The sequence below is a fragment of the Chiroxiphia lanceolata genome, chromosome 2, assembly GCF_009829145.1.
Source record: "Chiroxiphia lanceolata isolate bChiLan1 chromosome 2, bChiLan1.pri, whole genome shotgun sequence".
NCBI classification, from domain to species: Eukaryota; Metazoa; Chordata; class Aves; order Passeriformes; family Pipridae; genus Chiroxiphia; species Chiroxiphia lanceolata.
The window spans coordinates 118,729,791-118,799,077 of NC_045638.1; the positions used below are offsets into that span (position 1 = coordinate 118,729,791).

Consider the following 69,287-nt stretch of genomic DNA (forward strand, 5'->3'; position numbering starts at 1 on the left):
CTCGATTAGATAGATCTCTAATTGGTGTTACAATATTGTAATTAAAGCATGCTTGTACGCCTCTGCCTCTGCAAGTGATTTGTTTTATGTCTGATTAAACAGGGAGTCCGGCAGCCTCAAGGAGGCCAGGATATCACCACTGATTGAAACAGTGTATTATTCTTTGTTATAGGAAAGAAATGATGAATCACATATTCTAGGAAACACTGTGGGCCAAATTAGTCCTTTGAGTAATTGCTACTGGAGTTAGGGAAATTACAACAGGGGTAAATTTGGCCTCAAGTGCGTAAGCTCTATCTGTGTATCACACAGTTAAACAAATACTCATTTGAATGTGCAGTCTGGCAATTACACCATCAGACAAATACAAGTAAGTTAATCTGCATTTGTGATCAGTGGATTGCAGGAGTGAGTTTGGCTGCTGGGTGGTGGTGATTAGGCTGCACATTCTGCTCAGATTTTGCTGGAGGTGGTGCCATGCACCCCGGGATGTGCTGCACCCCGAAGCAGAAGGCAGAGTTTCAGATGGCCACTGCTGGCTGCAGTGTCCTCTCCTTGGGGTGAGACCTGAAAGGTACCACTGTGGTCACCAAGAGCAACTGGAGGAGATGGACAGATAAAGTGTCCTCTTCTCTTCCAGCACTGTCGCCTTTAACCTAGCCAGTTTGACCCTCCCCAGCAGAATACACTTCAGAAGAGCAGGTAAACATATTTTTTGAAGAACTTTAAGATCAAGAGAGTGAAACGGGAACTTTCTGAAATTAGTCAGCATCAAAACATGAAAGCTTCCTATGTCTTTTTAAGAAACCACCTCCTTAGGAGTTGGCAAGTGTGCTGCTTTATTACTTATCTGTTTGCTACATGAGTGGGCGACTGTACTTCCTGATTTGGTTCTCCAGTATAGAGATCATCAGCATAGGTCTGTAGAGGACAGTAACTCCTCGCCTACGGAAAGTAACAAATAGGAATAAGGATACATGTATCTTCTGGCTGTCACAAAGGGTTTCAAAGCACATCCAAGTCATATCCGAAGTAAAACGTCATCGTATTTCCATTTTACAGCTGCAGAAACTGAGGCACAAACCCGTCACTTCTCTTGCTGCAGCTCAAGGAGCTGTTGTGTATGGCAGCACCAGGAATGCGGTGCAGGTCTCATTACCTTCTGCTTCACCCACAGAAACATCCTCCTTTTCCAAGGGGGAGAGTCCTCCCAGGAAGAGGGAGATGACTTGAGCAAGGAAATAAAGTACGCAAAATTCTGTTAAAGCAATATTAGGGACAGGAATTTAAACACCCCATATACGGGAATCCAGAGCAAGGGTTTCCATAGCAGCATTGCTTGGCCATATTGTATATACACTGTTTTGCATTGTGCTCATGATGTCGAAGGCATATTCTAATATCTGTGTGTGCAATATGTCTGAATCTGAGTTGCTATGAAACTTAAGGCTGAATTGCACCACGGAGGCATATTCTTGTGTGGCGTTGGGAGGAAATAATAGATCTAGGTTTTGTTAAGATTTTTCTCCAGAGATAATTTTTCTCAGAAAATTGCTGATTTGCCAGAACTGTTGCTATTTTCAGGAAAAGTTGATTCCAGTTTTGTGTTTCATCTTGGAAAAAAAAAAAAAAAAAAGGAGAAAAGTTTCGAAGCTGTCAAAATGGAGTGTTTCAAGAAGGTAAAATGAAATCCTGCATTTAATTAATTTGGTTGTAGTTTCTAGGTATAATTTTTGAAAACTGATTTTTTTTTAACCTGATCAGATATAGAAATTTGAAATTTCTGAAAACCCTGAAGGAATAAAAGGCATTTCCTTTCACATTATATAGTTCTGGGAGTGGCAGGTGACAAGAGAGCGACTGCATCACCTGACACCATGTGTGGCTGCCCGGAGTGTTGCAGTGGGAGCAGTGGGAGAGGTTTCCCCCTGAGTAATTCTCTATCTACCTGGTACAGCCAGTTTTAAGGTAGCAAAAAACTCCTGTGCTCAAAAAACTGCTCAAACCTTTCACAAGGCTTAACTTTCTCTGAAACACCCCAGTATCACCTGGGGATGATAAGGTTAAGCCTTTGGATCAGGAGGGTTTTGGGTGGAGCCTCTGTCTCTCACATGCTTAAAAATACCTTCAGCAGATGATGGGATCTCAGAGGAGAGCCGGCGACGCCTCTCCCTAATTGATGCCCCACACTAGGGATGATCTGCCCTTCTCACCTCCTTATGCACAGGGCCTCCTGAGCGGCAGCACAGCTCCTCCCTGTGCTCACCCCCCTCTGCCCCTCGCTTCCAGCACCTCGTCCATGCTCTGAAGCTCTCCGGGGGAGAAGAAGGAACGTTGCACCCTGGGCTGAGAAGGAGTGCTCGCGCTCATGGAAAAGCCCTGTGAGTTATTTTGGCGTCTCTCTTCCTGCTGGCAGCAGTGTTTCCTCACTGCCAGCATTCCCAAATGTTGGTGTAGCCTGTATGCCAACGTCTCCTTTTTCCCTGCCCCCTCATGTTGCAATTGCTAATTTCTGTGCCTGTGCCTGAAGAGCTGTAGTTTAGACTTGCTTTGCCATGCACTGAAGCCATTCTTGTTTAGGGAAGAAACTGCAAAAGGGGTGTGGGAGAGAGGAAAAAAAGAAGAGAGCTGTTTTTTTTTTTTCCCTATGTGGCAGTGACGGATGCTGGGTATTAGAGAGAGACAAGCTGACAAACATCTGAATGAGTGGAAGAGACTTCTAACCCAAAGGGAGGAGTTGTGGTTTAGGTTAAAGCCACAAAGGAAGTGAAGGAGGTTACCACTTTCCTGTCTGTGGGCAGGAGGTTCTCCTTGTGCTCATTTGAAGGCTTAGCTCTAGCTCATTCTTCCCTAGGAACATACTCATGTGTGTACTTCTTGAAAGGCATTCGAGCTGGTGTCTGATCTTGGGAGTGACAAACATCCCCTTTATACTCAGAAATCAGCAGGAGCTGGGAGCTAAAGAACTGGGAATCACAGTCTAATTTATGGAGCCAGATATTCTAAAGCATCTTGTTAAGCCACGTGTCTTGTTTGGTGCTAGATCATGTAGTGTATTTCTCTGTGCTTCTTCCTCTTGCCGACTCCACTCAGATTTTTTGTTGTAAATATCTGTACCTCCAGGGCCTGTTGGCTCCCCGCAGGTCTCTCTTCTCTCTCGTTCCCCCGGTGATTGGCAAATTGCATAGCCATCCTGCCTGGATCTGGCAGTCTCATGTGCTGATGCAGGACAGATTCTGAATGTCATCAGGTTCCTACCAGCATGGCTGCGATGGGGGTTTTCCTTCATTTTCCGCGCGTGCTTTTCTCTTAACGGCGCAGAGGCTCGAGCCGCGAGCGATCGAAAAGTTTGTTGTCTCGGCTCCACGGCTCCGCTCTTCATCTGCGAGGAGAGAGCGAGTGGTTAACCCTGGTGTGCTGCAGAAAGGCATGCCAGGAGGGAGATGAAAGAGTACAGAATTGCTCTTAGAAGAGAGTGAGCCTTCTCCTGAGTCAGAGGAGCACGGGTGTGCCAGCCGGTGTCTTAATCCAGGCTATCCACTGGTGACTGCACAGTTAGAACCACTGTCAGTGACAGTGACTTCAGTATGTGCTGCCAATGCCTTCTGATTACTGTGCAACTGCTGGACATGAAAAGAGCATCTGAAAGGTGCTCCCTGAAGAGCTGTTTCGTGGTCTCTAACCTTCCATTAACAGCTCACCTTAGCCCCTAACCCTGGCCTTGGGATGCAGCAGAGTCATTTCATTTACCAGGTGTGAAAATCATATTTTGCCATGTGAGGATGATTGCTCTCTCAGGTGTATTACAGCGACTGGGCTTGGTTTTTTTTGTTTGTTTGGGGTTCTTTAATGCTTTGTTAAAACTACAAGGTATCATTAAAGATTTATATGTGGCAAATGTGTCCTTTTTTGCAGAGTGTTTCCTTTTAGAGACCTTCACAGTATTGATTTCAAGTAGATTTTCCTCCTCTGTTTTAAAACATTTCCTTTGCCTATGGATTTTCAGCATTACTCACTGGAGCTGTGTGCAGTAGATTCCCCAGACTATATTATCAAGCCAAAGTCCCTTACTGATGCTCTTCAGGGGCCACTTCTGAAGCTGGAAAGACCATTCATTTGCTGTGTTCACTCAGTCCTGAGCAACTGCATCCTTATTACTCCAGGATGTATGCTGTCATCTAACTGAGCCACGGGTCTGCTTCCAGCGTGTGCCAGTGGATCCCAGACCTAATCCAGCTACAGCCTTGAGCCATCCCGTCCTTGGAGCGAGCGGTGTTTGTTTGGATGTCTTGAATGTAAAGGAAAACAAGCTGTATGATGGGAAGGTGAAGAAGAAACTGGAGTGATAAATTTCACCACCCAGCTGAAATTGTAAGGTCATTTGGGTTTGGTATAAGCGTTTTATTTGTCAGACTCATCCTTGTGGTCATTAGAGTAGGGAATGGGAGTTTCTTTTTGGAGGGGGCAGAGGACTCAGCAGGGAGGCTGGGAATGCTGGCACAGCACAGATCCTAGAGGAGAGAGGTACCACTGCCCTTTCAAGGAGCAGGCTGATGTCCACCAGCCATTGCTGTGCCCCAGGGTGAGGCCCTGGGATCCGTGTTCTGCTGGTGGGTGAAAGAGCTTGGTGACAGCCAGCTGAAGGTGTGGGTTCAGTCATCTACTGGTGGATCATATGTGTAAGATGTTGAAGACTTGGATTCAGACCTTAAAGCATCTGGCTTATGGAATTTGGCTTTGTTTACTGTAGTGTTATAGCCTTAGGGCCACAGAAAGTGCAGCTTTATTGAAATCATTGGAGTTGTGCTTGCTTATGGCAGCAGGGAGCTGGGGACATGTTTTTTTGGAACGTGTTGCCAGGAACATAAACCCTTTTCTTTGGAGATGCTTTGTAAGGATGACTAAAGTAAGTGCCTGGGAAACATTGTCTCAATGGAAACAAGACATGGAAATGATCAGGTCTCAGAACAATCTTATTTCTTCCCCACATCTGTGACTTTCAGAGTCCACCATCCTAAGGCTCAGTCCTTCTCTCCTTCCTCGTTACCATCAAATATTAGGTTTTAACACCAAGAGCAGGAACAGCCTGGGAGACACTGCAGTTGCTGCACATGGGGGAAATAGGGACTTGGAAGAGAAACCCAGCTGACCTGCAAGGGACCCAGACAGGCTGGAGTTCTGTCACTGGACAGAGCAGCAGCAGTCTTTGTTATCTGATTCTTAAGTGGAAGGTTATCTGTGCCTCAGCATTTAAATGTTTACATGAGATTCTTGCTACAGTCTTTGATGCTGGATTCTCATATAAAAGCAATGGCCAAAAATACAGGTGGTTCTTAAAGACTGTACACAGAGTATTAACTGCATTTCTTGCACGCTGCTGTATGGGCTGCTGGCATTCATTTTGTCTTGGTTTGACAGAGGGGACAGGGAAAAGGTGCAGGCTGTGGGTAGGGAACAGCCTGTGTTGTAAGCAAGTCAAGGCACAGGGAGTGTCCCATCAGAGTTACGTTACCAAGGCAGGTCCCCTAAACAGCACCATCTCACATGTTAAATGGATGCTCTGAAATATAATGGAAATGTAGGTGGAAAAGAAGCATGCTGTCCTAGGTGTCTCTCAGGATCTGCAAGACAGGTATTGTCAGCAGATGTATTCATGCTGGGGAGTAAAATGGTGTGATTTAAAATAAGCTGGCAGATTTTGTGCTCAGATGGACTAGGAACATTCACGCAGTCTGTTATTGCAGTTCAGCTGTGAGAGGCCAACACCGTTAGTGGAGAGGGACTAGCAAAATGTTTGGGCAGAAGTATGTCCAGTCATGACATCTGTTGCTAAAGTTGTTCACAGTTTGCACCATAAAAGTGCATAAGTAAAAATGCAGAAGACGAAGCATTTATACAGCTAGGCCAAAACTGTCAAGTGCCCTGTAATGATGAAGAGTCCTGTTTTCGTTGATATCATCCTCTCTCATCTGGGACCCTGCAGATCTGAAAGCCAACGATGATCACTGCAGAAGAAAGTCAGCACCACACTGATGATAAGCCAAAGTCTAAACTAAGAAGCAAGAGGTGAGATCTGCTTGTTTTCTGTGGAGGGATCTCACTGTTTTATGTAATCTTTGCACGGCACCTGTAAATCAGTGACTGGTACTTTTGAAATGTATTTCTTTCATCAAAAGCTGTTTGAAACAACAGGTAGCACCTATCCATTCAGTCTAAGCTCCCTTGACATTTTTAAATGACAGATAATGAAAACTGTCTTCATTATAACTCAAGCAATTTCATCAGACTGTCACTGGCAAACAATGGCAAACTAGAGACTGAACAACCCTCAACTCTACTCTCCCGGGTACCTGTGTGAGAGTACCGGGTGTCTTTTCTACAGCTTCTAGGAAAACAAGAGGTGATTCGTCAGCTGAGAAGGGTTCTGCTATGCGAGAGAGGCACTAGAGGTCAACAGGAACATGTTAAAATCTGTCTGAAAGCCAGTGGTCAGATGGCACAGAAATGGAGCACGAATGCGAGAATGATCATGAGTGAGAGACGTGGCTTTTCTAACCCAGCGCTGAGTTCTGCACTGCCTTCAGTTTATGAATGGATTTGAAGCGTGGTGCCAAACAGACCATATTGCAGTTGTCTAATCCTTAGGTGACAGAGGCAGGCATGAGCGTAGGCAGAGCTGCATCCAAGAGGACTCATCAGAACAGCCCAGTCAGCCTGGCATTAGTGCTACCTGATCTGCGGGAATCGGTCCAGGCCCTGGATCTGAACTGCTGCAGGGAAACCTGGTTGAAGGAGCAGCTGTTGGGGTATGGTGCTGGCTTATCTCACCCTAACTGTCTCTTCCCAGCCAACTTTGCTGAAGGGTTGCCTGGGCTGAGCATCAGTCACCCAGGTCCTTTCCCCCTTACCCCCCTTCCTCCCCCCAAATGGATAACCTTAACCAAGCTACCCCCCACAGTTAAATTAAAGGGACAGTGAGAGCAGAAGGGGCATTCCACAATAAAACATCATTTACACGAGATGGCCACAGTATGGAAGAGGCTAGCGGGGGTCCACAGAAGAGAGAGGCTGTGGCAGAGAGAGGGTCATTATTGGAGGACACAGGGAGCAAAATGATGGAGGTGAGGGTGTAGATAAACAGTTAGAAATGGCTGCAGTGGTGTGATTTGGGAGGAAAATCAGTCACTACTTCAGTCACCAGTTCAGGGAGCTGAGTGGTAAATTACAGGCAGGTTAGGGCTCCAAGAACATCCGTGACCCTGTGAAATGCTGGAGACAGAAAAGTTGCAGTAACAGTGAGTAAGACTCAGATCTCATCTAACTGAGCATGAATATCTCAAGGTGAAATAACAGAAGGAGAGGAGGCGGGAATATTGATTTCTGCCTCACAAAACAGACAACAACGCCTACTTTTTCATAGCAAGAGTTTAACCATTCGCTTTAATGGGCCAGTCTGTGGTTACAGTGGGGGCTTGGTTTCTTTGTGCTCAGTCTGGAGGGGAATTCATGCTGAAGTTGGTTTTATTTTATTATAGCCTTGAAGGAGATGCATGAGCAAAATGTTGCCCTCCAACACCTCTCTGCTGGCTGTAGGGGCAGCTGTAGCCCGTGAGTGTGACCCGTCTGTGTCGCTGCCCTGTTGTGCAGCAGGCGGGTACCCAGAGCAGCCGGATGCTGGAGGAGCAGCACTGGAAGGCACAAAAAGCCCGTTATGCCAAGAGAGCTGTTATGTGTGTTGGCAACAGATGACTTCTTCTGTCTGTCTGAGGGCAGACTTAGCTTCCTTCTATTTATTCTGTGAGAAGGATGCTCCTAATGAGAGGTGCTTTCTTCATCTGGTTACGTCTTTCTCAGAAATATTGCTTTGGGAATGGAATGTTGTTTGCTCGGTTTTACACCATGGAAGTACAAACATGTGTGCCCTGGCACTGTGGGGCAGGCAGTGCAGAGAATGTGGCTGTGTGGCTATCCAAGGGGGCTTGTTGCCTTGTACCAGGCTCAGCAGGTGGCTGAGTGGAAGCAGGAGGTGAGTTTGGGAATTTTGTGAGCTGCTGCCATGTCTGTTCTCATTGATGTTAAAGCTGGCCATACACATACAAAGGGAGTGTAAAGTCATGGCTGAGAATCTTAAAAGGCTGAAGGGTCAGGCATTTCCACAGACAAATTCTCCTGGCAGCACCACAGCACTCAATGTGTGTTAGCAGTTCCCTCTAAAACATGGGGACAGTGCGGTGGAAGCAGTGTTTCTGGGCAATCATTGATTTTGGAGTCTTCTGCATGCCAAAATTTTCCACCTTTGTTTAGTATGAATTCATATTTTTTCATGTGTTGCATGAGCATATGTTTCCCCAGATTCTGTTTACCTGATTTCCCTTCTGAATCAGTATCTGTTCTCTCCTTCTTTTTCTCCCTTTTTTTTTAATCATAGGAGATAGAGCTGAGCATTTATCTCTGTGGCTGCATGGTATTTGCCTCATACCTGCTTATTGACTTGAGAGATGACTTTCTAAATAGGGCAAGAGCTTCCAGCAACTGGAATGTTATGATACGTGGGATTTGCTCATCACCCCAGAGTTTTGATGTGGCATAACGTCTTGAAGGGTGGCAGGTCAGCAGTTAGGCTCTCTGGAGATCCAGAAGAGTATTTTAACCTTAGGTGCGCTCCCATGCTCCAGCCCAAGCTTGATTGAGGCTCAGATTGTTTGGATGTTCATGTGAACAGGAAAACACAACATCAACTGTTTCTCTCTTTCCAGTGCAGACAGGAAAGTGAGAGAAAGGCCTTTCTTGCCCGGGTGAGTTTGCCATCATCTGTACAGTTTTGCCTTAGGGTGATGTTGTGCAGCCAGTGCTGGTCTGATCCATCAGCCAGTCTCTTTCCCAACGCAGCTCTGTGCCCTGTGCAGCCAGCTGGGCAGTAGTCATTGCTGTAGGTGAGCTACAGGTCGTCTTATGCCAGCAGTGGTGGGGGTTTGTGTATGTGTTTTTGGGAGGGATGTGTGTGAGTGTGAGTGTGGATCCTGGCATTGATATGGAAATACATGCATTTCCCTCCTCTGTGAAGTCCCACACATGTTGGGGTACAGAGGGACTGTTCACCCGAACCATGTTAAGAATGTTCTCTGGTGGTTTTTGCAGGACTGAGGTTCAGCAAAACTGAGGAGACTCAGGATAATGTCTAATACCAACAGACGCGGAACAAGAAAGAAAGCCACAACAATCTCTCCCCCTCCCCCAGGCCTGATTTCCTAATCTTTTAGGAATGATTTACAATAAATAAAAGACTTTCTGAAAGAAGGGTTTTTTTCCAAGTTAACAATGGATGTTAAACTACCCCTCCCTGTGGCCCTTTCCCATCTCTTTCACATTGTCCAGCTTTAGACTTCATCCTGCAGCAAGATTCATGAAGGCAGCTCCCCCGTGCCCATGCAGAGAGATCACGGCGGTATGCAAACCATAATCACCTGGATTCCTTACAGAAATGGGTTGTTTCCTTTCGAGAAGGCTCATTAGAGCATGCAGCCCTGTAAAACTCAAAGCCGGTAAGAAAATGGTTTCATACAGCCTGATCTCTCTCTTGTCCTGCAGCTTCTCTGATCGTCTACACCAGAGGAAAAAAACCCCAAAGCCTAAAGCAAACAAACAAAGCAAAACATCCTCCTAATGGTGTGTGTGCTTCACTTCCAACAGTGACGGTGTTTTACACCCACTTTGCTCAGGTGTGCGTGAATGCGGTTTGGGAGGCACTACAGAGAGCAAAGCTCTTAAGGAGTTAGTGGAGCTTCCCTGCTGGAAGGTTATAATTGCACTGAAAGAGGGAAATCTTGCCTCAGCAGACAGGAAATATGTGGTGCAATTTAAGCACAGAGTTACTGGAGATAAAATAGCCCATAAACTGGAAAAAAAAAATAACGTAGGGAACATTTTGCATGGCCCAAATGTGCCATGTCAAAGCTAATAGCAAGGGATCCTGTGACTGCAGGAGCAGCAATGTACTGGCTGCAGATGCTCATGGTGATGACAGCCTTTACCTGCAAGGAGGAGTGCATGTCCCTGATCCTGGGTAAAACATCCTTCTTACTGGTGACGGCTTTTCTCGAGGCAAGGTTTTTAAGTTTTAATGACTGAAAAGGCCCAATCTGCTGTTGCATTTGAGGTGAAGCTTGTTTCATGTGGAATGACTGTGTGGTTGGAGAAGGTTCCGCTTCAGAGAGTGGATGGTCAGGAGCAGGGTGTAACTTCAGAAGAGGGTAATGCCTCCAGCCTTCACAAGCTAAGGCTCCGTGTCGCCATTTCGCCTTCCCTCAATCCCATCTTCAAAAGTTCCTGTTCCTCAGATGTTTCCACCTCCTCCAGTTGTGCCAGTTCAGGCGCTCGTGGGGATGAAATCTGCATCAGAGCTGGTCTGGCGTTGAGGACTTGTCCTTCTTAGTAGGGCTTTTAAAGAAGAGTTGGATTGTTTAAGCAGCTCACCTGTGAGTGTAGCTACATGAATAGTTTAGCTGGCACAAGTGAGCGGCAGTAACTGAGAGAGCATGGCAGGATCCTCTAAAAGTGGGTCTGCTGCAGATGGAATAGTGAAACAGAGCCACAGCCCTACACGCTCTCAGTGTTATTTGCATGAGTAGCTCCATTGTGCTTCAGTGGGACTCTACTTACACATGTAAAATTAAGTGTTTGCAGGGCTGGGCCCTTAAAGAGAATAAAAGCTGCGATTGGGGTGTGCCGTGCTCTGAACCATGTGCAGAAAGTGTCATGCAAATGTATTTAGCTGGCTGGGCCATCTTGTCTGCTCCACAGCACTGGAGCTCCTGTGGCAACTTTCCTTAGGGTTGGTTTGCTCTAATGGAAGAGGACCCTGCTTTTGAATAGACGGGCCGATCTCCTGTCCTTGCTGCGGACAGGGAGTTGTGAGGAGAGCGCACACAGTGTGGTGAGAGCTGTAATGTTTCCAAGATGTTCTTGGATTTGCCAGAGTGCTCTAAAGAGCCGGGACAGCTGGCTTCTCTGGGGCAGCTTTTATGAGGTTGGACAAGGGAGGGCAAGGCCCCAAAACGGGGGGCTGGCTCCCGAGGCCGGCACTGACCGTCCCTCCGTCTGGGGGGGCTCTGCTACCTGAAATCCTGACTTACAACCTGTCTTCGCAGTTTAGATCATTTGGGAGCCTGTTGTTGTCAGTTCCCATGGTAAAACCCTTCAAGAACAGCGGGAGGGAGGGATTTCTCAGCTGAGAATTCCTGCCTCGGGAATTCACTGCCGTGGCAGATTCCCAAAGGTGGTGGGTGAAGTAGCAACTTAACTCTGGAGAGTGAAGCAAAACACCTTGATAGCTGCTCTCCGGAGCCCCGAAGAGAGGAAGGAAGAGACTTAAAGCCGTTGGAGGGGAGAGGCTTGGTGTGGTTATTTGAGACCGCTGCCTGCAGAGTTGCACAGTCATTTATAACTGTTTGAAATGTGGGGGGATGGGGTCGGGGGGATGGGAGGGGAGTCGGAGGAACCGCAGCATCTGCAAACTAGTAGCATTTTGTGCTCCTTTTCCCCGGTCTGACTCCTCAAGGGACAAGACAGCGAAGTACTGGTCAGAGGAGGGAGGAGAACAAAAAAGGCAGTCCCGCTATCACCTCGTATTTTATCGCTGCTGTCGCATGTGTTGGGATCGAAGGACGGGGTAGGATTTTCAAAGGTACCTTTGGAAAACGGAAGTTGGGTTGCCTGGCTTCCTTAGGCTCTCCCTAGAAAAATCCCAGCCTCTACTGCCCAGGGGAAACAAACCTCCTTTTAAGCAAACCACGACGGGTTCCTGGTGTCGATGAGAGCGAGACCGGGTCTTCTGTCTGAGGCACTGTGAGGCACATCTCTTCCTTACCCCGTGGATGGCTGCCTGGCTGGTCTGCTCTGCACACCCGCTGCTGGGGCAGCCTTTCCTGGCCTCAGCCCACTGGTGTGGGGGTGCCTCAGGGAGGGGAGCAATAGTGGGTGTTACATTTTGTGGCCCGTATCAGCGTAAAAACAGAAGGGGGTTTGTACGTCAGGTATAAAAGGGTTTGTGGAACCGATGGCAGCAAAGGTGGTGGTTCCAGTGGAGCCGATCAGTTGGGTTTCACAGCCAACACTTCAGCTGTAGAAGGCGCTGCCGGGATCACTGGAAAGGTGCAGGTGGGGCTGGAGTCAGTAGGGGAGGTGGAAAGACTCGTCAGAGACCACAGGTTTTCACCTTCGGGGGTAGTGGATCCTGGGAACTTGTAGCCCCAGGGACTTGTCTGGAAAAGGTGTCAGTGGGCTGAAAGTCTGTTCAGCGGGAACTGCTTCGGGTCTCTGGTCTGCAAATCAGAAGGGACTGAAACTCCGCTCTTAGGGAGTATCCCCCTCAAGGAAAAGTATCTGGGGAAGAGGTGATAATTCCTGCTCAGGAAGCTGTAAAGAGTTCTTTAACACTGTTTCCATGCGGGCATGGACAAGGGGAGGAGAAGAGCAGGGCAAAAAGTGGAAAAGCCCCTTAGGGGTGGGAAGCTGAGCAGAGAGAGGAGGTGCTTTTATCTGCCAGAGCAACGCCCAGTGTGAATGGTTGCGCTGAAAGGGTCTTCTTCCGAAGAGCTGGGTTATTTAAAAGTGGGAGTTGGGCAGGGTGGGAGTCGGACAAAGAATGGGTCGTTTGAGGATAAAGGGAGAGGGAGGACACACTCTGCATTTCTGTTCACTGGTGGTGTATTGGGCAAACAGGTTATTCAGGCATCGCGGATATGCAAAGCTGATCAGCTGGCTCTCTCTGCTCGGTGGGTCCCCGCATCGGTGTGCTTGGAAAGGCTCTTCCTCGCAGCCCGCGAGATCGCCCATTTTAAGAACATTTTTGTGGAGGTGAAGGAGGGAGGATTAGTGGATGTTGAAAGCCCTCTTTTCACAGGGTAAATCTCGGTCTGAAAAGGGCGGGGGATGGCTGCAAATCTTCAAAACTCCTCGCTGCCAGTTCGAAACCGAACCACATTTGATGTCTAATCCCCCGAAGACACGGAGCGTTTGTCCAGGATGGGGCCCTTGAGCGTTTTTAGGAGTTGATAGGTTGTGTCTGTTTGCCATTACTGCCTGGTCCCTCCCTGCTCAGCTCCGGGCTGCTGCTTAACCCGGTGCTTTCTCCCACCAGAGAAAAACAGCCCAGGGATCTCCCCGCCGGTGGGTGCTCTGAGCCGGGGGGTTGCTCAGCAAGGAGCTGCTTCTCCTCCCTCACGCTCTCATCCCGCCTCCCTCACGGACGTGTGCGGAGAGGGGACATGTGCCAGCGGCACCTCCGGCCGGTTTCCCCCCCGCGATTCCCGGGGCGTGGAACCCCCCCCGCACGGGCGGCAGGCGGAGGCTGGAGAGGTGGTGGTGGTGGTGGTGGTGGGGAGCCGGTGCCGAGGAGGAGGGCGGGCCAGGGCACCCGCCATCCCTCATCCCAAATCCCCACATCCCGCATCCCCCCGGCGGTGGTGGTGGGAAGGGGGGGGGGGGGGGCGTCGCGCGCGCCGCCCCTCAGGGGCCCCGCGCGCCGTTTCCGTTACGGGGGTGCCGCCGCCGCCGCCGGTGGGGGGGGGGGGGGTGTGCAGGGCGGGCCCCCGCGCGCGCCGCCTCAGGGGCTGGGGGGAGCGCGGGGAGGGTCCCTCCCCGGCTCACACCGGGGGGCACCTCCCCCGGCGGCACCGGGGCGGGCACCGGGGGCACGGGGAACGGGGTGGGGGGGAAAGGCGACTCTCGCTGAGGAGAGTTGTGGGAGGGGGGGGCCCTTTAAGAAGTGCCTGGGGCGCGCGGTCTCTTTAAAAGGGGAGAGGGGGCGTGGCCGCCGCGGGGCGGGAGGACGGGCTATGCTAATGAGCGGGGCGGGGCCTCGCGGCCTCCCCGGGAGAGGAGGGGGGCCTGTCCCTTTAAGGGCCCGGCTGGTACCACCGGGCGGGCGGAGGGGGAAGGGACGCAGGCCCCGCCCACCGGCCGGGGCTGGGCTGTGAGGGGGGGCCCGGGCGATACCAAGTGCGCGGCGCGGGGAGCGAGAGGCGGTCCCGCCGACGGCCGATGGAGTAGCGGACGGTACCATTGCCGGGGCGGGGCGCGCGCGACGGGCGGTACCATTCCCCTCTCCGCGGGTTGCGGGACGCGGCGGGAGCGGGGGGGGGGAGCGGGAGGGGGGGGGAAGAACCGGTGAAGGCGGGGGGGGGGAGGAACGGGGAGGGGGGAGCGGGCGCGAGGGGCTGCGCTGGGCGGTACCAAGTGCGCGGGGCGCGGGGGGGGGAGGCGCCGCCGCCGGCGGACAATGGAGCCTGTGTGTGTGTGCGGGAGGGGGACGGAGCCGCCGCGCCGCCCCCGCCGGCCCCGCGCTGAGCGCCGTGAGTGCGGGCAGGGAGCCCGGCACCCGCACCCGCACCGAGCGCGGGAGTTACGGGGGGCGGGGGGGGGGGACGGGGGTGCCCCGGAGGAGCGGGAGAGGAGGGATCGGGGGTGCCCGGGGGATGCGCTGCGTGGAGGGATGTGTGGGGAGCAGGGAATGTGCTCCATGGGATGTGTGGGGAGCGTGGGATGTGCTGGGAGCTGTGCCCCGTGGAGGGGTCTGTGGGGAGCGGGGGATGTGTTCCATGGAGGGATCTGTGGGGAGCAGGGGATGCTCCAGGAGCTGTGCCCCATGAGGTGTGTGGGGAGCAGGGAATGTGCTCCATGGGAGGTGTGGGGAGCACGGTGTGCTCTGGGAGCTGTGTTCCATGGGGTGTGTGGGGAGCAGGGAGTGTGCTCCATGGAGGGATGTGTGGGGAGCAGGGAACGTCCTCCATGGGATCTGTGGGGAGCGTGGGACACTCTAGGAGCTGTGCTCCATGGAGGGATGTGTGGGGAGCAGGGAACGTCCTCCATGGGGTGTGTGGGGAGCAGGGGATGTGCTCCATGGGATGATGTGTGGGGAGCAGGAGATGTGCTCCATGGGGGGATGTGTGGGGAGTAGGAGATGTGCTCCATGGGGGGATGTGTGGGGAGCAGGGAATGTGCTCCATGGGGGGATGTGTGGGGAGCAGGGGATGTGCTCCATGGGATCTGTGGGGAGCATAGGACACTCTAGGAGCTGTGCTCCATGGGGGGATGTGTGGGGAGCAGGGGATGTGCTCCATGGGATCTGTGGGGAGCATGGGACACTCTAGGAGCTGTGTTCCATGGGGTGTGTGGGGAGCAGGGAATGTGCTCCATGGAGGGATGGATGTGTGGGGAACAGGCAATGTGCTCCATGGGATGTGTGGGGAGCAGGAGATGTGCTCTGTGGAGGGATCAGTGGGGAGCAGGGAATGTTCCAGGAGGTGTGCCCCATGAGGTGTGTGGGAAGCATGGGATGTGCTGAGAGCTGTGCTCCATGGAGGGAAGTGTGGGGTGCAGGGGGTGTGTTCCATGGGACTCCCTTCCTTTTCCTCCACCACCACCACCCCCCCCCCCCCGCGCCCCTGGAGCAAGGGATGTGCTCCATGGAGGGATGGGTGGAAAGCAGGGAGTGCTCCAGGAGCTGTGTCCCATGAGATGTGTGGGGAGCAGGGGATGCTCTGGGAGCTGTGCTCCATGGAGGGATCTGTGGGGGAGCAGGGGCTGTGCTCCATGGGATGTGTGGGGCACAGGGGATGCTCTTGGGGCTGTGCTCCATGGGATGTGTGGGGCACAGGGGATGCTCTTGGGGCTGTGCTCCATGGGATGTGTGGGGCACAGGGGATGCCCTGGGAGCTGTGCTTTGTGGTGGGATGTGTGAGGGGATGTGCTCTATTGGATGTGCTCCATGGGATGTGTGGGGAGCACAAGGTATCTGGGGGCTGTGTTTCGTGGAGGGATGTGTGAAGAGCGTGGGATGCACTTGGAGCTGTGCTCCGTGGGATGTTTGGGGTGCAGAGGATGCCCTGGGAGCTGTGCTCCATGGAGGGATGTGTGGGGCACAGGGAATGCTCTTGGAGCTGTGCTCCGTGGGATGATTGGGGTGCTTTGGCATGCACAGGGAGCCCTGGAGGCTGTGCCCTGTGGAGGGGCACATGGAATGCTCTGCCCTGCATTGTGGTGCAGGGGATGCCCTGGGGGCTGTGCTGTATGGAGGAATGTATGGGATGCTCCTACTTGCAGGGCATGCCAGAGGGGATTTGCTGTGGGAAGGGGTGTGTGGGTTGTCCTGGGTTGCTGTGTGGTGCATGGGATGCCCCAAGAGCTGTACTTGGATGTGGAGGGATGTGTGGGGTGCTCTGGGGTGCCCACGTGGCTGTGGGGTGGCACTGGGGTGTGCTCTGGAGGCCAGGCTGGTGTGTGGGGTGCTCTGAGGTTTGTGGGGTGCCCTCAGGGCCCTGCCGTGGAAAAGGACGATATTGGGTGGATTAGAGAGGTGGCTCTGGGATTCCAATCCCAGTGAGGGGCCGGGAGGTGGGATGGGAGGGGCTGCAGCACCAGGGCTGGGTTTGGGAGTGAGAAGTGTCCTAGGAGAAAGAAGCTGGAGTAAGTGGGGTGGGAGCTGCGTGTGTGAACTCTGCAGTGGAGCTGGAGTGAGGGGCTGGGGCACAGAGGTCTGTGGAAGGGATGTAGGGATTGGAATAAAAGGTGGAACAGGCAGTGATGGGGTGGGAGATGGTGTGTGGGACATCACATCATCTGGGATGTGTTGTGAGGGAGGGATGGGGGGCTTTGGTGCAGGAAGAACTGAAATATGGGTGTCTGCAGGAAAAGAGGAAGAGGTGGATGAAGCAATGTGGAGTATGAGGTCTGCTGGGGAGAACTGGGTTGATACACGAGGGGATGGATGAAGTGATGGAAGGATGTGAGGAGCTGGGACTTGAGTCATTGGGAGAAAGGGATATGGGAGTGGGACTGTGGTATGGGGAGGCACTGGGAGCCAGAATATGGGGTGGGCAGGAAGTGCTTTCAGCATGGGGGAGGTGGTGCAAGTGGTCATGAGGGAAACTGTAGGGCTCCAGAGCTGGGAAAGCAGTGTAGGTAGTTCAGGAGAGCAGGAATCCAGGGAAGCTGAGCATGTAGTGTTGGACTGGTATGTGGGATAGCTGTGCAAGAGGAGTTTGTGGGATACCAGGAGTGTGGGAGGGGATCTTGTATATAGGGATCGTGGGGAGGAGCAGTATCTGACAAGGCAGGAGCAGTGTGTTTATTTGGAAGTATTCCTGCTAGGTAGAGGAGAGGCATTTTGTATGTGTGTGTGTGTGAGAGAGAGAGAGAGGCAGTCTGTGCCCTGGCTGGCTGCAGAGGGGGATGAGAAAGGCTAAATCTGTAGAAACACTGCAAGTTCATGAGGCCAGGGGTTGGATGATGAGGAGAAACGAACACTGAAGACCCCAAATGCTCAGGGAAATGATGGGACAGGCAGATGCAGGAAGGCAGCAAGGCTCCACCTCTGAGATGAGTGAGAGCACCCTGGTTTTCTGTGTAGTCCAGCTCTTTCTGTCCCTGAGGTCTCGGTGTAGGTGGTGGAATGATGGGACTGGAAAGGCCTCTGCTGATGGAGGGTTTGGGATGTGGAAGGTGGATGTTGCTCGCGGAGGGGAGACGAAGCGCGAGGGCGCAGATGGGAGGAATCCGATGTGACAGTCAACTGTGGGTTGCTATTTGGGTATAAAAAATTAGGGTGGGATGATTACATGATTAGTGGCTTAATAGTAAACTACATGAGGAGTCAGGAAATTGTCAGGCAGCAAAGAAAGAAAGTACAAAAGAAGTGTTAGTAGGGAGGTGCTTGTGGAAGGGTTCAAAGCCACCAACGTGAAAGGGAAGATGCTTTTACTCTCCAGATGCCAAACCTAACTTGGACTCTGAAACTGGTCTGGAAATGACCATGAACCTCACTTTCTGGGGAGAGGAACATCAAGTCTTGTAGCTCTAACCTGGTAGAGTAACACCACCTTGGTCTGGGCAGAGAAGAAGGGGTTGTGCCACGTCCAGTTTGTCTCACAAAACCTCCCTGTTAGTGACTGGTTGTTCTACTGTCAAAACACAGTTTGAAGAAGTGGGGGAGACAGTTATTCCAGTTTTTGGGGGTTCCAGTAACATTTTTTTCCTTGAAAGTGTTTTGTCCTCGATTTCTCTGTGAAAAGCCCACACAGGCATCCTAGGATGCTCTAAGCATCCTTAAATGCATCAAGCTTTAACAGCACGAGGAAAAGAAGTGATGTAGATTTTTTTTTCTTCTGTTTTGTTGGGTTATTTGGTCAGTGATTGCTCAAAATATTCCAAAAACAAGTGCTGGAAAGCTAGGCAAAGCATTACATCGAATAAAGGGGTATGGAATGAGAGAATTAACATACCTAAACAGCTTTATATCCCCACTTCTTTTTGTTTACCTCTCTGCTGCTTCATATCTTGTCGTGCCCGATTTCTGCCTGCAGTGGGGTGTTACAGGTGTTGGAGTGGTGAAGTTAAACAGGGGCACACACACAGTCGTGCTGTGTTCATCCTGTGGCAGTGGAGCTGTGCTCACAGAAGTGCACATGCCTGCATCCCACAGTACAGGGATCTGCTTTCTCCCCTGGATTGCAAGGGCTGCTTTGGTGAGGTTTTTATAGCCATTTTGGACGAGTTGGCATGATGGCTCTGTTGTGCAGTGTGGATTTTTTGTTTTTTTTTTTTTTTTCTTTTAACAGTGATCTCCAAAGAGATTATTTTTAATGAATGTGTCCTTTTTGTTTTTTCTTACTCAGAGCATAAAAATGGCTCAAGGGCTCATATTCTTTCCCTTTCTCCCTTGCTGGCCTCTCCTCAAACAACAAAAGAAAGGCATCTTTCTTTTTTTAACTTGAAGTTAGCAACGATGTCAGTTTTGGGATTTGGCAGGTTTCTCAGTGGGGCAAGTGCGTTTTTGTTTTGTTGGGTTTTTTTGGTGTTTTATTTAAATTTGTTTTTTTTTGGGGTCGGGTTTTTATTGTGGAAAGGGGTCTGGGGATCTTGGGTCTCACTGCACTTGTGTGAACTCTTAACACCTTAATTGAAGGGGTGGGGATGCTGAATCACTAACAAAGACCTCCTTTATCCAAAATGTTAATCAATCATTGACGTTAAATAAGTGTGAACAAAACCAAGCAAAAAAAAACCCCACCCTAAACAAGTTTTTGTGTAAGTTCCACTCCCATTCAGCTGCTCATCTTTGGTCAGGTTAACATTCTTTTGGGGAACGTGTGCTTGATTTTTGCGATGTTTGGTAAAAGTTCCCTTGCTGACTTCCCAGTGTGGTTTTCCCAATACAGATTATGAGCTCAGAGATGTAGTAGAGATGTTTTGGGAGAAATCGTGATCTGCTCTGGTGTGAGGGAGTAGCTGGGCTATGACAGTACCTTTGTGACCATCTTTTTGTAGTTGTTTGTTTCGGGGAGGTGTTTTGCTTTCCTCTCTTGTGATAAGTTAATTTGCTTATTGGTCAACACAGTCTTCTAAGCTAGGCAGGACCTGAATTTTAACGTGAAAGAAAATAAATAGTTTCCGTTCATACAACCAGAAACTTTGTAGATCTCTTCTGTATATTATGAATACAAAGAGTGTGGACTCTTTTCTTTCTTCCCTGTGTTTCCCCCTTCCTTCCCCCCCCCCATCTTGCATTTCATCTTTACAGTTCATGGCTTGGATTGTTTTCAGTTAGGGTCAGTCCACAGCCAGAGAAACTACATTTGTCACAAAATATCCAAATATAGAAACTGAGGCAACTATGAGCCACAAGGCCAAAATGTTCATATACAACAGCTTTTCTGAGCAGTTTATACGTTTGGGGTGGATAAGAATGGAGTGCCTTTGATCCATATTTGATAGCCATTCAGGCTTGTTGCTCTGTAACATGTTATCTTCCCATACCTATTTCTACATGTTTCTTTCTAGATGTTTTTTTCCTCTGAGTTCCTGACGTGCTCTGTCGGCTCTCTGGCCTTACAAACTGTGCCTGTGGCTTAGGAGTTTTGTTGATCTTTTATAAATTCAGTAGGAAAAGAAATCAAAACCCAACCAACAACAGCTTTATCCCGTGGAGCAGTTTACACTCAAGTGAGTATTCAAACTAATTTGTGTCTTAAATGTGAGCTGTGCTGCCTCACAGGGCTTCATCTCCTCTGGTCTCTAGAAGTTTACCAGAATTTCTTCAGAGCAATGCAGGCAGCCTTCATAAAATCCTTCTAACTAGCTTGCGTGGCCTTGGACTTCACAGAAATCCCTGTGCCTCGCTAAGTTCTGTGCTCTGTTTACATAGATATGAAGTCCTTTAACCCAGCAAGTTTTGCTGTGGGCTTGGATTTCCTGCTTACAAGCTCTGCTGGAGTCCCTGTAGTCTTCCTGCTGGCAAAGTCAAGGTGTTAACTCAGGTTTTCAGGGCAATTTGTGAATGGAAGGAGATTTCGTTGCTGAGTTTTTGTCCAAGCACTGCTCTGCCTATTGGATTTAAGACAGCTTTCCCTCACACACCCTTACTTGTCTGTTAGGTTTTGGGTTTTTTTTTTTTGTTGTGTTTTAAAAGTTTAATCATTTTGGAGCTTGGTCTCCTTTGTGGTAGGGACTACACAAGTCCAGAAGAACAGGAACCTTGTTTATAATTAGGAATTCCCGATAACATCAGAGAACTTGAACAAAAAAAAAAATAAATCTATCTGTTGGGACATTTCTGAAGGGTTGCCTTTAAGACCACCCCAGCTCACAAACACTAGTTAGCAAAAGTAGGTGACATTTTAATGTGCTGAATCCAAGTGAACTGTTCCAGTGTTGACTTTTAATTTATATCTCTGAAGAAGCAGGGCTGTGCTTTGTGGCTGCACCCTTACCTGTAGGGGCCTAGCACTTCTTTCAGTGCTAGAGTTGGCTTGTGAGGAGCCCTTGGTGCTTGCCCATTTTGACTCTGTGCCACCCTGCTGGTGCTGCTGCTGGAGCAGCTGGATGCTGAAAGGTTCCAGGAGTTGATCTGGATTATAAGTAGCCTGGCTAAAAAAAAAAAAAAAAAAGATTATACTTAGCCTGCGTCAGTTTGCCAAACTGGTTCACTGTTTGGCCACACAAGTGGTTGTATGGGCACATCAGACAGTGTGGTGCAGGGGTGGAAGTAAATATTGGTAGCAGCAGTTCTTTAAGCTGGCATTGCTGCCAAAAGGAGTGCTCATCTAACTATACCCCAAGAGCCTGCTAAACTTGCTAAGTGTTTTTTTTACACCTGTTTGTTACAGCTTCCCTTGCCTGAGAACAGTTCCCTTCAGCTTACCTTGTTCTTTTTGCCAAAAATCATCCCTGAACATATAGGCAAGGTATGAAAAGAGAAACTCTCTTTAAGGAGCTTTAAGCAGGGCAAAAAGAAGAGTATGGTGGTTTAGCTATGGAAAAGTTTCTGCTGTGTCAAGACTGCCTGATGATACAGAACATGCACTGTAAATTGACTATAGACTATTTAGTGTGGTTGCAATTAAGCAGTGAAACTCATGCTGTGAGAATCATCAGGAGCAAGAATTCAACAAGAGTTAAAAAGCATCAGATGTCTGTAGGAATATGAAGAATATTCAATTATCGTAATCAGTGACAGTAGAAATTTTGGAAGAGGTATTAAGCCTGTGGTCTAAACCTTGTTTTTTATTCTGCTCTAACAGATGTGCTTCTATATTGGGAAAGAGAGGGAGGGAATAGCTTCTTGTGCCTGGGTTTGCTGCAGGGTTCTCACACACTTCTCTGGAAACTTGATTGAGACCAGTGTGTGAGATGTGCCTTTCAGCTGCACGGGCTTCTGGTTGGATGGTGGTGAGCCATCCCGAAACCTGCTCTGAGCTACCAGAGTGTGGCTACCGAGAGGTGAACTGCTGCTACCCAGCTTCTCACATTTGCTTTGCTCCTCCTCCTGGGGTTGTTCTTACCTGCTCTTCGGCAGGGTCGGATCTGAGCGCTCTGGTTTTGATCTGCTTTGGCAGCACTCGCTGAATTTATTTTAAAGACTGTTATGAAGTTTTTACTGTATGTGAAGAATGAATGTTATCTGTTTAGAACAGATAGGCTCGCTCCAAGATTCCTTTGTTTTCGGACAGACTTAAAAGGAGAGGTGAGATTTTCCTTGTTTGGCCTCTGAGAAGGAGCTTGTGGAATAGGGAAGGGAGATGAACAGTGGACTGTTTTTTAAAGCCTAGGTGGAATCAATGAAATCCTTTTGAAGGAAGGAATCTGGAAAGTATGCTTTACCAGTGACGTGATTTCTTTCAGCAAAGCAGGGCTGAGAGGTGGTAGAGCAACGTCCTCACTGAAAATTGGGTGCTGTAGTCTTGAAAACAGTGCTGGTTTTAAGTGCTCCTTAGTGGTACAGCCTATGACAAGAAGAGTGCATGATATACACAATAATTTAGCTGCATGTGGAATTGAGGGAGAGCTTAATGTTTTCTGTATTGAGTTCAGAGCAGTTGTTGTTCAGGCACAGGTAGCCACACAGCTGCCTGTCCAGCTCCTGGCATTTGCAGTTACTCTGAGCTGGTTGTCATTTTCTCATGTTCTCATGGCTGTTTGGCCTCTTAAGAAGGCAGTGCCACTGTGGCTTTGCTCCTTGGCTTTCTGGTGGGGCTGTCTGCATAGCAGCAGGGCAAGGGAGCTTTAAATCACTGACCCATCTTGTCACCGGATGGTCCCCGTGTGCCTGTTGTTGTCCTCTGTGCCTTCTGAACAAAGGGTGCAGATATCTATTTTACCTTATCAGGGGGCAGCTGGGGCCCATGGGCTCTTTTATAACCAGGTTAGGTTGGATTTGGTGACGAACTTGAGAACAGAGCCTGTGATTTATCTACTCGACCATGTTACACATGCTCTACAAATTGCTTTAGGTCTGTGAGTCTGCTTGTGTATGCCATGTCAGGCTATCATTGCTACCTTTGCAGTGTGTACAGAGTTGTGAAGACCTGAACAAAAACTCTGGTTTAGTGGTTCACTGATAAAAACACTGGGTAGGAGCAGCACCAGACCATTTTTCAGGTGGCTCAGAGCTCTGCTTTCTGCCTTTTGCTGAACAGACTTCTTCAGGTGTCTTGATGTCGCTGTTCCACTGCCTGTGAAATGGCAGTGTTTTATCTATGTACCAATCTGGATTTGTTTGAGGGTTGATTAGAAATGTATTTGCAGTATAATACAAAACCAAGCTGTAGCCTGTTGAGGTGAGCAGCCACAGCTTCAACAGCGAGAGCTGTTACAATGGAGAGTTCGGGCAGTCCTGTGTATGGAGAAACTCTTCTCAGAACTTCTTCTAGCGGAATGGAAGTTTTCCACCACATTTTATGTGTATGTGTGAGAAAGGAGTAAAGAAAACTTCAGGCCAAAATGACTTGACAGCTTGTTAGCAAGAAAACACTTTCTTCTGTCTCTTGAAAAAAAAATAAATATACATATACATATATATATAAAAATTTTAACCTTCTTGTGGTTGGGGATAGAAGGTTGAAGCTGTCAGGCAGATAGCCACCATCCAGCAGAAACGCTCCTGAGTGCTCTGGTGGAAGCTAGCTTTGATTTGACAGTTATGAGTCTTTGGAAGTAGTGCTCTGTTTGTGCAGCACAGTAAATACTTTGAAGTGCGTTAGGCTTTGCTGTACATGCGTGGCTAACTAGAAGAATATTAAATGCCTACATCTTGTGTCGAGTGAGGGAGGATCCCGCAGCAATTGGAATTGCATGCTCCTCGTGCTTTTATAAGATCGTGTCAAAGCAGTAGATTTGATAATAGACCTGATTATACAATTGCTTAATTTCTTGTCAAAATAACATTTTTATTTTTTTTTTTCCACACGCGGCGTTCTGAGATCTTTGAGGTGACCTCGTGTTATTTATCAAATGTCAGTTTTTCATCCCGGCAGCTTTGATATAATCATGTAGCGTCGTGGAGTACTGTGTACATGCAGTCTTTGCTTGCTGGAGTTCTTTGAAGTGCCTCACTCCTTAGAAGAGTCATTGCTGTGTGGAAGATCCTACATTTAGCGACAAGGAAACCCGTATGGAAGCGCTGCACTGTGAGGCTAAAGGTTGTGCTACATCTCATGTGCCTAATGTGGGCCTGAAAGCAAAGAAGTGAGAGGTTCACTGCACCCCCTGACGCTCATCTTACCCAGCAGTAAGCTGCAGGGCATATGGTAACCCTCCAGCTCTGTCCCTGTGGGAATGGCAGCTTTGTGGTGCTGAGCTCCCCGGGTGCTAAAGAACAGCAGGAGGAGAAGAGCAGAAGGATGGCTGGTGGTGACAGTCCTGAAGGAAAATTGGTCGGTCAGGCAGTGCTGGAAGGTAGTGGTACTCAGGGGAGCCTTGAAAAACTGCTCGTTTGGGATGAGAGAGACCAAATGCCTGTGAAGGTGAAGGTTAAAAGGGAGGAAAGTGCCCAGGGATTGGGATGGGCACTGTGTCCCCTTGCAGCATACCAGGGAGTTACTGCTCGCTACATGTAGCACTGGGTTTTCCTCAGAGGAGCTCTGTCCTGTGCTGACCCATCCCAGCCTCACTTAGCTCATGAAAACAGACAAGATTGCAGCCCAGGGAGTTATGCCTGAGGATTGTTTCTTATCTTTCATTCTGGAAGCCCGTTGAAGGGATGCTGAAAGGAAAGGGAAAAGCCCTTTTTTTTTCCCCCAGGCTGAACTGATAGGTGACTTGTTTCTCCCAAGCCTTCTGCTTAGGTGGTGTGACGTTACTACTTGTTGAAGAACAAACTGGTGTCTCCTCGGTCCTGTCTTCCCATCCATTATTTCAGCATATTTTCCCCCCACTCCCTTCCCACAGATTAGTTTCTAGATAATGGGCTGCTGGCAAGCTTGATACAGGTGTCTTTTACCCATGGTTGTTCATGCAGATGTCCCTATTTAAATTTTTTAAAAAACAAACCCAGAGAAGTAAGGGGGAGAAGACTGCCTCTACCTCTGAACACGTTTCCTAACTCCTGAAAAGTAGAAGAAATTTTGACAGAAGCCAAAGCAACGAAACAGCCTGTGGAAAACTCCTCTCATTGTCCACTGGACTCCTGCATGCAATGCTGACTGATGCTGGGGCTGTTAACTGCTAATACAATGTGGGAAGCCTGTCATATATTAGGGAAATACTGTTAAAAGATTTCTTGAAAAATCCCTTATTGCTCGAGCTGCTGATCCTTACCGGTGTCGACAACAGTAGGAACGGCAGGGCAGGCGGGCTGCTGCTGGGGCAAGTGACACCCCACGTAAGGTGCTTAAAACTCCAGCTGTAAGGTACATAGGCTGCTCCCAGCGTTGCTAACGGAGGTGGAGCTGAGCTGGTGCTGGCAGCTGTGCAGGGCTGCTGGGCTGAGGTCGGTGTGACGCCGTGACGCGCTGTGGGGTGCGCGGCGGCGTCCCCAGCGCCCTGGCAGCAGCCTGGCTGACCTGCAAATGCCACTGCTGCTGGAGAGGCTGGCACGGAATGGACCCCGTACCCAAGCAGATAGTTGTAGCTTAGGCTTTGAGGTTTTCGTGTTTTTTTTTTGGTTTTTTTTTTTTGTTGTTTTTTTTTTTTTTTTTTTTGATTTTTCTTCTTGGCGTTTTCCCCCAGACTGATTTCTTGGAACTGTGTCAGAATCTGCCAGGAGCTTGTTTGAGTCCCAGGTGGACCAAGTAGTTGGAGTGTTGTCTACATAATAGCAGCTGGGAAATTAAAAGGCTCTTCGTGTCTGTCTCTGTGCACCTTGGATCTGCTCACCAGCATCCATAAGTGTCTGTCTCCTCCTTTACTTTGGGGAAGGAGTCGTACAGAGTCAGAAGCTGTCTAGGACAGTCATTTGTCCCCACTGGATTAATAATGCACTGAAGTGTTGTTTGATGCACTGAAAAAAGGTTTAATGGGCAAGTAGTTGTCTGTTTGACAAAAAGTGTTAGTGCTACTCACAGCTCTCAAAAGTGGTGCTTATGAGAGTGGTGGGTAATGTGTTTGTTGCAAAAGACTATTTTAGGATATTTTTTTTAAAGTATCTAAAAATACTAATTACTTATATAGTAATACTAATTACTTACGCTTTGTGGCTACTGTTGGTTATCCATGTGCTTGCCAGTAGGAAGAAAGAAGTGAATAGTTGCTAGAGATACCATTTTCTGAGAGAAGGGGATGGTTACACGAGAAATGTCATAAAACACTTAGTGCCCTGAGCCTTTGGGTTTGTATTGTGCTTTGCCAGTGATTGTTTTGACTTTACATTTTAAGGATGGAGACCAAAAGGTTGAGTTTTCTGTGGCCGTTGCTGTTCTGGATGGACTTTAGGACAGATTGATTCTTTGGGAGATGTCCATGTGTGTGGTGATAGGAGTTGGGGGGGAATTATGGGAGGAAGGGTATCTGTACTGTCTGACTTGAGATATGGGCAGGCACAGGTAGGCTCAGCAGAGTATGACCACACATACTTCATTTGCACAGGGGTGATGAAATATATTCTTACAGTTTCTGTGAGGCTTATTCCTGTGGTCCTGAATTCTTACATTAAGTTGAGCAAGTCAGAGGAGCTCCTCTCCCATGTAATGGCATAGAATCTTGTGTGCTCTTTCCACGGCAATGTGCTCGTAGGTCTTCCAGGTGCTAATTTTAAGTGAGCTTGTCTTTGCTCAGCCCCTTTCTCTGTGCTTCAGGGCTGGAGGTAGCTGTAGGCAATAACCTACTCATTTGGGGTTTAACAGGGAGGTGTGTACTCACCATGTGTAGAGGAGAAGGTGTTTTCTCTGTGGAGGTTGCGTAGTCCCCACATTCATGTGGCAAAACAGCTTTAGGTGACAAGTTATTGATTATTCTGTTGCTTGAGAGTAATTTCCAGTGCAAGAGTGTGAGCAGAGAGGTAATACTGTGCAGACTTAGGGTTAGCAGTGATTTCTCTGATGTGGATAAGTGGAATATTTTGTGGAACCGAAGACTTTGTGTGTGCCATAACTTTTTATTGGCAAGGCATAAACATGGGAAAGTCCACACTGCTTCAGAATAAGTTAGGACCATCTAGAAATTGATGACTGGCTGTGAGTTGCTGTCTACTCAGCTTAGATGGACAAGTTATCTCTTGATGTTGAGAAAATAATTTATAAATAAGGGGGATTTGTGGCTTACTAGGGAATGATAGAACATGGTATTTTTCACAAATCATCAGCTGTTTTGGGTGGGATGTGGTCCATGTGCCATGTGAGGTGACCCTGGTGCAAGTGGCCCCTGCCTTTCTGGTAGAAGGTGCATGTGGAGCATGTCAGCTGAAAGTCTGATGTGTGATAATTTGTGTAGTTTGGTTGAGGGCTGAGGTCTGCAAACCCTGCAGTGGAAAGAGCCAGGACAGTGTAGGTAGTCAGGGCATCTACTGATGGCAGAGCAGAGCTGTGTGGTGTTCAGGTGGCACGTGAATTTATGTGCACATGTGACACTGTGTCTTTAGCCCCAGCAGTTCTTTAGGTACCCTGTGTATTTTCTGCCCTTGTTTAGGAAAAAGGGCAGAGGAACCTGCCATCCAGGAGATGGATGCAAGTGTATTTTAACAAGCACAGGTCTATCCATGCCTGTGACATCAGTCACTGCTGCCTCCTTTGTGCCAGTGAGCATGTGGCCACCTGGCTGGAAGAAACATGAAAGTTGTCTCCTGAAAATTATTCCTGTCTTATCTGGAGCCAGTTTTCAGCTGGATCACAAGTGCTAGCAATGGAAGGGATACAGTTGGGTTGGCTTGGGCTGGTGGGAGTTGCTTTCCTGGGTCCAGCAGGGCAGTTGGCGTACAGGAGGGTTAAGGCTGCGTTTTTGACAGACCTGTTTGAATGCTGGTGGGTCCAATCCTAGTTGTGTTACAAGCTTTATGCATTCCTGGGAAAGGATGAGGAGGGCAGCTTTTGCTAAGAGGTAGAGGCAGATTTAAAGGTGTATTTAATAGCCCTTGGTAGGGAGCCATATCTAGAAATTGGGGCTGGTTCAAGGGATTGAAGAGCATCCTGTGTTCCTCCATCCTCCAATGCCATGGGGAGATGTGTGGGGTGTAGAATACTCATGTCAATTTATCTGTTTGCTTTTACATGATCTTAAGGAAGTCTGACAGCTCAATAAAAGCGTTGAATAACCCTTCCTGAGTCCTCTTGTTTCCCAGTTGCTCTCCTTATCAATGAGGTGTGTAATCAAGTACTTCATTAAACAGCAGCTTATTAAAAAGTAATGTGCAGTTCAGCTGCAAGTGTGTAAAAATAATCAAATGCTTAACAAAACTGGTAAGTGCAGCACATGATGAAAACCAGTGGTAGCTCTTGGGTGTAGAGGATTCACCTTTTGCCAGTGCAGCTGTTGTCCCTGTTATGTGGTTGAATGAGGGTCGGAGAAATAGGATGTGCCCTTCCCAGTAAAATTGTGCTGAAGGAGCGTGTTGGCTGATTACCCCACCTCTCAGGTCACACGGGGAATCCACTGGTGGATGCTCATGCAGAGGTTTGCTTCCTGGTGGCTGGCAGGATGAGTGGTGGCTCAAATGCCTCCTGCTGCTGCTGGTTTTGGTCCCTCCTAAAGCTGCTGCTCTTCCCAGAGCAGTCTCTTACTCCGCTCTCTCTCCTTCCTTGCCCACTCCACTGTCACAGATACAATTCAGGGTGCAGGCTCAGCTGGCATTCAAAGTTGTCTTTTGTTTTCTGTAGCAGCAGGTCTCTAGCCTTTTTTCTTCTTCCATGCTGATTTTTGGCTCTCACCAGCCTCAGACCAGCACAGACTGACAGTCTCAGAAAGGCCACGGGGAAAATAGCAGCGTGCTCTTTCTTGTACACAGAGAAAGGTTTCTTGCCTTTAATGCTTCATGTCACAGTAAGGCCACAAGTCTGATACTTTTATCTACTTGGTATGCCTTTATTTCATCTCTCCACATTCTCCTTCTCAAAGAGGGGGAGAAAAGAGTGAAGTGAATCAGTGATGTCTGCAGCTGTTCCTGCTGGAGCAGCCATAATGCTGTACACCTCCGGGTACTTGACCACTTATCACTGCCAAGCTTCTGCAGTTTAAAGGCCTAAAGTAGGAATGAGCTAGTTTAGATGTTTTTTTTTCACCTTCTGTTTGCAGTGCAGTAGTATGGTGGCTGGTTTGTAGAAGTACAGGGGTGGTTCACAAATACTTAACGGAGAGGTAAACCAAGATGTGCATTTGCGTCTTGTTGGTTACTCTGTGGTAGCTGTTCGTGTACGTCCTCTCAGCCTTGTGCTCTCCAAATCACTGTGGAGAGCAAGCTGTCTTGTGCTGGCTGGGGACTAAGACCATGCAGGTGAGCAGCAGAGATGGGACACTAGGGGATGGAATTACATTGCAGGAACTGGGTAGCCTAAAAGATGGATGGTGTCCCTCTTCCAGGCCTGATCTGTAATGCAGTTTTTTGCCAAGTTGGGATTGAGTGTTTCAAGCAATGGAGCTCTGGCCGTTGTTTGTGGTAGATTCTTCCCATCCTGCTGTGTGCTGGTGTTTTCCTCTTCAAGGGAAAAAGTGATTTCTGTCGCTGCTTTGGTAGAGGTGTGTCAGTATTGGCACTGGCATGGCTTAGCCTGTATTGTTTCACTGGGTGGGGTGGGGGAAAGGGGAGAGGAGATATTACTGGGTAATTGGATTCAGGGATGATTGTGCTGCTGTGGTAAGTTTTACTGGATGAAGCAGCTTGTTGCGATAGGTGTTTGTTTCAGCTTCTGTCTGCAGGTGTGACTTGGCCAGATAAGGATGGTCTATCACGCTGATGATTTCATTGTTTGATTTGGCTGGACTGGGTGGAGAATGTAGCTGCATTGTTTGGGCCTAGCTTTGTAGTTTGGTTTTGTGAAGTGGATTACATGGCAGTGCATTGCTACATTATTAAGGTGAAGCTGCAGTAGATAATAGTTGGAGAATGTTGGAGGGAAGAGAATATGCACAGGGTTTCACAATGCGTAACTAATTGAGCCTCCAGCTCCTGCGTTTCTGTTGGGAGATCTGGTCAGCAGAATGCACTGGGATTACACAGAAAACCTCGGGTGGTGATTTCAGTTTGCAGTCATACTTTAACTGCAGGGCTGTCCGTGCTGTGTAAATAGCTGAGAGTGCTCTGAGAGACCATGCTGGCCCTGACAGTGTGTGTGTGTTGTCTGGATTCATACTGTTCTTGCAGCCTCTACAGTTTTCACAGTGGGTGAGGGAGAAGCTGACTCCTTTTTTACTGACTTCAGTTTTACCATTAAGCTGTTCCTCAAAGCCTGTGTTCCCTTGTATTACCAAACTTTCAGGCACTTAAACTTGCTTTAACATGTGAGTGAGCATTAATTGATGCAGGGCTGTCTGTATTGCTGAAAATCTGGCCGATGGGTTCTTGGGCCATGGACTCTTCTGACCTTATAGGAAATAACCATAGTACAAGGTGGGGTTGGCCCCTCTATCTTGAGCAGACTTGCAGTATGCCTTACTTGGGAAGGGTTGCCATTGGATTCCCTTCTCCCTGTAGTGTGTACAATGACGTAAAGTAGGAGCTGTCAGAACAGTAGGTAGTGCCTCCTCCTCCTAAAACCTGCCCGGTTTTCCCCTAGATGTGACTGCCTGGCTCTGCCTGATGCTTGATGTTTTTATTTAAACATGTTGGGCTCTGGAGGAGGTTGTATATGCGAAGCACAGGGGTTTGGCAGGAGTTACTGAGCACACAGTGAGGGGAAGGTGAGCCTTTGAAGAGAGATGGGTGCAGAGAAGGGAAGGTGACATGTCCAGGCTTTGTGTCAGCTTCTCTAAGCACAGATGAGCTCATGGGAATTGAGCTGGCTGAAATGTGGGAGTGCTAAAGCAGGTCTGACCTATTTCTCCTCCATGGGTAGCTTTTCAGATTCTTCCAGTCTGATGGTGGCTTTTTGGGGTGCTGACAAATCTTGTCAGTCTGAGCAGAGGCTTCCCCTTGTCAGTGGTTCAGAGCAAGCTTTGATTCCTCTGCTTCTGGGTGCATGGAAGGGGTGCACAGCTTGGCTTTGGCTGTGTGTTCTCGTTGGTGAAACTTTTCCTCTCTCTTCTGTTCCAGGTGATCGTTTCTTGTGAGACAAGTGGTTTGCAACTCATGGCCTCCACGATGAGTACTGCCGTGTCGTGACACCAGGGGTCTTGGTAAGCTACTTGTTGGAAAGGAGAGGACCTGTCCCATCTCCACCAGTGCAGATCCATCTCTTTTTTTTTTTTTGTCTCTGCAACTGAGATTTGAAGTCATTTTAAGCCATCCAAATTGTAGGCTGCAGCCGAGAGGGGTGAGGCTACGTTTTCACCTGTTCTCACCTCCTCCTTTGAGCTTGCAGTGGCACTGATGTGGTTGCATGATCAACCAGATCAGGGGGCGAATCCAGCTGAATAGGGATTTCTGTTTGTTTCCCTTGGGTTAGTTCCCATTCACATCTTTCCCTGATGTGGTCAGGAGAGAGGTGGTGAGAAGGAGTAGCCAATTGAACCATCCCTTTTCCCTGCAGCCATTGCCTGGCATACCTTACAGCACTGCCGAAAATACAGCCTTGGATGTAGCTAGCCAAAACATCTTGAAGAGTGGTTTGACCATTCACTGTCAGTGACCTTAATTTTAGAGCAATGGTAAAGGCTTTGCTATGGCAGGCAGACTCCAGCTGCAAAAATACATTTCTCTAGAGCTTTTCCATTATTGAGCCCTGGATTCCCAGACATACATATGTTAGAAGTGCATTGAGAAAAATCATGAGGCATTCCACTTCACATTATAAAAGATGGTACGTTCCCAGTGTGCAGAAATAAGAAGCCGGGGAAGTTGAGCTGCTGTTGTTCCACCAATGAATATATTTGATGTGTCCTTTATAGCTCTCTCTGGTAAGAAGAAATTTAAACTGAGATTGGAAAATACAGTTCCCTTGCAGAGCGCATCAGTTCTAATAGATGTGAAGATATGTGTATATAGAATAAAAAAGTAGGGTTAAAAAAATGGAAGGTTCCCCCCCCCCCCTCCACCACCCTGGGTGAAGTACTTGAAAGTTTGTTGATGTCAGAAATACCATGTAGCCTGTGTGATCCCGATTCTTCAATTCGTGTTTTCTCATTGCACTGTGCAAGGCTGGGAGTCTGAGGCAATTCTCATCTTGTAATAAAAGGTAACATAATGCATAAATATCCAAATGGAAAAGCAGAGGATGAAACTACTAGAATACTTAAGTTCATCATGCAGGCATCTATGTCCTCCTATAAACATTAAGCTCTGCTCCCTTTAATGCTGTTATGCTTTTTTTCTTTTTTTTTTCCCTCTTTTTGTTTTTATCCTGGAATTCACTGTATTTTCAGTCACACCTTCAGCTCAAGTGAGGACCCTGAAGTATCACCAAGTTCCACTGACTTTTACAGACATATCAATCTCTTGAAAAGCGGGGTTGGATGCTGTTGATGTTTCACTTTTGTTGTCAAAACAGACGTAGGAGCCAAATTTGCATGCAAAGATGATACAATTTAGATATGTGTGAAGAGGTTCTCTCTCATCTTTAGTGTGTCTGTATAGCACCAGCTCCAACTGTAGCATGATAGTAATAACAATAGTGATAGGATAAAGCCAACATTGCTCTCAAAATCAGTGGGATAACCAGCTAATAGTCCTGGAGAAGGATGTGGATCCTTTGGATTGTGTGGCTCAGACTGGAGTTCATCTGATTATGCCTAGTGGGAGGTGTTTAAAATGAGATATTTATTGCAGAAACATTCCCTGTATTAATAGGTTTGTGCAGCACAGTGGAGGTGAGAATGGGGAGCAGGGTGACTTCTCTGGCTCATGAGGGAGGCATGTGGTGGAGAGGAGAATTTTTGGAGATGATGCAGAGCTTTGTGGAACTGCTGCAGTTTGGATCACTATCATGTTAAAGTACAGCAGTGTGAAGTCACTAAAATGTATAATGGCACAGCCTCAGAACTATATAAATTTGGGGAACTGGAAAACCATGGTACTCACTACTACAAGTTGCTGATAACTCTCCTTGGCCAGAGGTGGTCAGAGAGTGTTTCTTAATCTTCTGGTGTCAGCACATAAACAAGGCAATTTTTGTTTCTTAAATGCAATTTTGAACAGTAATTTCTTCATAAAATTCAAGACATTCCCGTTCTGGTAAGATTTATTTTGTTTCATTTGATATACACAGGAAGAAACTACTTCTTTGGTGCTGAGAAGGAATATCGGGAATATTTACATTTGAATAATATTTAACTAGCAATGCTTAATACATTAACAATAAATCTTGGTTAGATTCTAAATTAAGTGGATTTGCATCTGAGTAGGTGAGATGAACAGGAGAGATTTTGTTGAAACATAAACAAGACAGAAATTTGTTCCAAAATAATTTAGCCCAAAGCACGTCAGCAGTGATGTTCAATAGTTTACTCCTCCAGAAACAGTTTTAGGTGCCTTGTTGCCCATGTCATGCATATTGTCTCTTAAAAAGAAGCTGAAAAAGTGTCTTTTTTGGGGGGGTTGGTTTTTTGTTTTATTTTTTAAAAGCCTCAGTGGTCTGTAGAGTGTTGCTGAGCAAATTTAGATGGGTACTTCTCTAGTGCTTTTTGGCCTTTCTAAGTAGATACGATGAGTGAAAACAACCCCTGGTGTTCTCAGACTAATCACACATTAGCTTACAGGTGGCCAGGAAGGTGTTTTATTTTATTTTTCTCCCTTTTTGTAACCCTTAGCACACATCATGGAGCATATGTCTTGGTATATTGGACCGAGGAGACAAAAGATGTAAGGAGAGTTTATGTTCTTAAGAAATATCATGTTACAGCCATTCAAAGGGGAATTCTGGATAGCTAACTCATGTTGGGGATTTGCAGTTTTGACTTTCTACTGACTTGCTGTGAAGTGTCTTTAAGCTGAGCACAGATGTGGAATCAAAGTGTTCAGATACGAGGTGCTTCCCTGTTTTGTTGACTCCAGAATGATTGGCTTTGGACAAAGGGAAGATGGCCTCAGTGCCTGTGAACTGAATGGATACCCATCCACCTGAAAGCTCTTCTCCTGTGATTTCTCAGGAGTGGGGGAAGAATTGCCGTGTACTGCCTCACACCAGCCGCGTCTGCTCGGGAAGTGCCTCACTGGTTTTCTGTTCTCTTCTCGTGGGGTGGTTTGCAGGGTGCCCTGGAGATGCGAGACTTCCCCTGGGCGGCAGGAGGCACGCGTCTAGAGAATGCTGGAGCTGCAGGAGGGAAGTGCCCAGTGCAAAACCAGCGAGGAGCCAAGAGAAAAAAGGCAAGCAGACAGCCAGCACTGAGAGGAGCGGGTGGCAGGAAGCGCTTCGACGCTGCCTCTGGCGGCACGATCCCCAGGGGAACTTGACGAGAGCCCATCTGCGTGCGTGTGAGACTGTGAGCTCAGGATTTCTGTCAATGCATTCCAGTAACCCCAAAGTGAGGAACTCCCCGTCAGGCAACACACAGAGGTAAGGGGAAGAGCCTGCACTCAGCTGCCCCGGGTTGGTGCGTGTTGCCGTCCCTGCTGTGCTGCTGGGTTGGCTCCACTGGCCCTCCTTCGTGCTCCCATCAGACCTGCTGAGTGCCTGAGCAGTGGCTGCACACTGCTGATGGGTCTCCATGTTTGCAAGGCTCAGGATGAGCTGAAAGATGTGGATTTTCTGTTCCATGTGCTCTCCTCCCTTCCCATCAGGTGCCTGAACAGGCTGTTGGAGAGTAAACATGCTTTTTCTGTCTTGGATTTTTCCCCCCCCACACACTTCCTCCTCTTCTAATTATTTGTTTCCCGAGGGGTAGTTGGGCAGCAGAAGGTCTCTCTGCCTGTATTTTCACACAAAATGCTTCCTCTGTATTACTGGCCTGAGCAGCCTGGAGAACTGATCTGCTGAGCACTGGGATCCTCTGCATCAGTCACCTGCCAGTGCAGCAGGTCAGCATCTCTCCTCCACTAATCTGGAAGGGGAAGAATATGGAAGCAAAGTGGCGCCCAGGGACTTAGAACGGTCTGATTGACAGCATTCTTGGGTTTGATTATTTACTCCTAGAGGTCATCCGGAACTTAGGAGTATTTCAGAGGGAATGCTTCTGAGTCAGATGTCTTTCCTGAGGAGGAAACAGCTTGTGTGAGTCCCAGAGTGAGGATGCTAGCAAGCACTGCCTGTTGGAAGTGATAGTGATGATGGGAAAACACAATGCAGAAGATCCAATTGCGATGGAGTAAGTGGAGGGTGAGGAGAAAGGGGTGGCTAATATGTCTGTAAAACCCAGAGGAGCAAAATATTTTTAGGACGCAATTTGCTGGATGGAAGAAGAAAGGAAAGACTCTGAGTCTGCTTTGGCAAATTAAGGAAGCTCCATCTACCCCATTTTGCAGGAGTGTGCTTGGAGATGGTATCCTTCCTTCTCTTTCCTTATTCAGAGGCAGGTTGTAGCTGGTTTAATTGTTTTCACGGTCAGAGGTTTGTGTTTTCCTGGCAGCTCGCCCCGGTGTATGACGAATGCTGCAGCAATGCTGGGTTTTCCTTGTGCTCCCTGTAGAACTGGATAGGGAGGTGCGAGGGAGGGGGGTGGGGGTCTTCTCTGGTCGGAGCTGTAGCATGTGGTTGGGGTCCAGGAGAGTGGTGAGGTGAACTTTATTGTGCCTTGTTTGTTTACTCTGAGCTGGTCTTGGTGTGAGGCGCTCCTCTGTGCACATAGAAACCGTTGTCTTTATTGACAGAAGCTCCAGAGGTGGGTCCTCATGTGACAGCAGTTTCTGGGATCTGGCAGGTCTGTGGTTTGCCCTGGTGCCTTCTTGAGCAATGAGATCCCATCTTGGATAATAACCCTTTCAGGGCATGTTCGGAAAAGCACCTGCATGACTCTAAGCTTGCAGGCATTTTTTATGTGTCAGCAATTGTCTTAGCTTGCAAGGTGACAGTGGTTGTTTCTTCTTCACTCTAATCTGTTCCTACAGGGCTGAATGAATCAATGGTGTGATTTGTCACTTTTTTTTTTGTCTTTTTTTTCTTTCTCCTCTGTCCCCTGTAGCCCCAAATCAAAGCAGGAGGTGATGGTCCGCCCCCCTACAGTGATGTCCCCGTCTGGCAACCCTCAGCTGGATTCCAAATTTTCCAACCAAGGCAAACAAGGGGGCTCCACCAGCCAATCCCAACCCTCTCCCTGTGACCCCAAAAGTGGAGGTCACACCCCCAAAGTGCTCCCTGGCCCAGGTGGGAGCATGGGGCTGAAGAATGGGGCTGGAAATGGTGCCAAGGGGAAGGGGAAGAGAGAGAGGAGCATTTCAGCAGACTCCTTTGAACAGAGGGAAGCTGGGACTCCTAATGATGACCCTGAAATCAAAGGTATGCTTGCTAGGATTCGTGTGCAGACAATTAGTCTGAATTCTCTGTGAGATGGAGAATTGCTATGCAAATGTTATTTGTCTGGGATTCTGTGAGTTCCCTCCAACGAAGTCTAAAGGTCTGGAGAGCAGGGGAAGAGGAAAGGTTGTCATAGCTGGCATTGGCAAATGTCTTGTTCCCGCTCTGTTAGAGAGCAGGCCTGACTCTGGTGGGAAAGTTCCTTTGTAACTCTGAAACTCCCCCAGAGGATTTGAAAGTACAAATGCAACCTGTTGGTTTCCTTCTGGCCTTTGGCCTTTCAGGAACTGCTCTGTTGTAACAGGTTTTGAACAATATGCAAGTCTGTTTTGTCAACACAGATACGTAACCTGTAGTACCCTGGCTGGTAACACAAGCCAGAGAGTTGAGATTTCTGTGTTCTGTTCCTGGCTCCAGCGTTGCCTCTGTGAGGCAGTGCAAAACCACACTAGATGTGCAGTGATCTGTCTTTCCTTTTTTGTCCATCTGCTGGGTCACCTGGCTAAGGTGGCTGAAGGGGGGGAAAAAAAAAGAAGCGAAATTTTACAAGCACTCTCCTTGGAAGCAGACATATTTATGTTTGTTCATTTTAGTGTGTAATTTTCCTGCTTTTCCGTGTGGCCATGAGAGAATTCAAAGGGATCAGCTCTGGGAACTGCCACAGGCCTTGAAAAGGGACAAGATGAGCTTTCTACCAGTGGTGCCTGAAGGGCAGCGTGGCATTGGAGGAAAGATTCATGGTGCAATAGGAGAATTGCCTTTCGTGTTGCTTGAGGAAGAAGCAGGAAATTTCAGAGGAGAAAAACCTCTGATCGGTTTCCAGAAATGGTTTCCAAAATACTCCCAAGGTAGTAATTCCTTTCTTTTCCTCTTTCTCCCCTTCCAGACTGCAATTCTGCTGATCATGTGAAGTCCCAGGAGCCTCAGCACACACCACACTCCATGACTCCTTCAAATGCTTCAGCCCCGAGGTCTTCCACACCTTCCCATGGTCTGACTGCCACTTTGGAGCCAGCAAGTGGGCAGAAGACTCCATCCAAAGTGGTTTACGTCTTTTCTACTGAGATGGCCAACAAGTAAGTAGGTAGATGCTTGAATGTCTTCAGGGAGCAGGAGTTCTGTTTGTGCTCACTTTTTAAGAGACTGTCAAGGGCACTTTCTGCATCAAGTAGCAAAAACTCATTACTTGTTTTGGGATTGTTGGAGGGGCTGTAGAGGAGAATGTCCCTGCTTTTTTTCCCTCTGAGAAATGATTGCTTGTTCCTCTGAGGAATGGAGATTTTTATTTGTTTCTTGCCAGTGGTGGTAGATGTTGTTTTGCAATCTGTGCAGGATGGGCTAAAGTGAGACATGAACCCTGAATGCCAATGAGTTTGTAGATGTAAGCATTTTTCTGCTGCTACTCATCTAGAGTGAAATATGTGTGGTTGAGTCTTTCTGCCTTTGTGCCAGCTGAAAGAGGGGAGGGAGGCCAGTTGAAAAAAACTGATTCTTAGCTTCAACTGGATATGTGCATCTGCCTGTCTGTCTTTGCAGGGCTGCAGAAGCTGTGCTGAAGGGACAGGTGGAAACCATTGTGTCCTTTCACATCCAGAACATCTCAAACAGCAAGGCGGAACGAAACACTGTACCCTTGGTAGGGAATTACCTGCGTGTGGGTGGGAAGGGGAAAGGGTCAATGTGCTTGTGTGTGGTTCAGAGTGATGGACGGTTATTTACACTCTGAAAGAAGTTTCAGGAAGACAGTTTTTGTTCAGACCTTCCGCACGCAAATGTCTCGGGTCATCCAAAGAAGAGTTTGAGTCTTGCAGTATTCGGGTAGTGTGTTTCCAGCCCGTTGCTCGTGCAGAGCTAGCACAGAAGAAAGGGGTTCCTGCAGTAGTCCCTTGAGCAAAACAGGTGCCGTTCTGTAATGGCTGCGTGAAGGCCACCCTTCCCTGCAAAGTTTGGGCTGGTGGGGTGGAGACTGGGCATTTTGTTTGCACTGCTGCTTGTGTGCCGGGGCTGTAGGAAGAACAGGTGACAACGTGTGTCTTTCTCTTGCAGAACCCCCAGATCACTGCACTTCGGACTGAACCCAAGCCCCTGCCGCAGCCCCAGCCCCCCGCTGCCCAGGACCAGAACCCTCCCCAGAACGCCAAAATGCAGCCGACCCCACCCGTGTCAGCGCCGGTGTCCAAATCCAGTGGCCCCCCATGTCCCATAGATCAGGACAGTCCCAGCGTGGAGAGCAAAGTGATGTCCGTGGGCAGCCCTGCCAACTCTACCCCGTTGCAGACGGAAGGATTTGGGCAGAGTTCGACCCCCAATAACCGAGCGGTTAGCCCGGTTTCCCAAGGTAGCAATAGCTCAGCTGCAGACCCCAAAGGTCCTCCCCAGCAGGTGTCTGGTGGGGACCCATCCAGTTTGGGCGAGAATCCAGATGGACTGTCACAGGAGCAGCTGGAGCACCGAGAGCGCTCACTGCAGACCCTGCGAGACATACAGCGCATGCTCTTCCCTGATGAGAAGGAGTTTGCTGGAGGGCAAAGTGGGGGGCCTCCCCCAAATGCTGGGGTGCTGGATGGTCCCCAAAAGAAACCTGAAGGGCCGATACAGGCTATGATGGCTCAATCCCAAAGTTTAGGCAAAGGGTCAGGGTCTCGGACAGATGGAGGGGCTCCGTTTGGCCCTCAAGGACACAGGGACATGCCTTTTTCCCCAGATGAAATGGGGCCACCACCAATGAACTCCCAGTCAGGACCCATAGGCCCGGACCACCTGGACCATATGACTCCTGAGCAGGTGGCCTGGCTCAAGCTGCAGCAGGAGTTCTACGAGGAGAAGAGGAGAAAGCAAGAGCAGGTGGTTGTGCAGCAGTGTTCCCTGCAGGACATGATGGTCCACCAGCACGGGCCTCGTGGGGTGGTCCGAGGTCCTCCTCCTCCCTACCAGATGACCCCTGGTGAGGGCTGGGGACCTGGGGGCCCAGAGCCCTTCCCTGAAGGCATGAACATGTCACACTCTCTGCCCCCCAGGGGCATGGCCCCTCACCCCAACGTGCCCGGGAGCCAGATGCGCCTGCCTGGTTTTGCAGGAATGATGAACCCTGAGATGGAGGGCCCCAGTGTCCCGAATCCCGCCTCACGGCCTGGGCTTTCGGGAGTTAGTTGGCCAGATGATGTGCCAAAAATCCCAGACGGCCGAAACTTCCCTCCTGGCCAGGGTGTCTTCAGTGGCCCTGGCCGAGGGGAGCGGTTTCCCAATCCACAGGGCCTGCCCGAAGAGCTCTACCAGCAGCAGCTGGCTGAGAAACAGATGGGCCTTCCTCCTGGTCTGAACATGGAAGGCATCAGGCCCGGCATGGAGATAAACAGAATGATGCCCTCCCAGAGACACATGGAGCCTGGGAACAACCCCATCTTCCCTCGCATGCCGGTAGAAGGACCGATGAGCCCTTCCAGGGGGGACTTCCCAAAAGGAATACCCCCACAAATGGCTTCTGGCAGGGAGCTGGAGTTTGGGATGGGCCCTGGCAGCATGAAGGGGGACATGGGCATGAATGTCAGCATGGGCTCCAACCCACCCCTGGTCCCTCAGAAGCTGAGGGAGGCAGGAGTCGGGCCGGAAGAGATGATGAAGCTGCGCCCTGGCGTCTCGGAGATGCTCTCCTCTCAGCAGAAAATGGTGCCGCTGCCGTTCGGGGAACACCCGCAGCAGGAGTATGGCATGGGTCCCAGGCCTTTCCTCCCCATGTCTCAGGGCCCAGGAGTCGGTCTCCGGAATCTCAGAGAACAGATCGGGCCTGACCAAAGGACTAACAACCGGCTCAGCCACATGCCGCCACTACCTCTCAATCCCACCAGTAACCCCAATAGCCTCAACACTGCTCCCCCCGCGCAGCGCAGCCTCGGCCGCAAGCCCTTGGATATCTCCGCAGCTGGTCAGGTGCATTCGCCAGGAATCAACCCCCTGAAGTCCCCCACGATGCGCCAGGTCCAGTCTCCCATGATGGGGTCTCCCTCGGGGAACCTCAAGTCCCCCCAGACGCCCTCCCAGCTGGCAGGAATGCTCGCGGGCCCCACTGCCGCAGCCGCTGCTGCCTCCATTAAGTCCCCCCCTGTCTTGGGGTCTGCTGCTGCTTCTCCTGTCCACCTCAAGTCTCCGTCTCTCCCCGCACCTTCTCCTGGATGGACTTCATCTCCAAAGCCTCCTTTGCAGAGCCCCGGGATTCCCCCGAACCACAAGGCGTCTCTGACCATGTCTTCTCCAGCCATGCTGGGGAACGTGGAGTCGGGTGAGTGCCGCCCCCGGCAGACGGATCCGGTGCTTTGGTTCGCGTCGGGTCACCCCACGCGTGCAGCAAGGGAGGGAGAAGGGTTCTCTCAGCAGGGCAGGGGCTGGATGGCTGTTTGCCTCTTTGAGGGGGGCTGTGTGAGTGAAGGGCAAGGGCTTTTCCTCCTCTCCTATTTGTGGGTGAGTACTGTGCCTCCCGTGTGTCCAGCTGAGGGCTGATCACTCAGAGGACATACAAGCAAAAGCATGGGGTCAGGAGGTGTGAAAAGATGTAGAGGGTTGATGGGAGAAATCTCTCCTTGTAGGGGTCTGGCTCTTGTAGCTCATGGTGATCGTAGCTTTGTGGAGAAGATCCTGCTTATGCTATGAAAACTCTTTGAAATAAAAAGCTCCTACAAAGACACGCTGAGCACACTTAGCCAGCCCTGTGTCTAGGCATGGTTCAGGTGTGGTCGGTGCTTTTCAGGTTTACACTGCAGACAGGAAGCTGTGCTTCAGTTTTTCAGGCTTCAAAGGTTCTGGAGTGATCTAATCACCGTAGCATTCAGTTGTGTGCCGAGCCGTGCCGTGCTTGGGACCTCAGGCTCCAGGTGCTGGCATGCCTCTGTCCTCACCTTCCCGGAGCTCACCCTGCAGCACACTCACCCCTCTGGGCTGTCCTTCCCGCCCGGGAAATTCTTCCGGCTGGGAGAGAGAGAGGAGCCCTTTGCCCACGTTGCCCTCTAGTGCTGCCGCGGGTAACTGGCGCGGCGGCGGCCGGGACCGGGATGGGGATTGGGATGTGCCTGCGGGGCTGCTGGCAAGGGTAACCCCGGGATTGCGGGCTGGGTCTGTGCTCGGGAAAGCAGACTGGGTGTTAGTGTCTGCTGAGGCCAGGCCTGGTGTGAGCCCAGCTGCCTACAAGTCAGAACCTAGTGCTTTTGTCTGTGCCTTGTGGGTCCCTTCCAACCCAGAATAATCTGTGCAATCTGTGTGAAGTGTTGCTTGATGAGTGCTTTTACACACAGCTCTTCCAAAGCATGAGTGTTTTGGCATTGCAGAATTTTGGTGTTATCTATTCTACTTTCCTTTTTTTTGGTCGGGAGTGGCTGAGGAACGTGCAGTGAATTTTCAGTGAGAGTACAACTTCGGTTTAGCATCTTTCCTTCACAGCCGTGTGGGTTTCGTGGAATTTATCAGTGGAAGAACAAAAGAGATGGGCAGTGCAGTTACTTCTGGTTTTGGGAGAGCGAAGGATGATGTTAAGATAATAAGTACAGGGAATGCTTCTTTAACTGGAATAAGCAGCTAATATGTATGCATGAAATATGTAATGAAACATAAACAGAGAGTTATAGCTCCTCATGCAGTTTGTCAGAAATATCTGCCACAGTTTTCCTTGTGCTGCCTGTGTCTTTTGTGCTTGCTTGATGCCTCCTAAAGAAAGGGGGAAAGGAATTACAGTTGACATTTGGTGGATGCAGGAACAACTAAACGATTATAGATTTTGATTTCTATGGCTAACCCCTGTACCTGAGTCTGTCTTCGGTGTATGGAAATTGAATAGTAAGATTTTCAGACTAAACTGGTAATTCTTCATGTGGATTTGTAGAGGCTCAAGATAGTTCCAGTAGAAGTGTTTTCCAGTAAGATAACAGATATTAACCAGCTTGACCAGTAGTTGGTCTGTTCTGGTTACCTTTCACAGGCATTGATTACGTTAGTCATGCAAAGTTTTGCAGTAAAAAAGATTTCTAGTGTTTGAGATTTCTAGGGGAAAAGAGTTGGATTTAAGGAAAGCAGTAAGAAGGATGAAAAATTAAACTTTCTTTCTGTCTTTTCCTTTTTTCCTAAGGTGGTCCACCTCCTTCCACAGTCAGCCAGTCTGCTCCTGTGACTCTCCCTGGAAACCTTCCCTCTAGCAGTCCTTACACAATGCCTCCAGAGCCAACCCTCTCCCAGAATCCCCTCTCCATTATGATGTCCAGGATGTCCAAATTTGCCATGCCGAGCTCTACGCCGCTCTATCACGATGCCATCAAAACTGTGGCCAGCTCGGATGATGACTCCCCTCCAGCCCGCTCCCCAAACTTGCCACCTATGAACAGTGTACCAGGTAAGAAAGTCAAAGAAACATTAAGCACAAAGCATCAGGCAGTACAGCGAGGGTGATTTTTATGGAAGCTTCAAATGAAGCATCAAATGAAGATGGTGAGAGGGGGGAAAAAACTTGGGGAATATATTGCCATGTGTTGTTTTTGAGGAAGGCAGTTGCAATTGTGTGAAATGCAGAGCTGGAAATTCTCCTTGGAACTGTTTTTTTTTTTTTCTGTCCAGAAACTGTCTGATCTGGAAAACCTTTATGTATGGGGGAGATTTCCACTCAGGCAGACTGGAATTAATTGTGTGAGTGAAGGCTGCTCATGGGAATAAGGGTCAGACTCTTACCCAGAGGAAACCATACCTCCCCTGTCTTAAGGCAGTGTCATAGAAGCTTCACTGGTTTTTTGGGGTTGGTTTGGTTTTTTTTTTTGACACTGAATCATCAGGTCTAATCCTGAGCTTTGTGGACTGCCTTTTTAATGAAAGAGAGTGTTGGAGCACTTTCTGAAAACATAAACCTTCCCATACAGGGAATATGTAATGGCAGGTGACCTCAGCCAGGACTGAGGGGAAACTGTTTGGGTCCCTGCCTGAGAGACTTAAAGGAAAAGTAAAATAACCCATTGTCCTTTTGGGCTGTCGTGTGGGTGAGCATGTTTATATGAGAAATCTAGACCCTGCTGATAGCTTAATGTTCATGGGTACCTGTTTAATACAAAAGCAGGCTGTAGTCCCTCCACCCAATTGAATTAACAGCTGAAAGGAGGAATGGGTGGATGTTTCATGGGAGTGGCAATTGGTAATGAGTTCTTGCTGAGCTTGCCCGTGTGTGTTTCACGCAGTAATGATCGGGGTGGCTGAATGTATCTGGGGAAGCTGGCTAATTGAATAAGTTCATGATGATAACTCATTAACCTCATTGATCGCTGCTTCCTAGTCTTACAAGGGTTACCTGATTTATCACTGTTTGAGTTTTGAGAGGAGATTCGGTCACTTCCCAGCAGACAAGTGCCCATGTGCTGATAATCTGTCACAGACACGTTTGTTACTGCCTGTGCATCATGTGGACTGCCAGGGAGGTAGTAAAGGTGTGGGTTGGATTGAGATCCTCCTTATGGAGCAGGCTTTAGTCACTGTTTCGTAGGACAGTGAGAAACTTAGGGAAGCAGCTATTCAGGTGCCATCGAATTTCTGGTTAAAATAACACTTCTCAGAGTCACGGCTGATGTTTTATTACTCGGGCTGATTTTTTTTTTTTTTGGTGTGTGTGTGCAGACTTGATAACCTTGCAGAAAGCTCTCTGATAGCTTTATTGATTATTACTGGCTGCTGTCTAAACGTGATTCCTTATTTCTTCCCTAGGAATGGGCATTAATTCTCAGAATCCTCGAATTTCAGGTCCAAACCCAGTGGGTCCAATGCCAACCCTTAGCCCAATGGGAATGACCCAGCCTCTTTCCCATAACAACCAGATGCCCTCTCCAAATGCTATGGGACCCAATATACCTCCTCATGGGGTCCCCGTGGGACCCGGCCTGATGTCACACAACCCAATGATGGGGCACGGTTCCCAGGAGTCTCCAATGGTACCTCAAGGACGCCTGGGCTTCCCACAGGGGTTCCCTCCCGTACAGTCCCCTCCACAGCAGGTGCCATTTCCACACAACGGGCCCAGCGGTGGACAAGGCAACTTCCCAGCGGGAATGGGCTTCCACGGAGAAGGACCTCTGGGGCGTCCTACCAACCTGCCCCAAAGTTCGACAGATCCAGCACTTTGCAAGACTGGAGGCCCTGGCGGTCCAGACTCCTTCACTGTTCTTGGAAACAATATGCCTTCGGTTTTCACTGATCCAGAGCTGCAGGAGGTGATCCGCCCTGGAGCCACGGGAATACCCGAGTTTGACCTGTCCAGGATTATCCCGTCGGAGAAGCCCAGCCAGACACTACAGTATTTCCCTCGTGGGGAGGTGCCGGGCCGCAAGCAGCCGCAGGGTCCCGGGCCCGGCTTCTCCCACATGCAGGGGATGATAGGAGAGCAGACCCCGAGGATGGGACTAACGTTGCCTGGCATGGGGGGCCCCGGGCCGGTGGGAACTCCGGATATCCCCCTCGGGACGGCTCCGTCCATGCCGGGCCACAACCCGATGAGGCCGCCGGCCTTCCTGCAGCAGGGCATGATGGGGCCGCACCACCGCATGATGTCACCAGCACAGCCGGCCATGCCCGGCCAGCCCGCCCTCATGAGCAACCCCGTGGCCGCCGTGGGCATGATCCCGGGCAAGGACCGAGCCCCCGCGGGGCTGTACAGCCACCCGGGCCCCGTGGGGTCGCCCGGGATGATGATGTCAATGCAGGGCATGATGGGACCCCAACAAAACATCATGATTCCCCCCCAGATGAGGCCCCGAGGTATGGCTGCTGACGTTGGCATGGGAGGATTTAGCCAAGGCCCTGGAAACCCAGGGAACATGATGTTTTAAGCTGCTACCATAAGACTGGATGTTCTGATCCTTGTCAAGATGAGATTCCAAGTCCTGAGGGCTTTTTTGGGAGCTTCAGGAGTACAGTTTGGCCATGCAATAGGTGAAAAGAGACCAGAGGACGCTTTGGGAAATCTCGAATGTATGGAATTACCTGAGAAAAAAAAAAAAAAAAAATTATTCATTTAAACAGGTTGTTTTTTTTTTAAGATTTATTTTTTAAAAATTATTTTTGTGGACTTGGGTATCCCGTGACGGCACCTGCTTTGAGAATCTGTAGCTGTATTTTGAGAATTGCCATTTGTCACAAGTTGCACCATTCTCTGTATGTTTACGTCCTTCGGACTGGCTTCTCCCAGGACTCTCGGTTATTTTTGGGGTTTTTTGTGTACTGTACTATATTGTAAAAGGGATTTTAGCAGAGACTTTTAGTCTTTGGGGTGAGAGGAGAATGGGATTCTAGGCTGTTTACTCTAGGTGGAGAATCCATCTTCAGAACTTCGGACTATTTTCCTTCAACACCCAATGTATAGAAAAACCAAACTACGACCTCAGAGCAGAGTATTAATGAAAAGCACAAAAAGGAACTTAAGTTCAGTGAGGGGAATCTTTTAAAAGAAATAAATAATAAGTTAAGGACATATTTTTCAAATTATGGCGTGCTGTCCAGCACCTTCTGTCTCTCCCTCCCACTCTTTATTAAATAGGCTTCTCTCTCTCCGTCCCCTTCTGTCTCCTCCTATGGCAGCTGCAATACATTGTGTTATTTTGGGGAGTAAATCTAGGAGAGCCTCTCCTCACGTGGGGACTCTTCCCACTTCTAGGAAGGGGCTGGACTTGGACACTGTTACATCCTACAGTAGTCTCTCTCACTGTTTCCTATTCTCCTTTTCTTAGAAACCCCAAGTGATTTTATTAATGTGGGAGTGGAACAGACACTAAAAGTTACCCAGGATTTTTTTTTTGTGGTTATTTTTTTTTTTTCCTCCCCAGCGTAAAACGTTCTGTGTAACCTCCATTAAATTTGGTACAAAACCACTCGCCAGGGCTGTGGTGTCAGAAAAATAAAATATATTGTTTCTTACAAAAATGAACTGTCTTCTTTATCCAGCCCAGTTCTTTCTGTGGACATCAAACAGCTGGCCAGATGACTGTTTGCTCTTCCTTATGATCACGGTGAGACTTAAGAGGCCAGGTGGCTTTGGCAGCTCCTAAAAGTCTGGTCTGTAGGCAGCTGCGTGCTGCTTGCAGGGCAGTTCTGTTCACTTAATCCTGAGCTCGTTTCCTCTTGGAGAGAGGTCTTATTTCAGAACACCCCAGGGACAATAGTTACAGACTTCCTCAATTTGTTGAGGGTCAAGGAATAGATGAAACTTGTTGTCTCCGTCACTTCCTCACGGGGAGTGTTTGCAGCACTACAAGGTATGTACAAGGTTTTGAGCTCTCCCTAAGCACAGCAGTGTCTGTCTGCTGAGCCCTGGAGTCCAGTGCTATGGAGGGCACTGGGACTGTGCGTCCCTCTGGGGGCTTTGGATTGGGTCAGCTCTCTGACTGCCAGCACTGAGAGCCTGAGATAGTGGGGAAAGGATGAACTTAAATAACAGAGGTGAGATAGAAATTGTCAGCGAGCAGATTTTTATCAAGACAACCCTGCTGAGTAAATTGTTGCTTTGCTGCAGTTCTCATCGATTGCTTCCTAATCCCCTGTCTTTTCAAACTTGCCTTTTGAGATGATTTCAGAAAGAAGGTTTTATGGTCTTGCCTATGAGGAGTGAAAGGCTGGATGACAAAACCTGGACTGGGAGTTGAGATTTGCTCCTGGAGAAGACCAGGATGAGCCAGATGTGGATCTGCAGGGCAGGGCGTGGGCTCTGTGGCTGTCTGTTCTCTGGTCCCCCAGCGCTGTATATGGAGTGTGTAATCTGTTCTTCCTTCCACTTGCCACTACTTGAAATTGTTTCAAGGAGTAGTTTCCTCCGAGGGCTGGCCATTAGTGTGAAACGTCACGTGGGGAATGAGTATTTTTAACATGATCGTGTGTAAGAATTTTTTAGAGTTAAATGGGTTTAGAGTTCACTTAACAGGTTGGAAAAAGAATTCCTCTCGGTGGCCAATTTACCAAACTTTTGTTGCTGGTGTTATAAAATGAGTGGAGCCCTGCACTGCTGGCTGGGCACGCAAGCCTCAGAGCCTTCTGTTGCCTGCTTCCAAATTCACCTTTGTGCTGTCACGCAAATTTACGATGATTTTGGGTGAGAATTACTCTTTTGACAAAGTGTAGGATGTGTGTTGTGGTGCTTCCCTCTGACAAGACAGGCAGCGTGCCTGAAGCATGGGCTTGTCAAGATTTTAGAAGGAGCTGACAATGACACAGTAAGTGTTATTTCTGTAGAGTGGAATTACCTCTTCCTTAAGTGGTTGCACAGCTCCTTTTGAGGACCTTGCACGGGAATTGTCACAATGCAACCTTTTTAAGTGTTGCCACTCCTGCCACCACTCCTGACTGCTTTTAACCGTGTTGAACAAAGCAAAGTTCTTGTAGAAATAACCCAGAGGGTTTTGTTTGGTTGGTTGGTTTTTGTAACAGTCTTTCTCAGTGCCTCCTATGCCTGTTGAGGTGTTTTGAATAGCAAAGGATTTGAGGTGGCTGTGACTTATTCTAGGAGAATTAGCATAGGGGATTCACTGTTTCAAAGCCACTGGATAGTGAAGGGATACATTTTATAGATGCTTTGTCATTACAGTTCCTTCTGTGTCTGTCTGACTTATGATGCTGGCATTTGGTATCTCAATGAGATTTTTCCTACAGAAAATGCAGAAGGTGTGGACACTCTTGAGTCCACGTAGGTGCACTTAACCTCGGTGATGTTGCCTGCTCTGCACCAGCAGGTGGACAAGAGATGCTAATGTCAGTCTGTAGATGTAGACTGAACTTCGTTGTTTTGCTTTGATTCTACTTCTTCCCTTTTTGCTTTGCAAATGAAAAAGCTTTCTAGCTGCCAGCCTTGCAGATTCACCTTAGGACCTGTAAGTCAGGCTCTGTTCTCTCCTGCTTATCAATAGTAACTTTGACTCAGCTCTGGTAGTCATGGTGCAGTTGAAGATGGAAAGTGGGGTTGCCATTTTTAGTTTTCTTCTCCTCCCCCTCCCCCTCCTCTCTCTTTTTTTTTTTTTTTTTTTTTAAACTTTCAAATCATCCTCCTCCACCTTTGTTTGAAAGAATGAAATAGACTTTATTCATACATGCTTGGCTGCTCTTCCTCTCTAGTAACATGGGAGGAAACAGTCTGCTGTTCAAATTATCTCATCCCAGATGGCTGCGCAGCCGGAGTGTGGAGAGACTTAAAAGGTAAACCCAGCAGATGGTGAACTTCTGAAACGCGAAGTAATGCGCCTGCTAAATCAAAAGTTTAAAATATTTGAAATCTGTTTGTTTTAAATTAGTAGACTTGCAGTCAGGTCATCTGTGAAACACGCTGCCAGTTTTAAGCACCGTCCAAATAAACTTAGGCTTTGTATCTGTGTCATGGGCCAGCTTAAATCTACCAAAGGAGATGACAAGCAGGTAGCCAGCCCTGTGAGAGTTTAGTCCTGACCTCCTAGTGGTGCCTAATGGGTCGAATTTCGGAAGACAGACCAGTTCGTGGGGATCTAATCTGCAGCACTCTTGGCTGGGATTCCAGTGCTGGTGGTGCTTCTGGTACAATACACGTGTCCCGACTCAGAGTAGATGTGGGGGTGCCCGACTCTTCCCGAGGGGTGAGTTGCAATGCAGCATTTTTTGTGCCAGACCGTTGGGACTATTGCAAATACAACAGTATATGCAGGGCTTAATTTTGTGGAGCTCGATACGCTGCCTGTCTGCTATGCTGGTTTTCACTCGGATCGCAGGAAAGGCTTCGTCTCGTTGGCGGTGCCCTTCTGCACTGTGATGGTGAATGCTTTCCTCGTGCGGGCTGCTGGCTGAAACCCGTTCCCTGCTGTGATTCTCCTCGAGGAGAAATGATCCGTGTTTGATACAGGCCTGTGTTTAGCAGAGTGTACTTCACTGTGTCCGTGGGTAGCAATTCTTAACCTAAAAATGGTTAATGATGCAGGAAAAAAAAGCGATGCGTGTTTTTTTTTTTTTTTCTGGGATACTGGGAAATAGTTGATTTCTGGGAATTTTTATTCCACGTTCTCAGAAATGCCTCAGCTTTTCCATGCCATGTTGGCAGTTCAGCACTTCCCACTCACCTGTGCCCTTTGGTATTAAAACTCTTCCACGCTGTCCAACCAATCCTGTTCTGAAATGATTATTTACACTAGTTGTGGTCAGAAATAAATCCTCTTACATGCTGTGGGCCACAACTACCGTGGAATTGCTCAGTGGGATGGACCAATGCACGGCCCAGCCACTCCCACACTGAGGGGAAGGGTAAGGCTGGAGCAGGGCAGAGAGAGCACTGCAGAAACTCTGTAACAGAGACAGCAATGAAGCAGCCTGTTCCCAGCAGCGCCTTCTTCCTAGCCACTGCCAGGGAGCTGGCGTGCTTTCCTGAGGTCTTCTGCTGTCACTGAAATGTATGTTACTCTGCCTAGAGTGATAGGAGTATTTTAACAGTGTGAATGCAGTGTCCTGTAACAATCTTACCTGCACTAGGACAACTGGCGATGCCGGGTGCTGTGGGTCTTGGCTGTGTTGCAGTTTTTAACCTGGTTGCTGCTCAGTTTTGCTGGGAGATGCTCCTAGTTATATTTTAACAGAAGGTGTGTGAATTCCCCCTTTGTTCACTGGTATGGCCAAAGCTTCTAGATGCCTTTTTCTAAGCAGTCCGTGCCTTGGAAATAACTTGCCATCATATTGCCTAATATTTTCATCACTGTTGTCCAAACACTTGAAACTGTGCATAAGAGAGAGCCTGATTAGAGCAGAACACACCGTTCTTAAAGCAAGGGTAGGGCCATTGATTTTTATTATAATGGCATTATGGTTTTAGGCTGTGTAAAAAAACTTGATGGAAAATAACAATGTTTTGTTTGCTTTTTTTTGACAGCTTCTAATGGCAGTTCAGTGAGACCTCCAGCAATGTATTTAAGTATTCAAATTATTCTGTTCACTGTGCGTGGTGTCAACATGTAATTGTGGTGGGGGCAGGCTAATGAAAGAGTAGAGGTAAATTCAGCCCACGCTTCTCGGGGAAAAGGTGCTGTAGTGCCTCCAGTCACATATCTGTCAATGATTACATTAACATCACTGCAGTCTGCCTTCACTAAGTGGGAAGGGGTAACGCAGAACCAAAATTGCAGGGCCATTTCAATCAGTGGTCCCCCTATTTTAGCCTTTACCTATGCCAAAGAAAGTAGGTCAGGATCCAAGTTTTATTTACTGATTGAAAAACTGAAATCTTTGTCAGTGATGTTGATAAAGCCCCTAAACGGGGCTTATAAAAAAGAGGGAGAGTGACTTTTTACATGGGCAGATAGTGATAGGACAAGGGGGAACGGTTTTAAACTAAAAGAGGAGACATGTAAGCTAGATATTAGGAAGAATTCTTTACTGTGGGGATGGTGAGGGACTGGAACAGGTTGCCTCATCCCTGGAAGTGTTCAAGGCCATGCTGGATGGAGCTCTGGGCAATCTGATCTAGTGGATCAGATGGCAGGGTGGATCAGGTGGCACCCATGGCAGGGGGTTGGAACTAGGTGATCTTTAAGATCCCTTCCAACCCAAACCATTTTACGATTTTGGCAACCTAGTGATCCCTAGTATTGCCTTACAGGAGACAGTGTCATCATCTCAGCTAGAAGTACTTCTGCTGGCTATTCTGTTGTATTCCTCTTTCAGCAAGTGCAAAATAGATGCAATGCTGCCCAAAGCTGAACTCGACAGCAGCTCCCCTGACTTCCTTGTTTAAAGCATATTAAGCAGAGTTCACCAAGAGTGTGTGTTCTTGTACTTGGCCCACTGTGGTTGTTCTGCATGTGCAGAGCAGAATTTCCATAATTACAGGAGTGCAGGGAGGAGGTTTGGAGGCCTGCTGTCCCATTGGAGATGTTTTTTGTGCACAAGAATGCCCTCAAGAAGATGGGGTGGATCAGTGCTACACGATTTGCTTGGTTCATCTGTCTGCAGAGAGCAACCCTCCAACATGACCAAAAAAAAGGGAAAGGCACAATGGCTTCTGCAGTTTGGCAAACATAAAATCAATTGTTATGTCAAAGCTTTCAAGTCTGGTAGCACACAGCACGCTGCTGGGCTTCATCCCACAGTCCCAGCATACAGGAAGAGGTATGTTTTCTCTCGTATTCCTGAAGCAGCAGGACAATTTGAAATGGTCTGTTGTGTCCCTTGCTGTTTCAGCCTCTCTGTGCTTTTGTGTGGCTACCTCAGAAGTGAACTTGAGCCATTCTGTCACGTGGCTTCTTTCATCTTGCTGCTAACAGTGTGAAGTGACACTGTGCCACCCTGTGTCTGGTAGGAAAAAGTCCCCTCATCTAAAATGCCTCTGGAATAGGGAAGGCTGGCAAGAATATAAAGAAAAACAGTCAAAGATTGTGGCAATAAAATAATTTTAATTTAAAACAGCTTAATCATCGGTCAGTTTGCTGATTCCCCTATGTTTTGGAGCACAGGTTATTGTACTCCTGTGGACTGACCGAATACTGTGAAAGAGCTTTTAGAAATTCTTCAAGTGGGCAGAGACCTGCTTTACATCCTCTCACCACTTTCTCCTGCAAAAGCAAAGAGACAGAATCACGGATTTTGTGGGTTGCCAAAGCTGTTGTTTTTGGTTTTTTTTGCTGCATGGTAAATCCAAAAGCCCAAGATCTTTACGATCTTACCTCTCCACGGTAAGACACGCGAACGAACCACTCTTTGGACCGACGGTGCTGGTACAGCTCCAGGGTCACATCTGCAGCATAAGGTGGCCACCTGCGGTCAAAGGTGCCCAGTGCCAACAGGAGAGGTATAAGAGCAGAATCATGAGAAGCGTAGAGGATGAGCTTTCTGGAAAAAAAAAAACCCAAAACCAAACACAGAATGTCTCAGCTGTGTTCCTCCATGGAGAGCCAGTAGCACTCGTGCTTTTTCTAGCAGATGAGCACTCATTCTCATTATCCCACACATTCAGTATCTTTCTGAACCAGGTTCACGCTGACATCAAGTCAGAATTTTATACCAGTTGGAGTTTTGCCCTGTACCTGGCCTTCTCAGATGGAGTCGAGGGATTTATTGCTGCTTTAATGTTCTTCTGTAAGGCACTGAGGAGGAGACCAACACTCATCTTAATAACTTCTCTAGAAAAGAAGCAGAAACAAATCTATTGGTTTTTAAACTTTCAAACAATTGCATATGAACACCTGGGAACCTCTTTTCTATTATAAATTGATAACGTGTGGAGTGTAGCTGCAAACTGTTCAGGGCAATTAACATGGTTAATTTTTAGTTCAGAGGTTGTGTAGTCACCACTCTAATGTGATTGCAGATTGGGAGGGGAGAGTTGTTAGCAAGCAGTATCATGAGGCGTGGCCCACACAAAGGGAAATCTGGAAGCTCATTGCTTGTTTTCTACACTGTTTTGTTTCCCTGGTTGTGATTTTTGGACGCATGGGTTTCAGCTAGGGAAGATGACAGTAGCTGACTGCAAACCAGCAACTGAAGTGGCTGAGGTCTTTGTTGGGGAGGGGCAGGATTCAAGAAGGTGGTGGCTATCCATTATAATAATAATAATTTATAAATTAGTTTTTATCCTTGTACTGAACAAAGAGATGATTTTTATACAACTTCTGGTGGGAAGAAACTCCCTCTACCGAAATGAGTATGTCAGTGGAAATGGAAGATGAGTGGGCCTGGCTCTCCTGGGTGTTGTGGGAATGGGGGGAATCAGTCTTTCAGTACCTGAGATCTCTAATAACGTGTTAAAGAAAAGACTAAGGGCAACTACCCTACTAGAAAAGGCAGTGCTATACCATCACCTGGTTGGAGCTGGTGCATGTGGCAGCTGCAAATGAATCTGAAAGGAAGATGACTGCTAGGCTGGCAACTCAGCCGACCTTTACGAACAACTGTGCAGGAGGCAATTAACTGCATGTAGCAGCACATTCTTTTGCAAGTAGTTACCTGTGTGCAGGGCCTGGCAACACCTTTTCCGCTGGCACTAGCACTTCTCAGCCCAGCTGTGCAGGTACCACCCCTGGGATAAACTTCCCAAGTTGGAATTCACATTGTGCTTGTGCATCTGCAAGGGCTGTGCAGCCTCGGGGCCTGGGCTGGAAGTATTTCCTGTTCTCTTCTGCTTTTGCCTTTGACACAGGTTCACTTAAACACTGTGGCAACTGAGGCCTTAAACCTCGGTGGCTTAGCACTGCTCCTCAGAGACTATCAACAAAACAGCAGGTAAGGCCACATCTTGGCCTCCTCAGTGTGGACTCCTTTTCCCTAGCTCATGTTACTGACTGAAGGCACTGGACTTTACCGAAATGGCTGAGGCACAAACTTCATGAGGCGGGCGGGAGCCTCTGGTGGGGGAATGCAGCAGACTGGAAAGGGCTTCTGTCCGCTGCAGAAGCTGGTGTAGCACATCCACCCCTGGGTGAGACAACCCCTGAGGCTGGAGGCATGGGTGCAGGCAATCACCTTGAACTTTCTTCCAGAAGGAAGAGCATGGAGTCAACGGATCGGCGCTCGACCGTCTGCTGGAACTTCTTCAGCACCGGGGAGCTTGGCAGATTGTGCACCTGTGGAGGGAGAAGACACAGCACAGCCACAGGGTTTGACCCTTTCTGAACCCAGCCTGAAGACACGTGGGTGACTGCCCACAGAAAACTGCTGTTCACGTCCCACCGTCTGTACTGTGGTATTCACTTGAGGGTTTTTAGGATGGTTTTAGACATACAGCCTTGCTCTGTGTACCGAAAGGATGGATGTTTGATACACTGCTGTGTGAAGGGAGTGTAACACATTGGGCCATTCAACTGGCAGCCACATCAATTACCATTAGCCCTAGCAAAAAAGAGGTACTAAAGGGGGGTAAAAATATGCCCAGCTTCCTTCCAGTAGCAGAAGCAATCTGGCTCACGGGTACTGTGCTGGAACCAGGATTAGGAGGACTGTCAGGTGCTGAGTGCCAAAAAAGGGAAAGCACTTTGTAAATGGGGGAAGGCAGGCCCAGCTGCTCTCTTAGCTCTGTATTGCAGTTGAAAGAAATACTAGATTTCCAGGTAAGACCATAAATACTGGAGACGAGTCTTCATCCCTCCTACAGCAAGGCTGACTCCACATCTTGCTTTTTAAAAAGGCCATGCTATTCCTATAAACTTTCTGGATTGCATAGAAAGGTACTGGGGTGGGTACCCGTTGCTATCCATGGGTGTTGGCACTCTGTGATTTCCTCCCTGTGCATGGTAAGGGGATGTTCTTCCTGTGACAGTGCAACAGAACTGTTTGGCTCACCTGCTCAGCAAAAATGTTATCGAGGAGGACAAAAAAATCCACAGACTCATCACCATCAATACCCATCATCTTCTTAATTTTTTTCAAGTCATCAGAGATACCTGGCTGATCCAGAGCATCCTTACACTTCTGCCTGCAAGGGAATTAAGAAAACCAAAAACTTGTCACACACTCAGGCTTCCTATCTTTTCTGTCAGGCTTTTCTGACCCAGCCCTGTGGAGCTGTCTCACATCAGTGAGGGGTAGAAGAGAAGCACTGCAGTATACTGAAGGACTCCTGATGTTGGGAGTCTTGAGTTGCAGGAAGGACAGATAATGTATCCAGATGTCAAGGATCAGAGCTGGCTCTCTGCTCTCACAGAGGCAGGGGGAAAAATTAAAATGTGAACACCTCAGAAGTGGTTCCCATAAGCAAGGGCTGTGTATCAGTTAAGAGATCTGGTCATACTGGAACTGTACATGTCTGTGTCTTCAGGGAGCAGCCTTTAACTGCCTCGTGAAAGAGGAAAGGGTAGAAGCTTTGAACTGATCGCTGTGTGGTGTGGGAAAAAGGGAACACCTAGATAACTCACTTGCAGCTTAAATTCACCTTTTGCTTTGTTAGAAGCCATTTGCATCTTTACGCTGTTTTAAATTGTATTTAAAAAAATTTAGCTGAGAATACCCATGCTGGCTGTGTATTTCCTAGGTAGCCTGTAAGCTGAGGCAGTGCTTCTTACTGCAGCTCAAAAAGTCTACCTTGACATGGTCCCCAAATGTGCTCAGTTAGTGGGCAGAGAGCAGAGGACCCTGCAGTTTACCTTCTTTTTGGACAGCTGATGTTACTCGAGGAGGCTGAATGTACTGGTTCTGTGGGCTGTCACCTCACCACTGTCTAGAACAATCCTTTGCCCGCAGAGTCAAGCATTATATAGTGAGCTTTTGCAAGTGAATTCTGACAACTCCTGAATTTTGGACAAAAATATGGTAATGGATAATCCAGGCAAGCTGTAATACATCTGCCTCTCTTGTTCAGTTTCCACCCCATGCCCAACCTGGCAGAGGCATTTTAGAGTACTTGACTCTGCAAACATGAGTGTTCTTTCTGTGTAGGATGTTCCTTATTTTACTTCATTAGTCTTTGTTAAGTGTATCAAGGCTGGGTATATTTCAGTTTCTTCAAGGTATAAATGTGACCGGAATGTTTAAATAACTCCCAAACCAGAAGCTGAATATAAAAAGGAGGCCCAATATGTTCACACTTGCAAGGCTTGTTAAGGAATGTAGATGACATTAATTCTGCCCTGCAGCAATGCCACAGACTAGCTGTACATTAGCTAGTAATGAGCGTTTGCTAGACACAGACTAAATTAAATTGGTCTTTCAAGAAAAAGTCTCTACTTTATTTTCTTCTGGTGCCACTGCTTGGTGTGTAACTCCGCTTCACCAAGTGTTTTATACAACTACCTAAGCATTCCCAAAGAACTGTAAGTGGCAGGGGAAGAAACTGGGAAATGGGAAGAAAACGTGCTGTTCTAAATTACTGCTGCTGAACTGAGACAGAAGTGAAATCATACGGGGAGGTATCGCCGGCAATTACCTGGTCAAGCATTTCAGGCGCTGGCAGTTGTGCGTGTTGGGGTAGAGTATTTCAGAGCTGGCTTCATCAGTGACAATGACCACAGATCCTGTGGAACGAGGAGGAAGTTCCTGTGATCAGCAGTGCATCTGCGTTTCTTTGGACCCCTTTAATCCCTTTCACAGCCCTTGTGCTCAAGTGCATTGTTGTCAACTAGCAGTTTCCCCCCCCAGGCATCACTTGCAACACAAGCCCCTGTGCTTGTTTCTGTGAACTTGAATTCCACAGGGATGCCTGCTGTGAACCTCGAAAAGCTTTCTAATTGTGTGCTCGTTTTTCTTAGTGTTTGTAAGTGCCAGAAATTAAGTCTCTGTGTCATCAGGTGTAAGGAGCTCTGCCAAGTCACTTGGGCTTGTTTGCGGAACTGAATATGGAAGGAGCAGAGGTGAGATCTTCAAAATGCAGAGCGTATTTCTAGGGCATACAAGTAGTTACCAACTGTAAGATACAGGTGGAAGTTACTCCAGATACTGAACCTGTGAAGGATCTTGGCCAAGATACTCAGGTTTCTCTGAGAAACCGTTTTCAGATGTGCATCTCATGAACACTGCACCTAGAACTTTTTGCCCTCTTGCTGCCCCAGCAGGTCTGAAACCGCAGCAGAAAAGACACGCAAAGAGAGCAAGGAAGTGACAAGCTGGTGAAGAACCCAAAGAGCCAGGAGAGTATGGGAAAGGGGGCCAAGTGCAAGGAACCGGGGAAGAAGTAAACAACTAGGAGCCAGGGAGAGCTGGGGTGCGCAAGATGCGTGCATCTAGGGAAGACTGAGCAAAGAAAGGAAGGCACTGTTCAGAAGTCTCCCCAACCTTCTTTCTGCTGTTGGTACAGCCCAGCCAGCACGCACCGTGTGGACTCCAGGTTCCGGAAAATATTAGTGGAACGGATGCTGAAAGAGAGAAAGCAGTTCGTGAAGTGGCATCTTCTCCTTCCCATCAGCACGGCTGCAGCTGGGGAGGGCTGGCTGGAACTGAGGGTTCTGCTTCCACTGTGACTTGGAAACCCGTGGTGGGATTCATCTTTTGTCACTGTAGCTATCTTAAGTAGACACCTACATCTGAACTGCCCTTTAACTTCCCTTCAGAAATAGTGGAGATAACAAACTGGCACTTCTCTGGTGTAACTTTAATCTCACCCTAAGCCAGACACTCCCAGCATTAGTGAGGTGAGCAACCAGGGGTTGCTTCATCTCCCTGAACTTCAGCTGTTTACAGTGAGTTCAACTGTGCTCCAGAAATGCCTGTTTCTCTTTTATTAACCATAAAGATGCATAAGACCACTGCCAGTGGCTAAACCTGGATGAGATGAACCTGTCCCTGGCATCACTCTCAACACTGCTGGGGAATTGGATGCTTTGTGTCACGAGAGAGTTTTAGTACCAGGCTCTACAGGCTGAGCAAAGATGAAGGCTCAGGGGCCAGCCAGTCTGCTGTGGGGTGGAGAAGGGTATGCTAGTCAGAGAGTTTCCCTAGCACAGGGCTACTTGTTAGGAGAGAGGAAGCAAGAGAAGGCCAAGGAGGGAACTGAGAGACTCACAAGACCTCAGCAGGCTTAAATGTTGGTGAAAGAAAGTTGGCTTCTTCCACATAGCTTCTCCTCAGCCTTTCCCCCAGGGCATATGTCTGCTGCATGCCCAGTGTTGTCAGCTGTCCTGCAATGGCACCACCCTAAGAGCAAAGAACAGGAAGGGTCTCCAGTGGACTATGGAAACAAACAAGTCTACAGAGGGAACACGAACCCACCGGGAAAGAGAGCCTCACCTTGAATGTGGTCTTTTTGTATTGCTCCTCAAGGGGTGAGTAGGGTTGAGGTCCTCCATTTAGGTTAGTCACCTTGTAATCAAACTTAGTCTTAGCAGGTACATCTATAAGAGTGGGATGCCATTCCACCTGCTTCAAAGCAAACAAACAAGCAGTGCTTCAGTGGAAAACTTTCAAGAGCATTACACCAAGGGCTTTTAAGAGCGTTAAACCAATGCTGGAGTGTTATGCTGTGCTGCCTTGCCACAGAGATCTCTTCAGACAGCTCATAGAGAAATGAGAGCAGTGCTGCGCTCTGGATTTGCAGATCTGATCTGCAGGAAATGCAGTACTTGCTTTCCTCCCCTTACAGGAGAAAGATCTGTAGGAAATCACAGTTGCTGCTCATTGTTGCACACTGAAAAGCTGCTGTAGCAAACTACCTGAACTAACACCTGCCAGCTCCCGAGGCTGCCTCAGTGGAGGCTGGGAGAGTCGTATCAGTTGTGGTAAAACCAAGGCAGGAGCCGCACATATGCCAAGCACTATCTCGAAGGTGGGTGCTCAGCCCTGGAGCAAAGTCCATGGGCACTGCAGTACTGAGTGTTATCCCCACTGCAGCCCCATCCCTGCATCCTGCCCCTGAGGGCTCCCGGCAGCCGAAGCAGTTGTTCACAGAATCAGTTAGGTTGGAAAAGACCTCTGAGATCATTAAGTCCAACCTATGATCGAACACTACCACGGCAACTCGACCATTCCACTAAGTGCCACAACCAGTCTATCCTTAAGCACCTGCAGGGACCAGTCTGTTCAAATGTGTAATCACCCTTTCCATCAGGAAATTCCTCCTTATGTCCAACCCAGTCCTCCCCTGCCATAACTTGAGGCCATTTCCTCTTGTCCAAGTTGCCTGGGAGAAGAGCCCGACCCCACCTGGCTACAACCTCCTTTCAGAGAGATGGAGAAAGTGATCAGGTCACTCCTGAGCCTCCTTTTCTCCAGGTTAAACACCCCCAGCTCCCTCAGCTGCTCCTCACAGGACTCGTGCTCCAGACCCTTCCCCAGCTCCACTGCCCTTCTCTGGACACGCTCCAGCACCTCAGTGTCTTTCCTGGAGTGAGGGACCCAGAACTGGGCACAGCACTCGAGGTGCGGCCTCAGCAGTGCCGAGTACAGGGGGACAATCACTGCCCTGATCCTGCTGGCCACAGTATTCCTGGTACAGGCCAGGATGCCACTGGCCTTCTTGGCCCCCTGGGCACACTGCTGGCTCATGTCCCGCTGCTGTGGACCAGCACCCCCAGGCCCTTCCCCGCTAGGCCGCTTTCCAAGGCGGAGAAGGCCGCTTCCCCAAGCCTGTCGGGATGCACGGGGGTCCACGCTCCCAAATTCCCACGTTTCCCCCCCCACGTTTACTCCGAGGGGAGTAAATTTATCGATTCCCCTCGGGAAAGGGGAAAACAAAACCTAAACCACCGGGTTGCCATCAGGGAAGCAAAGGCAGCAGCTCCGCCGCGGGGCACCCACCGCCGCCCCCGTCCCGCCCCGTCCCGGCCCCGAGCCGTGCCGTGCTCACCATCGCGGCCCCCGGCAGCGGCTGCAGCGGGGTGCGCGCCCCGTGCCGGAACACCACCTGCACCAGCCTCAGCTCCAGCTCCCCCCGCTCGCCGCCATCCCGGCCCGCCGCCGCCGCCGCCCGCCGCCGCTGCGCCCAGGCGGCCAGGCCGCCCAGCACGACCAGCCGCGACCCCCAGCCCATGGCGGCACGGCCGGGGCGCGGGGGCCGGCGGGAAGGAAGCGAGGCCCCCCCGCGGGCTCCGGGCTGCTGAGGCGGCCCGGCGCGGACTGCGGCTCCCGGCGGGCGCCGCGCCGGGGAACCCCGGGCAGGGCTGGGCGGGACCGGCGGCTCCCCCCCCCGGGGCCGCCCCCGGCACCGCCTCCGCCTCCGGTGGGGCAGCGCTGGCGCCCCGTGGCCGGTGCGGGGCTCGTCACGTCTCCCGGTGTTTAGTTCTTTTCCCTGTGGGATTCATAGAATCAGCTGGGTTGGAAAGGACCTCCGAGATCACCAAGTCCAGCCCTTGATCCACTACCACCGCTGTGGTTCCCAGCCCATGGCACTGATGCCACATCCAGTCTCATCTGGAAAACCTCCAGAGACGGAGAATCCACCACTTCCCTGGGCAGCCCATTCCAATGTCTGATTACTTCCTCTGTAAAGAATTTCTTCCTAATATCTAACCTAAACCTCCCCTGGCACAGCTGAAGACCGAGCCCTCTTGTCTTGCTGATGGTTGCCTGGGAAAAGAGACCAACCCCCCCCTGGCTCCCCCCTCCTGTCAGGGAGTTGTAGAGAGTGAGGAGGTCTCCCCTGAGCCTCCTCTTCTCCAGGCTGAGCCCCCCCAGCTCCCTCAGCCTCTCCTCATGGGAATTGTGCTTCAGTCCCTTCTCCAGCCTTGTTGCTCTTCTCTGGACCTGCTCCAGCACCTCAATATCCTTCCTGAATTGAGGGGCCCAGAACTGGACACAGTAACCCCAATACAGCACTACAGGCTTGGGGAAGAGCAGCTGGAAAACAGTCCAGCTGCTGGACGTGAGCCGGTGTGTGTGCAGGGGGCCAAGAAGGCCAGTGGAATCCTGGCCTGTATCAGGAATACTGTGGCCAGCAGGATCAGGGCAGTGATTGTCCCCCTGTACCCGGCACTGGTGAGGGTCCCACTCCAGGCCCTTACTCCAGGAAAGATATTGAGGTGTTGGAGCATGTCCAGAGAAGACAATAGAGCTGGGGAAGGGACTCGAGCACAAGTCCTATGGGGAGCAGTTGAGGGAGCTGGAACTGTTCAGCCTGGAGAAAAGGAGGCTCAGAGGTGACCTGATCACTCTCTACAACTCTCTGAGAGGAGGTTGTAGCCAGGTGGGGTCGATCTCTTCTCCCAGCTAACAAGCGACAGGACACAAGGAAATGACTTCAAGGTATGGCAGGGGAGATTTAGTTAGACATTAGGAGGAATTTCTTCAGAGAAAAGGTCATTGGACATTGGAATGGACTGCCCAGGGAAGTGTCACTGTTCCTGGAGCTGTTTAAGGAAAGTACTGGATGTGGCACTCAGTTGCCATGATGGTGCTCGGTCACAGGCTGGACTTGAAGATCTTAGAGGTCTTTTCCAACCTAATTGAATCTGTGATTCCCACCTTCCCAGGTGGAAAAAACCCTTTTGGGCTGGGATTTATTTTTTTTTTAACCCCTCAATTTCCCTCCTCCCCCCAGAAGCTCCCAGGGCTGTGGGAGTGGTGTGCTCAGGCAGAAGAGCCGTGCTGGTGCTTTACAGGTGGATTGGATCCAGTACTGAGGGAAGAGCCTGCAAGGAGGGAGAGAGTCCCCTGGTTCCTCCCCATCTGCTTGCTTGTACCCTCCTGTCAGCAGCCGTTGGTGGGGAGGGGAGCTTTGGGAAGGGGAGAGTGTTTTGTTTGGCTCAGATCTCATGCACCAGTCATCTGTGCAGTGCTTTGATCTTTAATCGGCCTGGGTGGATGTAGCATCAGCAGTGGGAGAAATTTCCCTCTCCTAGTTCTCTCTAGTTCAGGTGTTAATGGCAGTGTTTTGCTGAGAGAGGGAACAGCTCTGCTTCAACCTGTAACTTGTCTATCTCCCTGCCTGTACTTGCTCACCCCATTAACCTCACCCGCAAAGCTTTGCAGCCGGTGCTAAATGTGGAAATGACAATTTGTTTGTTGTTCTTTGTTTAGATGAAAGTTTTTTCCACTGCCAGTTTGCTAAACAAGGTCTTTTTCAGTTTGGATGCCCAAGTGCAGGCAGTAAGGGAACGGAGCAGTGGGCACTGAGCTAGTCTTGTCTGGCTTCTCATTCCCACCACGGCTTTGGGAGCCAACACAGTGCTGGCATTGCCATTGGAGATGAGATGCAACAGTGAGGCAGGTAAAGTCAAGGCCCTACCATGTAACCTGAGGTACCTGGAGGGCTTCAGGGTTGTTTGTAATATTGGAGCTGCCTCTTGACATCCCCCAGCAGCACTTGGCCAAGCTGTCCAGGGTGAATGTGAAACCAGTGTCTGGAGGTGCATGTTCCAATCCTTGTCTCGTCAAACCATTGTTTCTTCTCTCCTGGCAGTGATGTGGAGGACCAGTGAATCTGTACAAATTAACTCTTCAGTTCTATTCAGCATCTTTTTAGCACAGTAGCTGATCGATTCATAGAATCACAGCATGGTTTGAGTTGGAAAGGACGTTAAAGATCACCTAGTTCCAACCCCCCTGCCATCAGCAGGGATGCCACCTCCTAGACAAGGTTGCTCAGAGTCCCATCCAACCTGGTCTTGAACACTTCCAGGGATGGAGCATCCACACGTTCTGTGGGTGACCTGTTCCAGTGCCTCACCACACTCACAGTAATTGATCTATCTGAAAGCTAGAGAGCTGTGCATTCTTGAGCTTTTATAGGACACTATAAAGCAATCAACAGGTTACTGTCACCTTGGTTCCTATGAACCTTCTGGTTCAAGGCTTTCTGGTGAAGTCACTGGCATAAGTAATATTTCTATCAAGGAATAATCAGTTCCCTTGTTTCTTAGGCCACATCTGCTTGATTTAGATTTATTAGGGATTTCTGTGTCCCCCCTTGTCTGCCATCCTGCCTCCTTATGTATGTTATAGACTCCAGTAGATTTGGATTTCTGTGTTGCCTAGAACCTGTTTTATTCCTCCCTTTCTTCTTACTTGTGCTGACGGAAGCTATAAAACAGTTTTTTTACTGTCTGTAAAGATCAGTTCTTTAACTTGGCTATAGACAGTTGCAGACCTGACTACACTGCTCTCACTATCTCCCTCCTTCCTGTTTTTCCCACCTGAAAGCAGGCACTGTCTGTTGGGAGCTGAAGCATTCCCTGAAACCCTGGAACTGGTGGATTGTGTCTTTGAAAGGTAGTGCACAAGAAAAATGTCCTGAAGACTGGGCAAAAGAGAATGTCTGCAGTAAAAGATGTCTTCAGGAAAGCTGCTGAGTGGAGATTGCTGCAGTGAGGCAGTGGTGTCTCTGAGGCCTCATGAAGTGCCCACAGTTTGTTACACAGGTAAAGGAGTCTCCTCTGTCCTCTGTGGCAGGTCTTGCCTCTGTTTCTAAGATTTTGATTTTCTGCTTGGTCTGAAATGTGCGGACCTGGACTCTGAGCTTTCTGGTATCCACGTGCTTCCTGCTGCTTTTCCTTTGGTCTGTTGCCAGTGGTGTGCTGTGGGTGATGCAGAGACCCTAAGACCATACCAAACACTTAACACTAGGGCTGCCATCACGGCTGCTGGTGTGGCATCGACAGCAACAGAGACCAGGAAAGGTTTTGACCCCATTTGAATTCAAATGCTCGGCACCTGCAGTGAGTGCTGGCAGCCTCACTGCTGCAGGAGGGCTGCCTGTGCTGCCTGGGGCCAGCTGGGACAGTGAGGAGCAGAGAACATGGTGTCCCTGTTCCCAGTGTACCCTCCTATCCCATCTACCTCTCCCTAGTTCCCAGCTGTCCCGCTTTCCATTTTTACCACTGCAGGCAATTAAAAGAAATCCTGAAAAGAGTTGCGAGATTGTTTCCCATAAGGTTGCCCCTGAAAAAAGATGAGCCCCATGTGGATACACGAGGCACGAGCGCCAAGTGGATATCTAGGCTGGGAAAGAAGCTCAATGCAGGCTGAATGCACGTGCCTGTAAATGTCCTCTTGACAGACCCAGAATCTCCTGCTCCCAGGGGAACCCACTGGAAACTCATTTATGACCTGTGTCACCAGAGCTACTCAGTGCTTGCCAGACTTTAAAGGCAAGTATCCTCAAACCATTCCTTGGAGTACAAATGCCATAGAAACACGTGGCAAAGACCACGGAATAATTTCTGTTGTGTTTGGGAGGAAGACCTGGGTGTAGAAACCAAGTTCCTTGAGTGTCAGTTCTCTCTCAGGAGCAGTGCCCAGCATTGATTCAAGCAGAGCTCACAGGACCTCTGGCTGGAGGCACCAGAAGGGTCACAGGCAGCAGATGCCTGCAGGGAGCAGGGCGAGGGTGAAGGAGGGAGAGGATGGTGACCTGCACAAAGGCCGGAGGGAGGAGCTGCTGCAGGTGGTGAGAGGTTGGCACAGACACCAGCACGTGCAGATGGGGGAATCTGGTGATCTCCTCGTGTCTCTCAAAGCCGTGCAGTTCTGAAAGGGTTACCTCAGTTTTCTGAGCTTAGAGCATGTGAAACACAGAGGCACAACAAGAGCAGAGAGAGAGAAGGAAAAACGATATTTCACAAGCCAAGAAAATAACAAATGGAGGAATCAAGCCTAAGCCTTGTGTTGTGAGAGGGGCAAGAATGCTGGGAGGAGAGGGAATAGGAAAATGTAGTTAAGAGGAGGGAGGGAGGAAAAGAAAGAGGCGATGTGACAGAAATGAGCAGAGATGAAACAGGGAGGGAGGCTCACAGTGAATTTATTTGAATTTCCATTCAAATGTTACCCTGGAAGAAAACCCCAGTTCCTGTGAAGCTGTGAAGACTGGGACTGTGGGGGCCCTCCAGGGTGGCCTTGGCTGCTGCCAAGCAGCATTTCTGTTGAGATATATTCTAGAATATACCACACCACAGCAGGTGCGGGCAATTAGAGGAGAGATCTCCAAAATAGCAGGCGGCTGTCAATTTTTTAGCAAATGGTGTTGCCCTGGTTTTTTTTTTTCTTCGTCCAACTGTGTAGAAATTTATTCTAAGATGCACCATCTTTTACAGAAACATTTTCGAAGGGCCTGTTATTTTTTACCCTTCTGTTGCATTTTGTGACCAGACAAGGAGCAGAAGGCTAATCCAAGGGCCAACCAGGGTGAGTTTTTTTCCACTGAAAGAAGTTAATGAACTCTAATGAACAAGCAAGTTTCAGGAAACTTTCCCCTCTGAAAGCAGAGGGCAAGTTTCCTCTTGGTTGGAATTTAACCAAATTATGCTGATTACTATCTTTGGGAAATATTACCATTGCTCTCATTTGCCTTTTTATAGTGCTTCACAAATGCATCACGCCTCAGGACACACTAGTTTGACAAGATTGCATTCATGTCCTCCTTTTCTTGGGAGAGGAAACTGAGTCATAGGGGATTTCATAGTTTGACAGAGTCACGCAGTTATCTTGTGGCTGATACATTGATAAGGTGTGAGATAAACTATCATGATTAGATTTTTTTTGTTCCGTGACGTGGATTGAAATTAAACAGTGCTTAAAAGATACCCCCCAAAGAAACAATGTAGCCTCGTGAGTTTGAGTGGTTTATTGTTTCTTGGACTAAGTGAACACCTTGTCCCTGAACAAAGGTAAAAGATGTCCAGGTTGGATGGGGCTCTGAGCAACATGGTCTGCTTGAAGGTGTCCCTGCCCATGGGCAGGGAAGTTGGAACTAGTTGATCTTCAAGGTCCTCTTCCAACCCAAACCATTCTATGATTTTATGAGTCTATGAAAGGTCTATAGCTCTTTGTGGTGTAAATCACAGATTAACTGTTGTTTGTGTGGCAGAGACACAAATAACATTTGGATACCCTTGGTTAGGTGGGTCTGTTTCCCTTGGATTGGTTTGGGTCAGAAAACAGGCATATTACCTTGGCTTCTTTCATTCCTTTCCCAAGTGCTTTTTTGCTCAGCAAAGAGGGTGAACTGGAAATGTTCTTCCACAGTTCTTCACGACACAGGCTGGGCTGGGAGCCTGGCAGTGATGCTGTCTGCTGCAGGATGGTGGCAGAACCAGCCTTGTGTGACTGCCCAAAGTGAGCCATGAGCAGCTCATGGCAAACATATCTCTGTGTCCCAGCCTTGAGGGGCACGTGCCTGTTTTGGAGCAGCTCCATGGACTGCATGGAGTGCATGGAATATGTCTTAATGGCCAGGTGCTTTGCTTGCTAGAGGCCACTCCTGGGTGGAGCACCTGCTGCTCTGCTCTAGCACGAAGTGTTTTCCCACCCTTCCAAGTGCTTCTTCCACCCCAAAATGTTCCCATGACTGGCTTTCTGAGTACAATGAAGGTGTTTTCACTCTGGCCCCTTGAGGTGATCGTGGCTGCTGAAATCTCGGGTGCAAAATGGGCAAGAACTGGCACAGTACTCATGTTCAGAATCACAGGCTGCTGCATCCTGCGGCCAGAAGAGCTTTGGCCATTCCCAGCTGCAGAGCTAATGATGATGTCTCTGTGTCCTGCAAGGCTGGGTGACCACAGTGGCTATTATAAACTAGTCAGCCTGGGCACATGAGCTGTACTGTGCTCATAAAGAGCAGAAATTTGTTCATAAATTGTTTGAGTGTGTGCTGTGTTGCTTCCTGTGGAGCTGTATCGCTCTTGTCTGCTCTGGTCTCTCTGTCGTGGTGAACCTTGTAGCCAGCTGCTTTGTGAGCAAGGCACCTGGGGAAATGGAAGGAATGCTTCCACTCCTAGTTTCTGTGATCCTTTGGGGTGGAATTGGCAAAACTAAACTCCTAAGTGCCACCACAGAGCAAGCCCTCCCTGCAGGACACCATTCATGGTCCAGTGTACAGATCTATGCCTCTTGTCTCTTTTTCTGCATGCTTTTACATCAGTGGTCTGCCTTCCAGCAGTGAAATGGTGTGTTGATTCTTGTGGGTCATAATTGAATTTCTAAATTCCTGCAGGTGACGTGTGAGAGTCCTGGAAGCTGGAATTGTTGCGTTTAGGGCTCGTGCCACGAGGCGCATTTCGGGAGATTTTTCTTCTGTGGATTTTAGAAACAGGTTATCAGCCAGCCAGTTGTTTCCTGTCCCTTTTGCCCGGGAACACGTGTGGTTTTTTTCCCTTACTTTTCTTTTTAATTTAGAGAGCTGTGCGTTTGGTCACCGTCAGTGTGGCGGCGGGAGCGCTGGAGGCCGGCTGTGCGCTGGGCTGTGCACCCACTGTGCAAAGGTTCATCCCCTGCCCTGTAGCCCAGCGCAGAAGATGTGCTCCCTGCCTTCTGTTTTTCTTTTCTTCCAACTTTGTCATCCTAAAGTGGATGATGCCCCACAGCCATCTGCTGCGTTCGGGAGTCTGCGGCATCACGCCGGCTCAATTATGCGCCTCTCTGGGATAGCAGCAGGGCAGTTTTCTCTACAGCTTTGAGAGAGTGTTTTTCCCCATGCACAGAAGCGAGCTGGATCAGCTGTTCCCACCCACATCAGGTGGACTTTCTGTGTCTGTGCAGTGGAGCTGTCCAGGTGTGGTGGGAGAGCTGCCAGTCTTTCACTGTGCTGAGATGCTGGTGCTCAGACGTGGTGGCAGATGTGCTCCCCCATGGCAGCACTTTAACCACTTGGCGCTTTCAATCTTTACCACCTCATTTAGTTTTTGTTAATTTGTACATTAAACCAAATGTTTTGGGATGAAATTTAAAGGAGATGGTGCAAGTGTAAATTACATTTGCTTTCTTTTGAAACGCGCAGGAGAGAAGGGCTACAAAGGGATCACCTTGAACCTCAAAGTGGATTCCTAGCAAAGTTGTTTCATTATGCTTTCATACCCAGGGAGAAGTACTACTTTCATACTCAAGGAGTAGGATTTATGTGTATGATATACCCTGTGACATCAGTCTTCTTCCTGTGGTGGGCAGAGACATAACTTAGATCTGGGCCAAAATGTTATCTTTTCTTTTTCTGCAGGCTTAGATAAATTTTAAGACTCCAGGTCTGCTTCAGGTTTTCTTCTTTGCCTTTTCTGAAGGTGGTGAGGTACCTGGTGGGTTTCAACATGCAGCCATCCAGGCTTGCTGTTTGAGTCCTCCTGGGCTGTCCATGGCGCCCTGATCCTTTTTCCCCTTCAGTAAATACTCTGTTACATGAGGATAGGGGTCAGATAAAGTGGTGGGGAGCTAGAATAGAGGACTCATCTCAGGGACCTGTGCTATTTACATTTAAGACATTTCTGGCCCCACCAGCTGCTCCATGTGTGTTATTTTCAGAAGGGCAATAATCCACGAGAGGTCAGGAGGGTGGAATTGTGTGAATACGTCGGGTGAGGGAGATCAAGACGCTTGGAAGTCCTCAGGCCTTGTCATGACAGAGAGTCACGATCCCAGATGATTATGGCTTGCAGACTGGGAGAACCCCAGGAGAGCTCTGGAAGTGCTGCTTGCGTGGCGAGGAAAGGCTGCTCAGCTGGGTGTTTGTGAGCTGTTTTCAGGAGTCATCTGTGTTTACACTGCTGGCAGGACCACCTGTTCTTTTTTGAACAATAATATATGTGTGTGTGTGTGTGTGTGTGTGTGTGTGTATTGCTGCATTTCTGCATTTATTTTTAGCCCTTCCTAAAAGCCCCCGACAGGTTTGAAAGATGCTGTGGATTGTGAGAGGTGCCTGGCGGCATTGCTCGCATTGATGGTTGTCAGAATTTCCATGCTAAATCTCTGCTTTGGAAAGGCTTATAACTCATCCTTCTATTCTTGGTCCTGCAGCTCTTGTATCCTGGAAAAAAAAATAAAAAAAAATAAAAACCCAAACAACTTTTTTTAAAAACCGCTCGGTTTTCTCAGAGGTTTGTGAAAATCAGACTCGGCCTAAACCAGAGCTTCTTCAAAGCAGACGTTGAGTCTTGTCACCTTATTTTTACAGTGCCTATTTGCAAATGTATGTCAGGTCTCTTTAATATGTTTCATGTGGGCAAATGGAAAAACTGGTTTGCTTAGCAGGCTGATACAGACACTGGATGGTGCAAAACGTCAGGGAGCCAACAGCAGTCAGCCCCCCACCACCAGCTGTGAGGAAGCACAAAGCCAGCTGAATTATGGCAGAGGCTGGGCAGTCTCCACAGCTGGGGCAATACCAGTTGCAGAATTATAGGGTGAATGCTCTTTGTGTCAAGAGCTAGGAGAGAGATGAGACATACCGTGGTTTTTTACGTACATAAACGAAGGACATGCGTGTGTTGCTGTTACCTGCAGTCAGTGAGAAAAATCCAGTGCAAAGCGGCAGCCGATAATTTTAATTAAGAAACACATAGTTATCCCTTATTAACTTTTATGGCTTGTATTTCCATGATGTCTTCCATCCATGCAGAGCAAAGCAGGTCACAGCCACATCATTCTGATTTCCAGTGCCCACCCAGGAGAGACTGTGCTGGGAGGAGATTTACCAGTGTGCCCTGGTGGTGCTCTGAATCTGTGGCAAAGCAGGGAACAGCACACAGGAGCCCAAGTCATGCAACTGTGCTGGGGGGGACTGAGCTGCATCTCTTCTGAGAGTTTTCCCACGTTTTGAAAGCTGTTGAAATTTTAGCTGCAAATAGTGCATTTGTATGCAGACGGTAGGTGCTAATTCAAAACGTGAAGGTAATGAACTCGAAACCGGGTCCTGATGCACAGTGAGAATCGTGGAGGGAGCACTGGGGACTTGAGCTGAATCAAAGTCAGTGTAATTTCTCATGCAGCGTTCAGTAG

General features: G+C 48.8%; 2 protein-coding genes across 14 annotated transcripts; one reads left to right on the forward strand and one right to left on the reverse strand.

Moving 5' to 3' along the window:
- The first annotated feature begins 13,988 nt into the window (after positions 1-13,988).
- BCL9 (BCL9 transcription coactivator) lies at positions 13,989-46,163 on the forward strand. 9 transcript variants are annotated; one of them, XM_032681106.1, is made up of 9 exons: positions 13,989-14,055; positions 30,947-31,029; positions 34,037-34,343; positions 35,905-36,218; positions 37,123-37,312; positions 37,773-37,872; positions 38,283-40,512; positions 42,346-42,606; positions 43,956-45,232. In XM_032681106.1, the coding sequence occupies exons 3-9, from the start codon at positions 34,291-34,293 to the stop codon at positions 45,071-45,073; spliced, it is 4,266 nt and encodes a 1,421-aa protein (XP_032536997.1). In that variant the 5' UTR covers positions 13,989-14,055; positions 30,947-31,029; positions 34,037-34,290; the 3' UTR covers positions 45,074-45,232. The 9 variants fall into 9 exon arrangements, with proteins under 9 accessions (XP_032536997.1, XP_032536999.1, XP_032536996.1 ...); XM_032681108.1 differs by having other exon boundaries at positions 14,054-14,090; XM_032681105.1 differs by lacking the exon at positions 13,989-14,055 and adding an exon at positions 14,256-14,351.
- Positions 32,558-59,654, reverse strand: ACP6 (acid phosphatase 6, lysophosphatidic). Of its 5 annotated transcripts, XM_032681114.1 has the most exons (11): positions 59,440-59,654; positions 57,885-58,016; positions 57,661-57,791; positions 56,934-57,013; positions 56,089-56,176; positions 54,510-54,642; positions 53,694-53,794; positions 52,259-52,354; positions 51,891-52,064; positions 38,722-38,736; positions 32,558-32,570 (listed from the first exon to the last, which is right to left on the reverse strand). In XM_032681114.1, the coding sequence occupies exons 1-11, from the start codon at positions 59,620-59,622 to the stop codon at positions 32,567-32,569; spliced, it is 1,137 nt and encodes a 378-aa protein (XP_032537005.1). In that variant the 5' UTR covers positions 59,623-59,654; the 3' UTR covers positions 32,558-32,566. The 5 variants fall into 5 exon arrangements, with proteins under 5 accessions (XP_032537005.1, XP_032537004.1, XP_032537003.1 ...); XM_032681113.1 differs by lacking the exons at positions 32,558-32,570; positions 38,722-38,736 and adding an exon at positions 51,590-51,787 and having other exon boundaries at positions 51,899-52,064; positions 57,885-58,013; XM_032681112.1 differs by lacking the exons at positions 32,558-32,570; positions 38,722-38,736 and adding an exon at positions 51,590-51,787 and having other exon boundaries at positions 51,899-52,064.
- Positions 59,655-69,287: the final 9,633 nt, after the last annotated feature.

Coding starts and splice junctions, on each gene's coding strand:
- BCL9 (XM_032681102.1), top strand. CDS start 35,837: ATGAATCAATGGTGTGATTTGTCACTTTTTTTTTTGTCTTTTTTTTCT. Junction 37,873..38,282: donor AACGAAACACTGTACCCTTG/GTAGGGAATTAC, acceptor TTTCTCTTGCAG/AACCCCCAGATCACTGCACT. Junction 42,607..43,955: donor ACCTATGAACAGTGTACCAG/GTAAGAAAGTCA, acceptor TTTCTTCCCTAG/GAATGGGCATTAATTCTCAG.
- ACP6 (XM_032681112.1), bottom strand. CDS start 59,622: ATGGGCTGGGGGTCGCGGCTGGTCGTGCTGGGCGGCCTGGCCGCCTGG. Junction 54,643..56,088: donor CGCCTGAAATGCTTGACCAG/GTAATTGCCGGC, acceptor ATTCCCTTGCAG/GCAGAAGTGTAAGGATGCTC. Junction 51,788..51,898: donor GCGTGTCTTACCGTGGAGAG/GTAAGATCGTAA, acceptor TTGCTTTTGCAG/GAGAAAGTGGTGAGAGGATG.